This window comes from Medicago sativa, chromosome 2 (genome assembly GCF_051527215.1).
Source record: "Medicago sativa cultivar Bolivia chromosome 2, Bolivia_mono, whole genome shotgun sequence".
Lineage (NCBI taxonomy): Eukaryota > Viridiplantae > Streptophyta > Magnoliopsida > Fabales > Fabaceae > Medicago > Medicago sativa.
In genome coordinates, this window is record NC_140750.1 from 18,654,010 (window position 1) to 18,726,098 (window position 72,089).

General features: G+C 34.7%; 2 protein-coding genes, 2 long non-coding RNA genes, 1 other non-coding gene and 1 pseudogene across 5 annotated transcripts; 1 reads left to right on the plus strand and 5 right to left on the minus strand.

Annotated features, from left to right (window-relative positions):
- Positions 1-8,741: 8,741 nt before the first annotated feature.
- On the minus strand, positions 8,742-8,849 carry LOC146945188 (small nucleolar RNA R71). Its single transcript, XR_015029471.1, has one exon. It is a non-coding gene; the product is annotated as a small nucleolar RNA R71 (small nucleolar RNA).
- Positions 8,850-23,305: 14,456 nt separating this feature from the next.
- Positions 23,306-31,350, minus strand: LOC146945189 (gibberellin 2-beta-dioxygenase 2-like). The gene is made up of 3 exons (XM_085743542.1): positions 30,811-31,350; positions 24,819-25,170; positions 23,306-23,790 (listed from the first exon to the last, which is right to left on the minus strand). The coding sequence occupies exons 1-3, from the start codon at positions 31,167-31,169 to the stop codon at positions 23,533-23,535; spliced, it is 969 nt and encodes a 322-aa protein (XP_085599668.1). The 5' UTR covers positions 31,170-31,350; the 3' UTR covers positions 23,306-23,532.
- Positions 31,351-38,032: 6,682 nt separating this feature from the next.
- LOC146945190 (uncharacterized) lies at positions 38,033-38,643 on the minus strand (annotated as a pseudogene).
- A 1,599-nt stretch (positions 38,644-40,242) lies between these two features.
- LOC146945191 (uncharacterized) lies at positions 40,243-46,177 on the plus strand. The gene is made up of 2 exons (XR_015026266.1): positions 40,243-42,829; positions 42,902-46,177. It is a non-coding gene; the product is annotated as an uncharacterized LOC146945191 (long non-coding RNA).
- Positions 46,178-48,311: 2,134 nt separating this feature from the next.
- LOC146945192 (uncharacterized) lies at positions 48,312-48,908 on the minus strand. The gene has a single exon (XM_085748039.1). It carries the CDS (start codon positions 48,906-48,908, stop codon positions 48,312-48,314), a length of 597 nt encoding a protein of 198 aa, XP_085604165.1.
- Positions 48,909-69,437: 20,529 nt separating this feature from the next.
- LOC146945193 (uncharacterized) lies at positions 69,438-70,475 on the minus strand. Its single transcript, XR_015026267.1, has 2 exons — positions 70,351-70,475; positions 69,438-69,999 (listed from the first exon to the last, which is right to left on the minus strand). It is a non-coding gene; the product is annotated as an uncharacterized LOC146945193 (long non-coding RNA).
- Between the last annotated feature and the right edge of the window lie 1,614 nt (positions 70,476-72,089).

Genomic DNA, 72,089 nt, shown 5'->3' on the forward strand with positions numbered 1-72,089 from the left:
AGAAGCTGCTTCATCAGAAGCTGCATCATCAGAAGCTGCCTCATCAGAAGTCATTTCACCAGAAGCTGAAGATCAACTGGATTTGCAAAACATTCAAAGATTGAAGAATCTACATTGCAAAAGTTGTCTATTGGTTTCGAAAACACAGCAGAAAATCAGTGGAACATTGCAACGGCCATTTCAAAGGTGTTTGAAGGCATGTGCTTGCAATTTGGACGAAAGCGTTGACATTGTACTATTGTACGAATTGTACAGCCACGTTCTCCACTACTCTGTTTTGTGTCCACGCTTCAAGACAAGAAAACAGCTCCAGAATACGGTCTCGCCTGCATATATGTTCCTTTGGATAAGGAATGGATTTCAAATTGGTTCTTCATAGGACAACAACCAAATCAGGCAAAAGATCATTGGTGAAAGATCAAGCTTCAACAACGACTCTTTGGTGTGCTGGCAATTTCACAACGTCTCTTTCACACCTCTATATAAAGGAGTGAAGACCTAGAGATTTGGTAATGCAAGAACGCTGAACGAAAGACTCATAACATTTTTACAAGTGCCAAATCTCTGCTGAAATTGTTCTGCATTCACTTAGAATTTCTGTGTCTAAAAGTCATATCTTAGAAATTCTTAAGTCCATTGAGTCTGTATCTGATTTGTATTGAGAGCACCTCTGATTGTATATCAAGTGTTCAACCTTAAACAATTTTCTGTGTAATTTTGTTTAGTTAGGAAGTCTCTTGCAGTTGTGCTTGAGCAGGAAGTCTCTTGATTGTGTTCTTGAGCAAAGGAAGTCTCTAGCTTGTGTGCTTGAGCAAAGGAAGTCTCTTGCTTGTGTGCTTGAGCATTTGTAATCAGATATTACTCATAGTGAAATCTCCTTGGAAGTGCAAGGGGGACTGGACTACTTCCGGATTGTGGAAGGAACCAGTATAATTGCTTTGTGTCGTTCTTCTTCTCTCTCTCTGTTTTATTCCGCTGCATTTAGATTCTGATTATCACTTCAGAAGCTGTCTCTCTTAGCTTCTGATCAGTGTCTTCAGTTTTTAGGAGAAACGAAGAATTTCTCAAAACACAATTCAACCCCCCTTCTTGTGTTTTTCTCACCTTCAATTGGTATCTAGAGCCTGGTTTGTTGTGTAACACTTAACCGTGCAACAGTCAAAGATCTGAGAAAAACATGTCTACTCCTCCTCCTACTGGTTCTGATGATACTAGCTATAAACATGTCTCACATGATTATAGTGATAGTAAGAAATCCAGTGTTGGAAAGATTCCAAAATTCAATGGAGATGCTGAAGAGTTCTCTTGGTGGAAGACCAACTTTTACAGTTACATCATGAGCCTGGATGAAGAATTATGGGATATTCTGGAAGATGGTGTTGGTGATTTAGTCCTTGATGAAGAAGGAGCTGCTGTGGATAGAAAGAAACATACTCCAGAACTGAGGAAACTTTACAAGAAGCATCATATTATCAGAGGAGCCCTTGTCACTGTCATACCCAAAGCAGAATACATGAAGATGAGTAACAAATCCACTGCTAAAGCTATGTTTGCTTCTCTCTGTTCAAATTATGAAGGGAGCAAGAAGGTCAAAGAGGCAAAGGCTCTCCTGCTCGTACATCAGTATGAGTTATTCAAGATGAAGGATGATGAAACTATTGAGGAGATGTACTCAAGGTTTCAAACCTTAGTTTCTGGGCTACAGATTCTAAAGAAGAGCTATGTTGCTTCTGATCATGTAAGCAAGATACTCAGAAGCTTACCTGCCAGATGGAGACCAAAAGTGACTGCCATTGAGGAAGCTAAAGATTTAAACACTTTAAGTGTCGAAGATCTTGTTAGTTCTCTCAAAGTTCATGAGTTAAGTCTTAATGAACATGAGTCTACTAAGAAGAGTAAATCAATAGCTCTTCCATCCAAAGGCAAGTCATCAAAAGCTCTCAAAGTGGTTGAATCTGAAGAGGAAGAACAGTCAAGTTCAGATTCTGAACCAGATGCTGCTGAAATGGCCATGCTCTCAAACAGACTTCAATATTTGGCCAAGAAGAACAGAAAGTTTCTCTCCAGAAGAGGTAACTCCAGAAGCTCAAAGAAAGAAGATCAGAAGGGATGCTTCAACTGTAAGAAGCCTGGACACTTCATTGCTGAATGCCCTGATCTTCAAAGAGAAAAGTCAAAGGACAAGTCAAAGAGGTCTACATTCAAACCAAGCAAATTCAAGAAGCAGATCAAGCAGAGTTTAATGGCAACCTGGGATGATTTGGGTAGTGAATCTGGATCTGATAAAGAGGAAGCTGATGAAGATGCAAAGGTAGCTGTTGGGTTGGTAGCAACAGCAACTTCAGAAGCTGGATCAGATTCAGACTCAGAAGATGAAAATGAGGTATATTCCAAAATTCCCAGAGATGAACTTGTTGAGTCACTTAAAGAACTTCTTACACATTTTGAAGTAAGAACCAATGAGTTGAAGGATTTAAAAGAAAAATATGCTGATTTGGTACAACAGCAAAAATCAACTCTATTGGATCTGAAAGCTTCTGAACAAGGACTTAGGGGCTTTGACTTCATGTGTAAAACATATGAAGATCAGCTCAGGTTCTTATGTCAGAAGCTACAAGAAAAGTGTAATGAAAAACCTTTAAGTAACCATGAAATTGCTCTTGAAGATTTTATTATATCTGGCATTGACAGAAGCAGAGTAGCTTCTATGATTTATAGCATTTACAAGAACAATAGCAGAGGAATTGGTTTTCCAGAAGTAAAACTTGAGAAAACCAATCTAAAATCTTGTTGTGAATGCATCAAGGAAGGACTGAAAACCTTCTTTGTACCAGAAGGGGCTGAGTTGGAAACTGTTGTTCAATCAGAACCTGAAGCTTCTAGTTCTAAGGCTAAGATTACTTCAAAGCCAAAGAACTCTAAGTCAAAGGCTATGATCAAATCTGATTCCAAGACTTCAAAGGTTAGGATCCTGAAAAGATCAGAACCTATTCCTCAGAGTCTGGTGAAACCAAAATCTGGGGTTCTGAAGTCTAAGTTTCAGAAGAAGACAGTTACTGCTTCTGAAGTACCAAAACCTAAGGTGATAGTTAATCAGAAGCAACCCAACTCACAACACAAGGTACAAGAAGTGAAGAGTAAAGCCTTAAGTACTAACCTTCCAGGACCCATAGAACAATGGGTACCTAAATCTAAAAATGTCAATGATGCAGGTATGTCTAAGAGCAGTGCCAAAGCAAAGATCATGGTACCTAGACAGCGGTTGCTCAAGACACATGACAGGAGACAAGTCCATGTTCCTCAGCCTAACAATGAAAGAGGGAGGAAATGTGAAATTTGGAGGCAACCAGTCAGGCAAGATCATAGGTACAGGAACTATTGGTAATTCCTCTACCTCAATTAATAATGTATGGTTGGTAGATGGTCTTGAACATAACCTTTTGAGCATTAGTCAATTTTGTGATAATGGTTATGATGTGCTTTTTGAAAAACCCAACTGTACAGTAATCAACAAGGAAGACAAATCCATTGTGTTCAAGGGAAAGAGAGTTGACAATGTCTATAAAATCAATTTTTCTGAACTGGCTGATCAGAAGGTGATGTGCCTACTATCAGTGAATGATAAGAAATGGATGTGGCACAGAAGGTTGGGACATGCTAACTGGAGGTTAATCTCTAAGCTTAGTAAGTTACAACTTGTGAAAGGGCTACCAGACATTGACTATCATTCAGATGCACTCTGTGGTGCATGTCAGAGAGGGAAAATTGTGAAATCATCTTTTAAAACCAAAGACATTGTTTCAACCTCAAGACCTTTAGAATTACTCCATATTGATTTATTTGGACAAGTGAGTACTGCATCCTTATATGGAAGTAAATATGGATTAGTCATTGTTGATGATTACAGCAGATGGACTTGGGTGAAATTCATAAAGAGTAAAGATGTTGCGTGTGATGTAGTCAGTAGCTTCTGCACTCAAATTCAATCTGAAAAAGAATCAAAAAATTTGAAAGTCAGAAGTGATCATGGTGGAGAATTTGAAAATGAGTCATTTGAAGCTTTTTGTGAAAAACATGGAATTTTCCATGAATTCTCTTCTCCTAGAACACCACAACAAAATGGGGTTGTAGAGAGAAAGAATAAAACTTTACAAGAAATGGCCAGAACCATGATTCATGAAAACAATTTACCAAAACATTTTTGGGCAGAAGCAGTGAAGACAGCATGCTATGTTCAAAACAGGATCTATATCATACCTATTTTGGAGAAAAACTGCATATGAACTCTTTAAAGGAAGAAAACCCAATATCTCTTACTTTCATCAATTTGGATGTACATGTTACATTCTGAACAACAAGCTCTACCTAAAGAAATTTGATGCCAAGGCCCAAAGAGGAATCTTTTTAGGTTACTCTGAAAGGTCAAAGGCATACAGAGTGTATAATTCAGAAACACTCTGTGTTGAAGAATCTATGCACGTTAAATTTGATGACAAGGAGCTTGAAGATAAAACTTCAAAGCAAGGTGAAAGTTTTGCAGAGATACAGGTTCCTGAAGCTACTCCAGAACCTGATCAGATAGCTGAGTCTGAAGATAGTCCAGAAGCTGAACCCACATCAGAAGCGCAAGATGAAGCTGCTTCTGATGAAGCACAAGATGGCTCACATCAAGAAGATCCTCCCAGAAACACATTCAAACACAAGTCTTCACATCCTGAGGAGCTAATCATTGGAAACAAAGATAGTCCAAGAAGAACTAGATCACATTTCAGACAAGTAGAGTCAATGATTGGACTAATCTCAATGATTGAACCTACAACAGTTGATGAAGCACTTTCAGATGATGGATGGATCCTAGCTATGCAAGAAGAGTTGAATCAATTTCAAAGAAATGATGTGTGGGATCTGGTACCCAAACCTCAGCACAAGAACATTATTGGAACAAAATGGGTATTCAGAAACAAGCTGAATGAGCAAGGTGAAGTAACAAGAAACAAAGCCAGACTTGTTGCACAAGGGTATAGTCAACAAGAAGGCATTGATTACACTGAAACGTTTGCTCCAGTTGCAAGATTGGAAGCAATCAGGTTACTTCTTTCCTATGCAGTTAATCATGGCATAATATTATATCAAATGGATGTCAAGAGTGCATTTCTAAATGTTGTCATAGAAGAAGAAGTGTATGTCAAGCAACCTCTTGGATTTGAGGATATTAAATATCCTGACCATGTTTTTAAACTGAAGAAATCACTATATGGCTTGAAACAAGCTCCCAGAGCTTGGTATGATAGACTAAGTAATTTCTTAATCAAGAATGATTTTAAAAGAGGACAGGTTGATACTACACTCTTCAGAAGGACCCTTGGGAAAGATATTCTTGTTGTGCAAATATATGTTGATGATATAATATTTGGTTCTACTAATGCATCTCTTTGCAAGGAATTTTCTGAGTTAATGCAGGATGAATTTGAAATGAGCATGATGGGAGAGCTGAAGTTCTTCCTTGGCATTCAAATCAATCAATGCAAAGATGGAGTCTATGTTCATCAATCAAAGTACACAAAGGAGCTTCTGAAGAAGTTCAAACTTGAAGATTGTAAAGTGATGAACACTCCAATGCACCCTACGTGCACCTTAAGCAAAGAAGATGAAGGAGCTAAAGTAGATCAGAAGCTGTATAGAGGTATGATTGGTTCTTTGTTATACCTCACTGCATCTAGGCCAGATATTTTATTCAGTGTATGCTTGTGTGCAAGATTCCAATCAGATCCTAGAGAATCTCATATGACTGCTGTCAAGAGAATCTTCAGGTATTTGAAAGGAACAACTAATCTTGGACTCCTTTATAGGAAATCCTTAGATTATAAGCTAATTGGATTCTGTGATGCTGATTATGCTGGTGATAGGATTGAAAGAAAGTCAACCAGTGGCAATTGTCAATTTCTGGGTGATAATCTTATATCCTGGGCTAGCAAAAGACAAACAACTATTGCTATGTCTACAGCAGAAGCAGAATACATTTCAGCTGCAAGTTGTTGTACACAACTACTCTGGATGAAACATCAGTTGGAAGACTATCAGATAACTGCTAACAGTATTCCCATTTATTGTGATAATACTGCTGCTATTTGTTTGTCTAAAAATCCAATTTTGCATTCAAGAGCCAAGCACATTGAAATCAAACACCATTTTATCAGAGATTATGTTCAAAAAGGAATTTTAGATATACAATTCATTGATACTGAAAATCAATGGGCTGATATATTTACTAAGCCTTTAACTGTTGAAAGATTTGATTTTATAAAGAAAAATTTGAACATGCATTACGTGTCTGATTAGATGTTTGCTTGCTCCTGAATAGGATTTTAGGTTCTGAAGTTAGTTCAGAAGCAGTAGTCCATCAGAAGCTCTTTATTGAGGTTCTGAGGAAAACTCGCTTCTGATGATGACGTCAGCATCTGAGGTCCAGAAGCTGGATTTATTGCTTCTGAATAGTTGAATTAGTGGAAACGTTGGGAGTTACTTTTTAAAAGTAACTTCTGGCCCACTAACTTGGTAGTTACTCTGTGAACTTCTTACGTGGCCTGTATGTGTTGGTGTATAACTAAAAGGGCAATGATGATTTTAGCTTTGAAAGTACTTTTCACGCGCCCCCAATTTTGTCATTAATGTTATGTTTGTTTGTCTCTTTTGAATTGCAATCGTTTTACTTTTAACACTTTGTCAATTCACACACTACTCACTCGCAACAAACACATTTGCTCTCAAACTTCTTGCGAAGTAAGCGCATTCTCTCAACCTTAGAACCCTAAAATCTTCATCTTCTTCAAATCTTCGTCTATCATCAAATGGCATCATCAAGTTCGCAACAAGAAGATTCAGTATCTATGATGAGTCATAGATAGTCTATTTTATTGCTTTATTTAGTTTAGTTTTATTTAAGATTTGATTTTATTTTATTGCATTTTATTTCCTTTTAGAATATTTTACTTTAAATTGTCTTTTATTATATTTTAGGAACGAATATATGGTGGAAGGTGTCTTGGAGCAAAAGAAAGAGGACTGGAGCAAATACAGTACAAGAATACGAAGATACGAGACAAAAATATGTCTCTACCAAGTCAGAAGCTTGGCACGGCCCGTGCCAACATGTGGCACGGCCGTGCCACCCTCCAGGACCACTTTTGCTGCTTTTCTTCAAGCCCAAGTTACTCCGTTGCAGCTTTACTGTTTTGCCCTTATAGTAGCTTAGTTTCTAAGTCAATTGTAAAGCTATAAATAGAGTAGCACTCCATCATAAACAATCATCTTTTGTTCTCAGAATAAAAGTTCACTTTTATATTATTGTTGTTTTACTTTATTGCTTTCTCTCTTCTTCCCCTATGTCTACAATGAACGTTAGTGAGTAGACACTTCTTTGTCTTGGGATTGTTGGTAAGTCTAATGACATAATCCTAAACAAACCAAGCTTAAACCCTAATTTCTATGTAACCCTAATTTCTAATCTAGATTCACCGTCTTAACGTGGATTAACAATTATCAAACTGTGGAAGCGAAAGCGGAGGGTTTGATAATCGTTAATCCATCATCCCAAACATCAATTCATAAAGCGAGAGCGGAGTCTTGATGTTGGAACAAGTGAACCTAGACAATAATTGCAAAACAGTGAAATAGTCTTTGCAATTATTGAGACAAAGAGTAGTTTCAATCCTCTATGCATCTTCTAGTAATCATGTCAGCGAAATAGGCTTGGTTACTAGAAGTAAACTCTCACCGGACTTTCATCGGAAAGGTGAGGGGCTAAGGGAAACCGGTCTTTAGAAATTAAGGTGTAAACCATGAAATTAGATGTTTAAGTCTTGTTTAGTGAAGGGTTTGTTATTATGATAAACCAATAATCCCAAGGCTCTTTTATTATTATTGTTATTTATCTTCAGCAATTAACCCCCTATTTCATAATCTTTCTTCTCTTCTAATCATTCTCTAAAAGCTAATTGGATTCACAACTCCCTAGCGGAACGATACTCTACTTACTACTATTACTTCGATAGGCCGTGCGCTTGCGGTTTGGCTCTATCAAGTTTTTGGCGCCGTTGCCGGGGAGTTGTTGAAATTTGATTAACTTTTTAATAGTGATTAGACTAAAAAAAAAAAAAAAAAAATCTTTCTCGTTGTTTTATTTTATTTTATTTTATTGTTTCTATATTTCTTTCTAAAAAAAAAAAAAAATCTTTATTTGATTCTATTTTATTTTATTTACTTCATATAAAAAAAAATAAATAAATCTTTCTCTTTATTTTATTTTATTTTATATTAAAAAAAAAAAATCTTTTTCTATTTCTTCTTTTGCCTTTAACTTCTTGGGAAGATAATAACGATATGGCTAAGGAATGCACTCTCATAGAGTATGCAATCCCATCTTCAAATGAGTCATACGATGCTATTGTGTACCCAACGGTTGATGACAATTTTGAAATAGAACCTGAACTTATTGAGTTAGTTCAGCAAAATCAATTTTTCGGATCAACCACTGAGGATCCGAATTTTCATATTTCAACTTTTTTAAGACTCGGTGGAACCGTGAATGCAAACCAAGAGGTTGTAAGGCTGCACTACTTTCCTTTTTCCTTAGGGGGAAGAGCTAGTGCTTGGTTTAATTCATTAAAACTTGGTTCTATCACTTCATGGCAACAAATGAGGCAAACTTTTCTTGCCCAATTCTTTCCTCATTCTAAAATTGTTCACTTAAGAAAACAAATCATACAATTCACTCAAAAAGATGGAGAATCTCTTTACGATGCGTGGGAGCGTTTCAAAGAAATGCTTAGACTTTGTCCCCATCATGGTTTAGAGAATTGGCTTATTATTCACACTTTTTATAATGGCCTTTTGTATCCCACAAAAATTTATGTTGATGCAGCTGCAGGTGGAGCTCTGATGAACAAAACATACACAGAAGCATATGCTTTGATCGAGGACATGGCACAAAACCACTATCAGTGGACCTACGGAAGGGACACCACTAATGTTGCTCCTTCACCCTCTCAGAAAGAGGTAGGTATGTATGAAAACTCTTCCCTTGATCATCTAGCTGCTAAAGTTGACGCACTCACATAAAAATTTGATAAAATAAATACTAGTGCTGTCACACCTCCCCCTGTATCACCTCTTTGTGAAGTTTGTGGTGTATTTGGCCATATTGGCATTGATTGCCAACTAGGTAGTGTTGTTAGAAGTCCTGAGCAAGTAAACTATGCTCAATATAATCAAGGGTTTAAAAATAACCAAATTTTTTTTCAAACCCCTCAAAATCTTTTTGGACAACAAACAACACCACCCAGTTATGCAAACAACCAAAGAGTCCCTCAAAAATCCAGCTTGGAACTTTTTTTAGAAAATTTTTGTATAAATCAATCCGAGCAGCTCCAAGAGCTTGAAAATCAAACTGAATTTTTGAAGGACTCTATTGCCAAACTTACATCAACAGAAGACTCCATAGTTACTCACAGTAAGATGCATGAGACTCAGACTTCTCAAGTACCCCAACAGGTGGCTACTTCCTCACAATCCTCTGAAGTCCTCCTAGACCAAACCGAAACCAACCCCAAAAACCATATAAGTGCTATTACTCTTAGGGATGGTAAACAATTAGAGGACCCCGTTGTGAAAATTAAGAACAATAAAGGAGAGATAGGGAGTGATGAGCCTCAAAGTGAGAAAGCCATAGGAGAGAATGAAAAGCCATTCGTTTCACCATCTCATGAGCATGAAATTCCATTAACACAAGGGTTTGATGAGTCCAAGTTAGATGAGCAGTTTATGAATATTATTGAAATACTTCCAAACAAATTGCCACCTAAACTTAAGAATCTAGGAAGCTTTTCCCTACCTTGTGTCATAGGATCTGAAACTATAGACAAAGCCATGTGTGATTTGGGAGAGAATGTTAGTTTGATGCCATTGTCCCTTTCTGAAAGATTGGGTATAGGATAGATAAACCACTTTCTAACCGTCAAGCTAATGACTCTAAACGAGCGCTTCGTGGGAGGCAACCCATGAATTTTATTGCTTTTATTTTTGTTTTGTGTTATTTTAATTTGTTTTGTAGGTATTTGTCCAAATATGATGCAAAAAGGGGAAAGAAAGTTGAAGCCATTGACCAAAAACCAAAAAAAAAAAAAAAAAGAAAAAAAAAAATCCAAAAAAAAAAAAAAAAATCCTCAAAAAAAAAAAAAAAAAAAAAAAATTCTTCCCTCTTTTTACAGAAGCTTGGCACGGCCCGTGCTAATGTTGGCACGGCCGTGCCAACCTTTCACCCAAAAAAAAAAAAAAAAAAATTATTTTTTTATTTATTTTTTTATGTTATTCAAAACAACCTCTTTCATTCTACCTCCATAACTCTCTTCAAACTTCACCAAACCATAATCTCTCCACCAATCTTCATCAATAAACTCAAAAACCTTATTTAAACCCCAACCCCATCACTAAACCAACCTTTCGCACACAAAACCCTAACCTTCACCCAAAATCCACACCAAATCAACTAAGGTCAATTGGAATCAAAGAAGAAAGGTAACTAGACTGAAGACTTCAGAAGTGGTGCAACCAAGAAGCAATCAACAACTCATAATCATGGGATCCAAATCAAGGATTCCAAGCAAAGAAATAGGTACAATTCTCTAATCTCTAGAACTATCTATGCTTGCAGGTACCCTGATGATTAATGTTATGGATAGACTAGGAATGGATGAACATATGATTAGGTTGTTGAATAACACAACCCTGTGCTTAGGTACCTTCAAAGGGTTATGGCTTGCACCATATAAAGTAGGAAAGAGGAAGGAATGAAGAGGATTGATGAGCTGTTGTTGTGGGCTATGCTTTATAACCATTCTATTAACATTTGCTATTATTTGCATGATTATATTGTTTCAATTGTTAAAAAGAAACAGGATGATTAGAGTGATATAATGGTAGGTGGAATCATCACTTTTATTGCTAGGAAGTTTGGGGTGAGTATGAATTAAAGGATCAAGAGGATAGAGGGGAACTATTATCTAGACTTATATACTACTTTGTCCTTCCTTAGAACTCATGACCACAATTACCAATATGAATGGAAAATTATTAGAGCTTATTGTTTGATTATTCTATCTAATCCGGACTTAAATAATTCGGAGGTGGTGGAAAATTTGCTTTATGTTGGTACTAACCCACAGGTACATAATGATGGTGATGATGGTGGTGATAAAGCGGAGGTAGGTGCAAACTTGCACCATGAACAAGAAGCCGGTGGAAGCTATAATGATGAACGGCGGGCATGGATGCAAACCAAAGTTCACAGAATAAAGCACCGAGCAACAAAGACAAGGTGTTGAAAGAACCAATGTCCAAAGGAGCAATCAAATAAATGAAGAAAACAATCAAATGCTCCGAAACATGATGCAACACCTTCACCTCCAAAGTCCACTATGGACCTCAATAAAATTGTGAGCTTTCCTCTTCCTCTACTCTTCTCTATTCTAATTCTTCTTCTTCTTCTTCTTCTTCTTCTTCTTCTTCATATTCTTCTTCTTCTTCTTCTCTTTTCTTTTCTTTTGAATCATTGAGGACAATGCTTCTCCTAAGTGTGGGGGGGGGGGGGGGGGGGGGGGGGCTAATAAAGTGTCTAGAGTCGTAGTGTTCCCAAACTCCCTTGAACTTTATTCTTTTGTTTTGTTTTTATAGCAAGAGGCATGATTAGTAGCTTGTTTTTAATGTAAAATATGGCATAAAATTTTTTGTTTTGTCTCTTCTTTAAAAGTTGTTTCTTGTACATAAAGTAGTTTCTTGTGTTTCTTGTGTTCTTGCTATACCCACATCTTGTTTTATTGTGAAAAATCTCCAATGAGAAAAGCACCCAGTTGCAATCTTTGAGCAAGTGTATGAATAGGTATTTTAAGGAACACGTTCTATCTTTAGTGTTAACTTAGACCCTTTAAAGTCTTAAGAGTAAAAGTAGTATAAGTTTGTGTGGGAAAATTAATCAAATTGTTCTTAATTGTTATATTCTTATTAATTTGTTAATGTTAAATGGGGCGGGAGAATGGCACCAACATATGGGGGAAAGGACAATTACATCCTAACTTCCTAATTGTGGTGGTGACTCCTTAATTTGAACTTAAAGTGAAACAAATTCATCAATGCTAGGGGGAAAGGACAATTACATCCAAAAAGACTTCCTACGCGGAGATGAAACAAATAAATAATTTTGCAGCACTGCTTAGGGTGATTTTGAATCTAGGGGGAAAGGACAATTACATCCGAGAAGACTTCCTACGAGGATAGATAGCCCCTAAGCATCTGCAGCCCCTTGTGCTTAATTGTTAAATTAATTCAATCTTAACTTAAATTCCCATCACTCTTATATGGAATGAAGAAAGGACTTTTCTCGGTTACTTTAGCATTAAGGATAGAACCTATTCCTCATAATATCTGTCTTATACAGGAGCAAGAAAAGGGTTGGACTGCACACACACACTCACTTGAGACTTGATGTTGGGTAGAATAGGTTCATGAGAAGTGTTTGAAGTTGTAATTAGTGTACTTGAAGCAAAGCCTTTCTTTTGAGACATTTGTTCTTAATATTGCCATAATCAAATCTTTTGTTGCTGCTATGTCTGTTGCCTTTTGCTTGAGGACAAGCAAAGATTCAAGTGTGGGGGAGTTTGATGAGTCATAGATAGTCTATTTTATTGCTTTATTTAGTTTAGTTTTATTTAAGATTTGATTTTATTTTATTGCATTTTATTTCCTTTTAGAATATTTTACTTTAAATTGTCTTTTATTATATTTTAGGAACGAATATATGGTGGAAGGTGTCTTGGAGCAAAAGAAAGAGGACTGGAGCAAATACAGTACAAGAATACGAAGATACGAGACAAAAATATGTCTCTACCAAGTCAGAAGCTTGGCACGGCCCGTGCCAACATGTGGCACGGCCGTGCCACCCTCCAGGACCACTTTTGCTGCTTTTCTTCAAGCCCAAGTTACTCCGTTGCAGCTTTACTGTTTTGCCCTTATAGTAGCTTAGTTTCTAAGTCAATTGTAAAGCTATAAATAGAGTAGCACTCCATCATAAACAATCATCTTTTGTTCTCAGAATAAAAGTTCACTTTTATATTATTGTTGTTTTACTTTATTGCTTTCTCTCTTCTTCCCCTATGTCTACAATGAACGTTAGTGAGTAGACACTTCTTTGTCTTGGGATTGTTGGTAAGTCTAATGACATAATCCTAAACAAACCAAGCTTAAACCCTAATTTCTATGTAACCCTAATTTCTAATCTAGATTCACCGTCTTAACGTGGATTAACAATTATCAAACTGTGGAAGCGAAAGCGGAGGGTTTGATAATCGTTAATCCATCATCCCAAACATCAATTCATAAAGCGAGAGCGGAGTCTTGATGTTGGAACAAGTGAACCTAGACAATAATTGCAAAACAGTGAAATAGTCTTTGCAATTATTGAGATAAAGAGTAGTTTCAATCCTCTATGCATCTTCTAGTAATCATGTCAGCGAAATAGGCTTGGTTACTAGAAGTAAACTCTCACCGGACTTTCATCGGAAAGGTGAGGGGCTAAGGGAAACCGGTCTTTAGAAATTAAGGTGTAAACCATGAAATTAGATGTTTAAGTCTTGTTTAGTGAAGGGTTTGTTATTATGATAAACCAATAATCCCAAGGCTCTTTTATTATTATTGTTATTTATCTTCAGCAATTAACCCCCTATTTCATAATCTTTCTTCTCTTCTAATCATTCTCTAAAAGCTAATTGGATTCACAACTCCCTAGCGGAACGATACTCTACTTACTACTATTACTTCGATAGGCCGTGCGCTTGCGGTTTGGCTCTATCAATCTACTTCACGAATGGTCCCGGAATATGACTACAGAGGAAGAAGCATGAAATTGGAAGAATGGGATTTACAAGTTCAGATAGAGAATCCAGTGGATTTTGATTCTCTGAGTTTTCATAAGTGTTGGATCAGAAGCTACTTTGAAGAGCAAGGACTCATGCATTACTTCAAAATGTTGAATGGATCAACATACGAAGCTCTGGTTAGACACTTCTGGGTAAGAGCAAAATTTTACAACAGAGCGGCATCCCTAGCTGAGGAAAGTCAGATGGTGTTAATGTATCCTGAATTAGAAGGGAAAACAAGAGAAGAAATGGGTCTTGCGCCGTTTGTTGAGGATGAAATCAGATCAAGTATCTGCGGTATTCCAGTAAGAATTACTCAATGGCAAATAGAAGCTGTTCTTAAGGTTGAAGCGTCTAGATATTACTCTGGAATTGATCTTTCAAGTGCTGCTGAACAACGCATTTGGAAGGAAAGAGCTAACTTGGTTATATACAATTCTGAAAAGGAGAAGAAATATGCTGAATTAAACATGGAAACCAAGATGCTTCTGAAGATTCAGAATGAGGATTTGTTTCCATGTGGTGATAATGAGAAACCAAATTTGGCTCAGAAGGTCTTTCTCCAGCACCTCATCAAGAAGGAAAACGTAAATGTGCCCAAATACATGTTCAAGTACTTGGTAGAGTGTCTGAAACAGAGTCAGCTGCAGGATAAACCAAGGCCCTGGGTTCCTTATGGAAGACTCTTATCAGAGATATTCTATCAAGGAGGTGTCTTGGACAGTTTAAGCAGAGCTCAAGGCTACACAGATCAGATGCTGGATACAAAAACTGGAGCATTCATAAATGCTCAAACTCTCAAGAACATGAAGCTGATCAGCAAGGTCACCAAACTTAGAACTGATCTAAGTGAATCTCATGTCGTGTCTGATCTTATGAGGGATTTTCCACCCATCTGCAAACAGGATCCTATTGAAGTACAGATGAGGTACATCAAGGAACACTATGTGGCAACCAAAGAGGTCATCATGTTGGATGAGGTACCTGAGGAAATGTATGGTGGTACTGTGCCTCTGGCAAAAAGCAGGAGTGTTAAGAGGAAAATGACCAAAGAAGAATATCTGAAGGTTGAAGAATCTGCTAAGAAGGCAAGACCTGCTTCTGTCAAGCTTAAGATTGGTGGTTCTGCAATGCCATCAATTGAAGAAGTAGCTGAAGACAACAACTCTTGTGTAGTCCTAAGTTCTGGTATTGCCCCTGTATAACCAGCTATACCAAAGAGGAAGAGGAAGCCAGCTTTGAGGAGGACCAAGGATTTTCCTCATATCACCATGACAGCTCAAGCTGCTTCTGATTTGGAGTTAAAGGACTTACAAGGGAAGAAGGCAGCAGCTGAAAAAGTCTTGGAAATTGCTGCTGAGCTACAAGAGTCTGTAGTTTCAGAAGCCAAGCAACTGATGCTGATGACCAGTGAGTCTGCTAAAGAGGATTCTGATCCTGAACCAGAGAAGGTAATTAATATATCATCAGATTCCGCATCCTCATCATTATCAGATTCTGATGATTCTGATGATGAAATACCCTTAGCTCAACTTTTTCAAAAACCAGTAAAAAGTCAATCAACATCAACCAAAACCAACAAAAAGCCCTCTCAGTCAACTACTTATGAACCAGTTGGTCACATAATTAATGAGAAGTTGGCTGAAATGGCTGAGCAGAGAGAAAGAGTCATTGATACTATCTTTCGCCTTAACCCTCAACCCCTTAACATTCAACCTCTCAACATGATTCCTCCAGAAAATGTTGAGTCTACCTCAGAAAAAGCCTCTGAAACAACTCCAGAAGCAGCTGCTTCTGAAAATGTTGTTTCAGAAAACCCCCATCAACAAACACCTGAACCACATAAACCCACAACACCCCCACAATCACCAACAGCTACCATTGACCCCCAACTCAACACTCAAACATCAACTTCACCACAACAACCACCAACTGAAATTGAACCCCAACCAACTCCCATGGATATTGACAACTCTCAAGTCAATGTCCAAGACCTAACCTCTACCGCACACATTGCTTCTGACCAGCCATCAACCTCAACCCCAACTCAACACATCACCATTCCAATTTCTAGCTCTGTTCAAGATCCTGAACTTAGTGATTCTGATCCTGAAATTCTTGAACATCCACCCACAAACACCCTGGAATCTGGATATATTAATGCTGAGCTACTCTCTATTCTCTCTCAAATGCATAATCTGGTGGATCAAAGGATGACAATTGATCTCACCAACGCATATGAAGACTCCTGGGCATCACTTCAGAACCGGGCAACTGAGCTAATTGAAAACATAAGGGCTAAGTGCATCAGAGTCAAGCAAGCTTCAGTCAGAAGGCTTATGGAAAATCTGAATCAGAGTCTCAGAGTTAGAAATCCTACACTGCTCCTGGCAAATCAGCCTTTCTTCTTAGAAATGGACTACTTGACCAGAGAAGCAAGGTTGTGTAAGCTTCTGAAGAAACAGATGGCACAGCAGCAGCAAGAGGCTAGAGAAAGGGAACAGGCTCTTCTCCAAAGGCAACAATTTCTTGAAGACCAGTTGCAGAAGAAAATTGAAGAAATGGAGAAGATGAAGAAACAACAACAAACCAACCCTTAGTTGCACACCTTAGTGTTATCTTTTGTTTGTTGTTTGTTTTAAATTCTTAGTCCTTGCTTCTGAAACCATCTTGTTTTTCTATGTTTCTGTATGCTTAATGGTTCTGACTGCTTAGCTACTTCTGATTTCTGTACAATGCCTGGATATTCTTGTTCATTTACATTGCACTGATTGACTTAGTAATTTTTCTATTATACTCTCTTCATGTTTGAATTTTTTTCTCAAATCTTTTTGTCTTTTGTGCTTATTTTTTTTTAATCTTTTTGATAATGACAAAAGGGGGAGTATATGTGACAAGTATTTAAAGGCTCTGAGCCCCATTAATGGCATTTGAAATTTTTTGAAAAACTTCTATCATTTTTTTTACCTTACTGGTATAAGCTATGAACGAAAGAAGGAGTATCAAAATTCAAGTAAAATTAATTGAACCATTCTTCTTATCTCCTAATTAATTCTTTCATTGATTTATTCTTTAAAGCTCTGATAATTTTATTGTGCGAAAAATGAATTTAATTAACCTGGATAGAACTTAGGGGGAGCTTACAAACCTCACCTTAAAGACTATCAGACTCAGGGGGAGTTAGAGCTTACAAACCTCAGACTCTGAGCTTACAAACCTCAGAACCCCAAGGTCAACTTGTTAATTAGATTAACAACAATTGATCAATTTTTAAATACTATTGTTTGTCATCATCAAAAAGGGGGAGATTGTTGGAACAAAATGTGTTTAACAATGAACCTTAAAGAGTTTTGATGATAACAAGGTATTAAAAATTGTAAATTGGACTAGCTAATATTTGTTCAAGTGTACAGGACCACAGTTAAAAAGTTACATCATTGGTTGTTTCTGAATGAGCAAATAAAGAGCAAAAGGAAATGAAGCTTAGATGATTCTGAAGGCAAAGCGCTCCTGAAGTAAAGCTGCTCCTGAAGAATAGTGCTTCTGAAGACAAGAGGTTCAGAAGCCACATCATCAGAAGCTGAAGAAGCAGCACCATCAGAAGCTGCAGAAGCTGCTTCATCAGAAGCTGCATCATCAGAAGCTGCCTCATCAGAAGTCATTTCACCAGAAGCTGAAGATCAACTGGATTTGCAAAACATTCAAAGATTGAAGAATCTACATTGCAAAAGCTGTCTATTGGTTTCGAAAACACAGCAGAAAATCAGTGGAACATTGCAACGGCCATTTCAAATGTGTTTGAAGGCATGTGCTTGCAATTTGGACGAAAGCGTTGACATTGTACTATTGTACGAATTGTACAGCCACGTTCTCCACTACTCTGTTTTGTGTCCACGCTTCAAGACAAGAAAACAGCTCCAGAATACGGTCTCGCCTGCATATATGTTCCTTTGGATAAGGAATGGATTTCAAATTGGTTCTTCATAGGACAACAACCAAATCAGGCAAAAGATCATTGGTGAAAGATCAAGCTTCAACAACGACTCTTTGGTGTGCTGGCAATTTCACAACGTCTCTTTCACACCTCTATATAAAGGAGTGAAGACCTAGAGATTTAGTAATGCAAGAACGCTGAACGAAAGACTCATAACATTTTTACAAGTGCCAAATCTCTGCTGAAATTGTTCTGCATTCACTTAGAATTTCTGTGTCTAAAAGTCATATCTTAGAAATTCTTAAGTCCATTGAGTCTGTATCTGATTTGTATTGAGAGCACCTCTGATTGTATATCAAGTGTTCAACCTTAAACAATTTTCTGTGTAATTTTGTTTAGTTAGGAAGTCTCTTGCAGTTGTGCTTGAGCAGGAAGTCTCTTGATTGTGTTCTTGAGCAAAGGAAGTCTCTAGCTTGTGTGCTTGAGCAAAGGAAGTCTCTTGCTTGTGTGCTTGGGCATTTGTAATCAGATATTACTCGTAGTGAAATCTCCTTGGAAGTGCAAGGGGGACTGGACTACTTCCGGATTGTGGAAGGAACCAGTATAATTGCTTTGTGTCGTTCTTCTTCTCTCTCTCTCTGTTTTATTCCGCTGCATTTAGATTCTGATTATCACTTCAGAAGCTGTCTCTCTTAGCTTCTGATCAGTGTCTTCAGTTTTTAGGAGAAACGAAGAATTTCTCAAAACACAATTCAACCCCCCTTCTTGTGTTTTTCTCACCTTCAATAACCAGCGGCGAAGCTACCACAATTTTTGCGAGGGGCCAAACATAAAGAAGAAATAAAATATATTTTAAAAACTAATTTATTAAACTTAATCAACAAGTAAAATAAATTCACAATAATTTTTACTTATATTTAATAAAACGACAACAAAGAAAATAAAATCTAACAATGGTTATTTATACAAGTTGAGTTGTATAGAGTTTTAAGAAGTCAAATTTATCCATAATAGACAATAAACCAAATAGATTATCAATATTATTTTAATATCATCTCTCTTTGAACTAACAAAATTGTTTGGAGTAGCCAAAAAATAATTTAATGGGGTAACTAAATATTAAACTATGTTAATTATTCAAGTTTTTTTTTACTTTTGGGGTAGCCAATGCTACCCCATGACTACACAGCCATTCGCCCCTGTGTATAACCCTGGCAACGCCGGGTAAATATACTAGTTTTAAGACTAAAATATCAAACTCTTATCATTACACTAATACATCGAGAACATAATAGAATGGAAATTACTATCGTAGGTATCAACATTCGGAAGCAAGTTAAAGATCAGTTTAGAATTTCTCATTTTCGGTCATTAGATATATGTCCATGTCAATACTTTGAAAACAGAAGGTTCGCATAATATTCATATTTTTTATGGAAATAAATGGATTAAGACCCTGGCCGACCATGGATCAGTTTCAATGCTAGCCTAATGTGACAAAACTTGCGGAGATAATTCATGGATCAGTTTTTAATGTAGTGTCAATCGTATAAAACTCTTTTAAGGCTTGTTTGCGAGTTTGAAGAGAAAAAGAGCGGGGAGTTTTGAATAAAAAGAACTAACAAGTGATAGAATTAGAGGACATTCGGAGAGGATAACTTTGAATGGTTCATTTTTCTTCATAATACAAAATCATCCTCGTTCGAAGAAACTAAGAAATTGTATACAATGAGGGTTGGGGGAAGGGGGGAGTTTGGAGAAAGATAGTATACCAACATTTGATAGTTTACCAAAAACTGTTTCATAGTGTTAAATTCTTTTGATTTAGTAGAAATATATAATGTTAAGTTATTTTTTTTTAGCAAGTTATAGTTTGTATCACGCTTTAGTTGTGATTAATCTTTGCCAAAAAATCTACATAAGACACAAGGTAAGTTCTCCCATCCCAACCAAATTTTTTTTGATATTCAAAATTCTAAAATGGTATTGAAGAGTCCAAAATTAAATTCATGACAACTTTCAAATATGTTACGCCTTTAACCAATCTATTAATCTATTGTTGGCATATAAATATTAGTTCTATTGAGTAGAATTCAAAATGTGAAGTCTCGTGAGCATAACTCAGTTGATAGGACAATGCATTATTATATGCAGGTGTCGGGGTTCAAACCCTGGACACCCCACTTATTCGCCTTACAAGGTGAATTCTAACTACTATGCTACTTGACAAAAAAAAAAAAAAATCTGGAAACTCTTCCATCTTCTCTATCAACAAATGTGATAGTCATATATATGTTAGCAATCAAATAAAAAATCGTTTTTTTTAACAAGAATACAATCTCAATTAAAAAGATCAAATGCAATTAAAACTAATCTAAAATGGTCCTAGTGATTTTCACCATGAATTTATTTTTCATTTTCTTGATTATCACAGCAAAATATTTTTTTTAATAGAATTTGATCGGTCGTGTATAAAATATGTATAGCAAAAAATAAATATGTATAGCAAAAAATAGATGGATTAATTCATCAATCATACTTTCAAAAAAAAATAAAATTCATCAATCATATTAAATATGTATAAAATGATATTGTTTTGGTTGAGAACTTCAAACATGGACCGTTGGAAGAAGACTCCTTGATGCTTGGCTAAATCTTTGTCTTCGGCCCAAAGGTAGGGGGTGTATCTGCTTGAGGTATGGTAGTTAAGTTTAGAATGAAGCATACACTAAAAGGTGATAAAGTAAGGTTTATATAGTCCAAGAGATGTGTAATTAGATTTGGGCCTCAACCATAAGATGGACTTCATAGTGTTATGATTACGGTGTTAGGACCACTTTAGGCGGATCATGATTTTCTCTATATCAAATGTTCCTGACTTGATGAAACGATTATGTCCCAGTTCTAGAATTCCGCTAGGTCATATCCATATGACGGTTTGCCTATGAGCTAGTGACCTAAGGTGACCAGTTTTAGTGATGGATTGGGCCTTTGCCCAGTCCGAAATAGTTATTGTTAGCTGACAAAGTGAGGTGATGGCTTATCTTCAGTCATATTTGTTGGAACAAAAGTGTTTTAAATCTTTGTATCCTTTAGGGTCATCTTAATTGTATTTATGTAGTTGAAGGAGTCAAATGATGGCTTGTAGCAGTGCCAATTCTTTGAAATTAAGACATGTAAACTTCTTGTGTGCTGGACTGTAAAATTAGATGGTCTGTATATAGTTAATATTGGTAATTGATAAAGTTTTTCCTAGGGACACACTCGAATGCATCGGATTCCCTTTGTGAAGTTATCAATGTATATATTGCCATCCCTTTGTATGAGGCAATGGATAATATGAAGTTATTTCATCTTTAGGCCGAGGAAGAATAGTTATAGGCCTTAAGCTTAAGGTCGTTGAAGAGTAACTGAAAGCCTTGAGCTTGGGGTCATGGAAGAATGATCGAGACCTTGAGCTTGAAGGTCATCGAAAAAGGATTAAGGCCGTGATGGGATGATTAAGGCCTTGATCTTGGAAGTAGTGAAACAATTATTGAGGCCTTGATTTTGGAGGTTGTGTTGGAGCGATTAAGGCTTGGAGTTTACATGTCGTGGATGAATGATTGAGGACTTGAGCTTGGGCAGTGGAAAATGGAATGGTTATATTGTATTGACTCCACATTTTAAGGTGTTCCAAAGTTGTTATGACGATGGAGTAGACCTGCAATATTCTTGTTTAAATGGCAAGTAGTGAACATTTTAATGCATTTTTAAATTTGTGTCAGCATCTTAGTAAATATGTGACTTTGATGTTTGTTTGTCCAACTGATGGTATTGACACCTTAATGTCTCTAATAATAAGGCATCAACCAAGATGTATGTTCCCATCCTTGCCCCTGAGAGAATCTTCGGATCAAGGTGGATGCAATGTCAATCGTCTATGACTCACTAGCTAGCTAAGAAATGGGGCATAATAGATGAAATTGAGAGTTGTGATCCTTTTTCGAACCAATAATGATAGCTTGAAAGGATCTTGGCTTGCTTTGAGATGAGGTTCATAGTTCTCTTTCTTAACCAAGCATGGGAAACTTTATCGGATTGGGTCAAGGCCCAATCTATCACCGAACCATATCACCCTAAGTCATTATCTCATAAGGGGTTGTCATGTGAACATGCCCTATAGGCATTATAGAATACAAAGAAAAGATCGTCTGATAAGGCAAGATCGTTTAATATAGGGAAAATCATGACATGTCTACAATGGTTCACGAAAGACAGATGTCTAAGATACAATTTTGGGTCCTAGCATCCTAATTATCATACTATAAATTCAAACTTATGATTGAGGCACAAGCCCAGTTACACATCTCTTAGACTATATAAGCCTTACTTCATCACCTTTTAATGTATGTTTCATTCTAAACCTAGCTACCACACCTCAAGCACATACTAACGTAAGTGTCAGGGTGTTTACAGTTACACCCCTACCTTCAGGCCGAAGATGAAGATCCCGTCTAGCATAACTACCAAAGGAGTCTTCTTCCAACAGTTCATCGTCTAAAGTTCTCAACCAGAACAATGTTATTTTTATACATATTTGATATGAATGATGAGTTGAACCATCTATTTATTACAAAATTCAATATATTCTAAACCTAGGCACCACACCTCAAGCATAGACTAACGTGATTGTTAGAGTTTACAGGTACACTCCCCACCTCTGGGGCTGAAGAAAGAGATTATGATCAAACACCACCATCAAAGGAGTCTTACTCCAGCGGTCCATATAATAAAGTTCTCAACTAAAACAATGATAATTCTATCGAATCTTACATGCAAAACATATTGTTACATAGGATATAAAGATATGTATTTAAGTTGAGAAATGACATTTGAACAACACAACTTTTGATACAACTCATAAATTTCTTAGTTTTGGTTTTTGTGGCAATATCTATATTTCTTTGTATATTTTTGTTATCTCATATTAAATTGTCACAAAAGTGGTTGTTCAAATAACATACATCATTTAAATTGCTACTCATTCAGTTACAAGTTAAGGTACATACGTTTTTTACAATTGCAAATAAGTACAAACAAATACTATATTTAATCTTCCATCCAAACTCCATCCATTGTCCTTCCAACTTGAGACTCCCATTTGAGTTTAGCAACGATCCAACAATTAGTAGTAGAGCATTACAACTATGTCAAGTGATTATGTGGTTGAATTAGAATGTTTTGAACAATAATCTTCATCCATCTATCTATCTATCTATCTATATAATTGCAAGAAAGAACATTTTCACACATCAGATTCTTAGAGAATATTATTTATATCTAACATTAGAACAAAACCCCCCTTAATTATATAGTCAAAATCAACAAAACACAAAAATTTAAACATTTAGTTTTTAAAAGACAATTATACACACCATGAACAATTAATAACATAACTTTTCCCTCTCCATGCAAAGTCATAAACTTTCACAGTTCCATTCCACACAATACAAAATTTGTTGGCACATTTTGGCAAAGTTTATACCACCTAGGAAGGACCCCATCAAAATAACATAAAAGAGAAAAATAAAAAATAAAAACCTTTACACTCTTGTATTGATACCAAACAAACTTTAACCTCCTCATGCCCTATTACTCTACTTGTGTGCAATTCCTGAAAAGGTCAATGCGGCTGTCTCCAAGCCTTAGAGAGTAGGTGACTTTCTTGTATTCTGCCCAAGTGAATGGTTTGAAGAGAAGAGAGGGCCTGTTTGGTGTAACCATAACTGAGGGAGCAACAATGCATGCATCAAGTGGTGGAGCCCCAAAATATGCCACCGACATTCTAGACTTGTATGAGTTGGTCACGGCCCTATGTCTCACGCTTACAAATCTTCCATTTGTCATAACCTTTAATACACAACATTTACAACATATATAATCAATCACTTCCATTTTTGAACCATCTCTAACCTACAATTTTTAAAGGAGCCTTAAGTGTTTTCTACAACCATTCTACAAATTAATTCTCCTTGATTAAATTATTTTCATGTCACCCTTTTTTTGTTATACAATTTATAGTACATACAATGCCATGTTGGCTGTCCTCTATAACATGTTATTATGTCGAACATCAAAAAATTAGTCACCTTGAATATAAAAATGTAGATAGTACAAAGTAAAAACATACATCAACACAAAACATGCTCAGCAAGTAGCTGCTTTAGGTCTCAAACTAATTTTTTTAAAGAACCCTAACATGCTCAGCCAATTCCAATTAGTGCAACTTTATAAATTGAGTCGTTACTAATTTTTTATTTTTTAAGTTATTTTTATTTAAAAAATTATTGCTTTTACCTTTTATAGAGATTGTTTTTTATAAATATTCAAAATATATTTAATTTAATCCAAAATACAATAATTTTTGAACCCTCATTTCAGACCAAGATGAAACTAAACATAATTCTCCCATTTACCCCTACCCATGCCCTAACATAGTAACATGTTATTTTGTGAGAGGAACATAGTAACATGCTATGTCTAACTATTTTTAACAAAAGTGAAAACCATGTCAAGTGTTAGTAAGTTATACATGCAAATCCATTACACCTCAGTATTGTACCCTCTTTAATGTGCACACATATAATTATTATTTCATATATGCAATGTCACAAAGCACAATATAACCCTAGTACAAATCATCACTCTTTTTTTATGTTTAAATACAAGCAGCCCCCCACTCCCCCCCTACCAAAAATGAAACCAACATTTGTGGGGATCAAAGGAAAAAACATTATGATAGGATAAGAATGAATTCATATTATCTTAAGTAACCAAAATCCCACATTCAGTGGTGGTCATTGACCTGATGACCACGTGCATGCGGGATTTTGACGATTGTCGGGAATCTGAATTCATTAATAAGAACATATATATACCTCAAGAAGATCACCAACGTTAACACAGAAAGCAGCTGGGTCAGGAGTAACTGGGTTCCACACACCATGTTGAAGTGAAATTTGGAGTCCAGCAACATCGTTGGATCTAAGGATGGTAAGAATCTGAGGGTCAGAATGTTCTCCAAAGCCAACGTTGTAGGAATTTGAGTTGTCTCTATCTTTGCAGTCTTTAGGAGGGTAGTGATTGAACCTAAGGAGTGAGTCATTATCAAGTTGAGTGATGAATGTGCTGAAAATGGATGTATCAGGGACCCCCAAACCTTCTGCCATTAGCTCCAATATCTCACATGCCAGCTCCTTCACAGCTTCTGTATATGCACTTACACTAGAGCTGTCATGTACAATCATCCACACAGTAGCATAATCAGAAGCTATAAAATACATGTGTTGGACCTAATGGTTACTTGCTGGCTTCTTGTTCTTATCAATGCAAAAATAATTCTTAGAGGAGAGGAATGCATCAAATAAGAGCAAATATTTTCTCTACTTTGTAAACTTTGATCACTTTTAAATCAGTTTTTTAGGGTATTTTTTTAATTACCATGATATTGGTACAAAGTTTTCAGGTGTCGAGAAACTAGTGGGTCATATAAGGTGTATTCTCTTCTCTCAATTAGATTTTCTCTATACATATAAGTTAGTAATCAATCCTTTTACCACTTACTTAAGAGACACAAGTCTCTTACCACCACGACTAATCCATTGTTGGTAATCAATTTTTGGTCTTTAAATGTGAGAAGTTTTTTTTACCAATGTGACATAAAATATGTTCATATAAATCATTCTCTTGAATTTATAATATAATAGTTGCATGCTACATCAATAAAAAAAATTGATGACATCATCAATTTTGAATCCAATAATACAAGTGAGAAACCAAACATTGGTTTTAAAAAGAGATGAATTTCGTGAGCAAGTAAAAATTAAAGTAAAATGCTCTAAAGTAATTTATAGTTGTTGACCACGCTCAACTAATTAAATCTTAAAGGAGTTCAGATTTAATAGATGAAAATGTATTTAAAGAAACGATACTTGCACAATCAATTTTTGAAAAACTCTCTTTTCATACTTTTATTTTCTCTAATAAAAACATAAAAAAAAAGTTTGTTTTAAAAATTATCACAATATGATTGTACAAATATCATTTTTTTTATTATCATATGTATGTTATTACGCCTTAAAAGTTCAAGAATCTTATTATTAATATTTATCTAAATGTGTCCGAAAGTCAAAATATTAAAAATAAAATAAATGTTAACTTATGTCTTTAAAGTTACATCTTAAAAAATTAATTATAAAAAAATATGTATTAGAAGTCTTACATTTAACTTTTTAAAACTAATTTTTTATGTTTTTCAGCACAATTTTTATTCATTCTTTCATTCTTTAACATATGCCCTGACCCAAGTTAGCTATTACATCAATAAAAAAAATAAAAAATAGGCTAAATTACACCAAGGTTCTTTAAGTGTGAGGTATGTAATAAATTGATTCTTTAAATTATTTTGGTCACACATAAGTCTTTTAAGTTTGAAGTTTGTAACATATTGGTCTTTTAGGTTATTTTGGTCACATATAAGTAATTTAAGTTTGTAAATGTTTTCAATTCAGTCATTTTGTTAACCAAACATTACAAATACGATTATGTTGCGGAAGGACAGAATTAAAAATGTTTACAAACTTAAAGGATTTATGTGTGACCAAAATAACTTAAATATAAATTTATTACAAACTTCAAACTTAAATAACTTAGATGTGAATAAAATAAATTAAAAGATCCATCTGTTCCAAATCTCATAACTTAAAGGACCCAATTTAGTCTAAAAAATAAAAAGAGAAACCAGTGCCCCAAGGACATTGGTTAAGCATCCAAAAACAAATAAGTTTTTTATGAAAATGTTGCGTAATTATTACTTGGATAAAATTAACATCTTATATTTTCAAGATAAAATTTTTATTTTTAGAATATTTAACCACTGTCCCGAAGGCACCCGTTACCATGACCCAAAATAAATTCAAGTTGCAATATCCACTTTAGTGATTCTAATTCTCACAAGTCACAATTACCTAACATTGAGTGAAGGTAAGGTGACAGAGATAGTATAGCAGGATGGGTTTTAAACCCAGCAATACACTGAACCAATGGCACTGCCTCCAATCAATCTCACTCTGCTTGACCAGACACTTCACTGCCACACTCTGCTCTATTTCATTTCTGGTTTTGGTTATTTTGGGAAGAAAATTAATTAATAACGAACTTTTATAACCTTTTAGGAATTTAATTATTTAACTCATGGAAGTTCAGTTCAGCTTTTGCAAAGTTTTTGATTTGATTAGACATATAGTACATGTCAATCTGTGCAACCTAATGCTTATCAAACACAGTACTCCCTCCCTCCGTCCCGGATTAACTGAGTCATTTATTAAAAAAAGTATCCCAAAATAACTTAGCCATTTCAATTTTCAATACTACTTTCATCATTCCCAATTCAATATATTTCACCTTTTCCCCTTTATAACTCTAATTAATACTACTTTCATCATTCTCAATTCAATATATTCCACTTTCCCCTTTATTTATACATTTTTCTTAATAAATGTGAAATGAGTCAAGGGCTCAATTAATTCGGGACGGAGGAAGTACTTTTTTTTTCTTCTGACCTTTCCTATTTGATTTCTCCTTTTTTCCAAATTAATCATAACTATGAGTAAATCCCCACCATATTTATTTTTCCTCATTATACCAAAACAAAAGAAAATCACAACCACATAACAAGGGTCAAGGGTGACCCATAAGAAGATGACATGAACAAGAATGCTATTTAAATTACGAGAAATGATATTTATACAATTTTTTTTAACAATCTTTGTGATATTTTTCTATCTTATACTTATATTATATTTATATTTTGTCTCTTTATTTTTGAACAACTATTTTCTTTCTTTATTGTTTTGATTTCTATGTCAATACCTACTTATCTTTGTAAATTTATGGTTATCTCAAAAATTATAACACAAACGGTTCTTTAAATAACACACCTCTTAAATTCTTATATACACCATTTTAACATAAAAATACACATATCATTATTTTATTTTTTAAAGAGTCAATGGAGAATAAATATGACAATGTCAAAAAATTTATCATTTTATAATCATTTTCCTTTAATTAAAATTAAAAGTTGAAAGAAGAAAAGAGGATAGTCTGACATATATGTGAATCCCACCTCTCCTAGGAGTACCTACTCCTTTTGCACAGTCCCATGTGCAACACAGATTGTTTCTAAATCTCACGTGCATCCGAAAATGTTTTTTTTTTTTTCTTTCTATTTCACACTTTTTATTGTTTATTTTATTGTTTTCTCATTTTGACTTGAAACATGAGTACAATACCTTTTATTGAAATATATATATTGTCATTTTTAGAGGGATTGTTTTTTTAATCTTTAGAGGAAATTGATTCTCTTATGAGTAAACTTCATAATGATTGAGAAATACTAAACACACACATATGAAAATTGAAATGAGGTAAATTTGAATGATGAGATACCATAAACATGCTGAGAAGTGTAAGAAATCTGAGTTGTTGCTCTCTCCATCTGAGTTAGCATTGTTTAATGCTATTTTAAAAAATCTTTATGTCTTTCTCTCCAAAATAAACTTTCCATTTTTTTTTATACTTAAAATAAAGAGATTTCATTTTTAAATTCTTTTTGGGAGGTTAATATTTGACAAACCTTAAAATATCATGTGTCTACAATTAATAAAGAAAGGGATAAATTATAATTTTAGTCCATTCAGTTTATTGATTTTCAAATTTTAATCCTTTAAATTTTCTTTTAGATTCCATCTTACAACTTTAGGTTTCCTTAAAATTATTCCATTATGTCACCATTTCACTTACCTAGAGGTGGGAAGACAATATTCATGGTTACTTTCCACAGAGAGGTGGGACAATCATATTACTTCTTTAAGCTCTATCTAAGATGTAATTTCATTGAAATGCATAAGAGTATCTCTTGTACTCTCATTAATATATTATTTGTTTATTGAAGAAAAATGTGACTATGTATAAATGACGTGACAAATTTATATTGACACATATAATTTTTCCAATGTTTAGAAACAAAAATGCCATAGATGACTTGTGATATCGGGGTAAGTGACTTGTGACATCAAAGGGCTAATTTTGAATGAATCTAAGTTGGGGAGATAAAATTAGAAAGAAAAAAAAAATCAAAGGACTAAACCATGAAAAACAATAAATTACAAGGATGGAAATCATAATTTACCCTAAGAAAAATATTAACATGAGTAGTGTTTCAATTTTTTTTAATAATCTAAAGTTTAGATAGGTTGAGTATTGAAATCTCATAGGAGTTAAAACATATCTCAAGGTTCGGAAAGCACCTATAAATATAGTTACATAGTACTGAACTAACAAAGTCAATATATTTGTAAAAGAAGTTAAATTTACATTTTATCGAGTATGAGTCAACTCTTTACCGATTAATCTCATATATAGTATATACATTCCTATTTTTTTTCATCTATTCACATTAACCATTGGAGCATGCGGTTCTTTACACGAGACAGCTATTATTCTAGACAAAACAAGGTTATATGCCTAATTTGTCCCCTCAACCTCATTACTTTTTTGCAGCTAGTGTTTCAAATAGAGTGTGTGAAGCATAAATTGTGTCTCAAATGCATGTCTAAAGGACCACAAAACCAACATGTTGTTTTATAAGGAAAAGTTGGGACACTTCTATCATTCATAGAATGAATAACCATAAATCAATGCATAACCTAATTTTTTACGCTATGCTTTTTTAAATATATAATCGTTTTCTTTGAATAGACTATGGACTATAGTCCTAAATTTTTCCACTTAACCTTTTTTAATGTTTCCTTTTTACATCATTTTCTCTATTGATATCTCTCTCTCAGTTCCATCACATTACTAGCTACATTTGTTATTTTTACTCTTTTTTCTTTATGGCTTTTCCTTTTCTCACACCCTCAATGGCCCCCAATGACATGTGAGACAATCTTTATCCTTCTCTCTCTGTTCTTTGTTGGTCAGATACAACTCATATATGAAGGTACGTAGTATCAAGCAAAAAACGTTATGATTCATTGCTAAGATAGCTTCCATTTAAGCTGCCAATAACTTACTAGCTAGCGTGGTCCAAATAAAATAAAAAATCTACATTTAAGGTAATATAGATTTTATATGATAGAATAAGAAAAAATATTATATACATTAATCCATAAGGGACCTGGTCAAAACTTCTTATCGGTGTATTAATTAGTGAAATATATCAGTCAAATTATTAAAAATATTTGATTTTCATCCTAATCATGAATTATTAAATGGTTTATTTAAAAAAATGCATTATTATTTTTTTTTTGAAAAGGAAATGCATTATTAATTGGTTGTGTTGTACGGACAGTGTAAAATTATTTTACACCAAATGTATATGAAAATTAAACGGATCAATTAGATTTATTTATATTGTTTGAGTTTTTTTTTTTTTTTACAAGATATATTGTTTGAGTTTTAGTACTAATTTTATTAAAATGAAATAATATTTAAAAAAACACAATCTGTAACTTACGTTTAATCCCCTTAACCATTTAGGAATTAATTTTAATAATGATAAATGTACATAAATTCCAAACATAAAAATGATACCAACAAAATAGGGGGGACCAAATAAAAACTATAACGATCTAAAGAAAATGAACAACACAAGAAATTACAAAGCCCCACAATTTTCCAAATTATTATTCATATCTTATTTGTTCAAGACATGTTGTCACCCTGATTAGAAAAACCAAGCAGTTTATACCGTCATTATTCATGATAGTATAGTAAACCAAGCATGCAATAAATGCTAAAGATTTGGCCAATGATATATTGTAAAAAAACGAAAAAAAAACAAAAAAAAAATTAATTTACACATACCTGAAGTTTGATGAATCATTAGGAATAGAAGGAGCATTGGCCTTGAGAAGAAGATATTCCACCTCACCCATGTCTCCATTAAACCCAATATTCTTGCAGCCATAACCAAAGGGATTACCAAGTGCAACTAGTTTCTTTTGTTCCATTGGTTTTGCAAAGAAATCAAAACCTACTTGTTCCATTTTGGATATGATATCATGAGGGACACCATGGTTAATCACATTGAAGAAACCATATTCTTCGCAAGCTTTTACTATGAGTTTTATTACCATTGATTTTTCAGCTGATAGGTCTATCATTGGTAGGTCAATAGGTATAATCTTTTCACCTAAGATCGAAATTGGGGAAGCCACCACCATGTTAATTTTTTTCTAAGAAAATAAAGTGAAAGGGAATACAAAGTGTTTAGAAAGAAGACAAAATATGGGTTTGAGTAGTTTATACTATATAATATAGAAGAAGAAAAATAGAGAGGAGGGGACGAAGAGAGAGACGAAAAGAGGGAATATGTGAAAGATGATGAGGGGAAGTAATGTAGGAAAATAACGAAAATAATGGTATATTTATGCAGGAAAAAAACATGAGAGAGAGAGAGAGAGTTGTACCATGAAGAAAAATAAAGTGAAATCAAATATAAAATATGATGATGAGAAATGAAAACTATATTCATATTTTTACGAAATTATATTATTATTGTTTTTTTTTTTGAAGAAATTATTATTGTTTTTTTGACAAATTATATTATTATTGTTATTATGGATTTTGAAAAATCCAAAATAAGATATATGGTTATTTACACTAGCACGAGAAGAACACAAAGAACAAAATGTTAATTACACTAGCACCACCAACCCAAAAAAAAAAAAGAGTAAAAAATTCCTTTATATGGGACTTAACCAAAAAACAACATAGGGTTAACCCACCGATTTAGTTAAAAATATACTGTTATTATTATTATTATTATATTATTACTAACAAAAAATTGGTAATTACGTGTCAGTCTTTCTGTTATTTTTATTGCGTTAGCATTTGAAAATTCTGAATGATGTATTTTTAAGAAAATGTTGATTTTGATTAAAAGTAAAAATATAAATGTTTTTTGCTTTGAAATTATAACAAATCAAACTAATCATGATTATTTATTTCAATATCACCAACAATATAAAAAAATATAATGTAAATTATTTTTTTAATGACACCAACAACGATCGTTATCATAGAAAAAATTGTTTAAGGATATAATTGGGATAATGAAAAAGTAAGTATAGATATATTCAGTTAGTTTATTACACTTTTTAAAGGATAAATGAAAAAAATGGACACACACACACACACACACACACACACACACTTATATCGTGTTTGTTACACTTTTATTTTAATATTTAGGGTTAAATATGTTTTTGGTCCCTATAAATATACAAACTTTTCTTTTTAGTCCCTCTAAAATGTTACTTCAATTTTTAGTCCTCCAAAAATTTTCCATCTTCACTTTTGGTCCCTCTTTTAAAGTAAACTCATATGTAGAATTCATATTTTTGAATAAAGTTTTGCAGAAAAATTAATAACATTATAAGAATCTCTCCAAAAAAATTTAGATTTTTTTAACAAAACATGAATTTACTACGAATTTTTACATATTTTATGGTTAAAAATTCATATTAAATTTATGTTTTGTTAAAAAATTCTAATTTTTTTGGGAAAATATTTTTACAATATTCTACACATTTCTGCACAATTCTATTAAAAAAATACTAAAATTAACTTAAAAATAGGACCAAAAGTAGTGATTGAAAATTTTATAGGGACTAAAAGTTGAAGGAAAATTTTAGAGGGACTAAAACGAAAAGTTGGTATATTTATAGGGACCAAAAACATATTTTACCCTAATATTTAAATTGTTAAATTACACCATGGGTCCTAGTTTATGGTTTGTAACAGACCAGTCTTTTAAGTCATGTTGGTCACACATAAGTCCTTTAAGTTTGAGGTTTGTAACAGATTTTTCCTTTAAGTTATTTTGGTCACATATAAGTCATTTAAGTTTGTAAATGTTTTCAATTTAGTCCTTCTGCCACATCATTTTGGTTAACAGAAGCACTAAATTGAAAACTTTTACAAACTTAAAAGACTTATATGTTACCAAAATAACTTAAAAGACCAATTTATTACAAATTCAAAAACTTAAGGGACTTATGTGTGATCAAAATAACTTAAAGGATCAATCTGTTACAAACCTCAAACTTAAAGGACCTCTCTGATGTAATTTAACCTATTTAAATCTACTCTTATCTATTTAGAGAAAGAGTATAAGTCAGCTCAAAAGAGTGAAAACATATTATTTTCTTTTATATATAGTGTAGATAGATTAAACTCTTAAATGCATTTTGAATCCCTCTTGATTCACAGTTTTGGTTCTTCCATTTCATACGCCAAAAATATTGTCCTATAATTTTAATTTATTTTTGAATGAAGTCCTCCGATTTTCAGAATTTTAGAAATCTTTCGCTACTAATTTTTGGCATATTGTTGCTGATGCGCCATTGAAAAATGAGTTGACAAGTTAGTAGGGTTTTACATTTTTTTCATTTTAATTTTAATTTTTTTTTTGTGGTGGTGATGATTTGAACCCCGAATCTTGTATATATTATGTATTGTCTATACCAACTAAGCCAAGCTCGCGAATAAACAATAGTTTTATGATATTTGAAAATATAATAATAAGATGTATTACAAAAAAATGTGTTGCCACTGTTGGAAATTTAGGTCTAAGTAAAAACAGATTTCATAACACATGTTCAATCATTATGAATCAATAGCGAAAGCAAACACAACATTGAGCATGGTTATGATCAGATCTACGACATGTTTGATTTATCAAGCATAGCAAAATTAAGGTTTTAGGAATACCTGGATAAAGTTTTCATGACAACCCTCTCTCGGCAACAACGATAAAGAAACAAAGGATGTGATGATCTGAAATAAATAGTAAATGGTTAGCGGCGGCTGATTTGGTTCTTCCTCAACCGGTACCTTTATGCCTCAAGTTCTCTTCAGATGGGGAGAAAAGAATGTATTGCCGTGTTCGGTATATTGGGGACCATAGCCTCTTTTATATTGGATGACCATTAGGGTTTCCCATTATTCCGTTAATGGGTCATTCAGACATCCACTCATTGAGTCCATATCAATTAATTATATATTTAATTAATTATCTAATTAGAAACCTAATAGCCTTATTACTTAATTTGATCACTAATCAATTAAGGCTCACAGCTGATAAATAGCTAATATAATTATTATTACGATATTTGCCCACATAATGATATTGGAATATAATGAAACAATAAAATATTCCAACAATCTCCCACTTGGGCTACATATCTTAATAATTATATCACAAATCTTTAGGCGCACATCTGAATGTTATTTATCTTTAGATTTCAACTTTACAATCTGGTCCACCTCATACATTAATAATGGGACCACCGTGACTGTCGTCGTTGACGTATAACGTGACGGATCCTCGACGACCACCATATCAATGCACTTTATGACATAGATCGATATGGATGAGTGACAAGGAAATTTCATGCAATGCGATCTCTAAATCATGTCTATTTCCATCTGGTCCAACAAAAGTCTTTAATGAGATCAAACTGAAGTTTTGCAAATTTAAAATTTGCACAAATGAGAAACCACCCTCCTTCTCTTAATGGTTACCATTGTTATTCTGCTATTGCAACCATTCATGAGCCATCATCTTATCGTGAGGCAAGTACTAACCCCATTTGGTAGCAAGCAATGGCTGAAGAAATTCAAGCATTAGAGAAGACACATACTTGGGATCTATTTGATCTATCTACAGGCAAGATTCCTATTGTGTGCAAATGAGTCTATAAAATTAAGACTCATTCTAATAGAACTGTTGAACGTCACAATGCTCGCATTGTGGCCAAAGGGTATACTCAAGAATAAGGGATATATTATGAAGAAACATTTGCTCTAGTAGCTCGAATAACAGCTTGGCTATTGGCTATTGCTACTGTTTATAAAGCAGGAAAATACTTCCATGACATAGCTTGTGTGCCATTGGTGCTATTGGGGAAATCCTGGCCATTGATGTGTGTGGATGTGTGTGGGTATGTGTGTGTGATGTGTGTGTGTGGTGGAGATGCAAGTTATGGCACCAATGGCACACAAGCTATGGCACCAAAGTGTGCCTTCCTTCTATGCTAATAGTAAATAGCAATAATTTCTTTGAAAAAATAATTTAATTTGTTTGAATACAATTATATAAAATGGAAATTGTGTTACAAAATTACATTCGTATACTTTTATCAATTCAATGTGGGGCTCTTAACACAAAATGAAATAAACAAAATTTCAAAACAAATGAACAAATTTTTTCAAACTAGACCAGCTCAAATTAAATTTTATTGCTTTAATATCATTTTATTTACTTGTAATTTGTTTACTCAATTTCAAATAGGCTGCTTCCCGTTCCCACAAATGGACATCTGAGGTCCAAGCTTTGCTGGTCATGGTCACCTACAATATCAAAGGTGTATCACAATCCCACACACGTCCCTCTCAAACGTAAGTGCCATAGAGTACTAGGTACTAGGTAGTAAGGGCTCACACCTCCCCCATTTGAACCCCTCAAACACCGACAGACAAACTAAACTTGGGCTCCTGTGTTAACATGATTTTACACCATTTTGTTGATTTGATGTTTCTATTTAAAAATCAGATACCTCTATTCCCTCTATAATATTTTTGAACTAAAAATTTGTGAACTAATATATTTTAAATAACGAGGTATATGATTTGGTGATCTGAACAAATCAAGCAAAAATGTGTAATTAATTTGGCTTAAAGCAAAAATGTGTAATTAATTTGGCTTAGGTAAATAGTTAGGTTGAGAGTTAGAATCCTAACTAATGAAAAAAAAAAAATATAACAATTAAAATACCGACATTTGCAAATGAAATTATTAGAAAATTCTTTTTACAAAACTTCATTTAAAACATATCATCATGTTTCTTAAAAAAACACATAACATCATATATTTTAGACCAAATATTTGATTGAGTTTTTTTCGGTGTAAATATTCTTTTTTAAAATAGTGAAAATATGATGACTGAAACTACAATTAAGCATATTTAATATTTTTATATTAAAATTAAGGTTAAACTATTTTATGTTTGTTTAAAATCTTGAAAACAGTGTGTTTTGAATAAAATGTTTATCTCAGCTATTTTGAACAGCTTTTATTTTTTTAAGATTCTAATTTTTAAAAAAGTTTTTATAAACGCATGAACAACTTCTAAAATATATTACAAATTGGATATTAATCCTAGTTTTTTTCATGAGATTTGTTTTCTATGAATTCAAAAGTTGGATCAGTAGTGTAGTTTATTTGTTTTGCTATATTTTTTAAAATGGTTTCATCTTCGAAGGAGGAATGGCGGATTCCATATAACTATTAAATCATACCAAAATGGCGTCTTATAGAGTTGGATGGTTTCTCACAATGTAGGAAGATTGGGCTAAAATTTTGCAGACTTGTATAATAATTCTCTTGTGTGTCTTGGTTGCATTATCTAGCATTATTTCACATTTAAAAAAAATGGTTTCATATTAACAAAATGTAAATATGAAAATATGTAGATTTTCACGTTTTCTTTTCATTACAACACCTTTATATGAAAATAAATCGGTTTTCACGTTTTCTTCTCGGGTACTCCAGCTTTAACTCCTTAAGCATCTTTCTTCATGATGGGGAACAATGTTAGGGAAATTTCTGATTTTTTGATAGAAATATAAGCTTAAATTTTGAGAGCATTCCTTTAAAAGTACACATGGCTGCTCCACCTCCAAAGTGATGATGGATTGCTGGGCCTAGGGTTACTCTTTGTCCGTCAATTATATCATAAAATTAATAATTGACAACCAGAAGCGATAGTACAAACATATTATTTTTTTAAATATATTGGGATATATTGAGAATTTTTTTTTTGAAGAAGTTAAATGAAATATATTAACACTGGAGTGTAATATCCCTAGCATAAGGTGTACTAACGGGACCATTCCACCAAACCAAGAGTCAAAACATAGTTACAAAAAATAAATCAGTCAAGACCCAAACAAACCAAAGGGTCTGACCAACATCTCTCGGAACCGTTTACAAACATGGTGTTTTTAGCTTTTAGCCACCAATAGGAATGAAATTTAACTTTGTCTACAATCTGATCCATTGGAGTTTGAATGTTATTAAAGAGCCTGTTATTTCGCTTAACACATATTAACCAAATTCCCAACAGCCAAATGAGATGTAGAAATGATTTTCGGCGCCTTGAGATACCTGTGCAATGAATAAACTGGTGGAAATGGTCACTAATTGAGGATCAGCACCTGTTACACCTAGCCAAGACCTAATATATTGCCATAATGAACTAAATAAACCACAGTGAATGAACAAATGAGATGCTGTTTCGACGTGCCCACAGCCTGCGACACATCCAACCGCGTCTGGATGAATGATTACGCCTCAAAAGGTTGCTCTTAGTTGGTAGCCTATCTTGCAACAATCTCCATGCCATAACCGACACCTTCAGCGGTACCTGCTTGTGCCAAACAATGTCTCCCAATGCATCCTGGGGATGTGCGGCCTGGCTAGTAAAGATCTGGTACGCTCCGTTAACAGTATAACCCTTTGAGATATCAGGGTCCCACTGCCACCTGTCAGAAATATCAGAGTGCAAAACAATATCATCAAGCAAGACCCTACACTCCGCTATCAAGTCCTCCTCCCACGCCCACAATCTACGTTTCCACTTCCAAGCCTCACCTCCATCCGACCATCCTAAAGTAAACATTTCCTCTACCGTTGCGAACTTGTTAATAGACAAGTCAAATAGGCGAGGAAAGCGCTTACGTAAAGGAACTTCACCAACCCACCTATCATACCAGAAAAAAGTGTGTGAACCATCCCCTACTTTTCTCGACACCCTCTCTGCAAACCAACCCTCTTCTCCCTCAAAAATCCCGTCCCTAATCTTCGCTATCTCCCTCCACCAAGAAGAAACACTTCGACCCCCAACCTCCAACCTACCTGCCTCCTCACAATATCTCACAACCAGAACCCTATACCACAAACCTCCTCTATCCACTAACATCCGCCAACACCATTTACCAAATAAAGCTGTATTGAATTCCCTCATCTGTCGCACCCCAATCCTCCATACTCCTGACGTAAAGTAATAGAGTTCCAGGCGATCCAGGAAATTTTCCTGTTTTCCTCACTCCATCCCCAAAAAAATTTAGAAAAAATAGAGTTAATGGAAGAGATTATACCTGATGGAGCCTTGAAGAAAGAAAGAGCGTAGACAGGTAGAGAGGTCAGGACAGATTTGAGAAGAACCAACCGGCCTCCAAACGAGAGAAAGCGACTTTGCCACCCTGATAGTCTAGACTTTTTGGTATTCACAACGGGATCCCAAAAAGCCAACCTTCTAGGATCGCCCCCAATCGAGAGACCCAGATACATGAACGGAATCTTACCCACTTTACAATTCAAAATAGAAGCCGCCTCATTTAACCAAGAATCCGCAATATTTACTCCAACCAGAATACTTTTATTGAAGTTTACATTCAAACCCGACATTTCAGCAAATAGAGTCAAGACCGCACGCAGAGCGCGCACATCGCCCAACTTTTGGCTCCAAGTAACAATGTGTCGTCTGCGAACTGGAGGTGAGAAACCGCAACTGAATTGGTGTTTCCGACCCCATAGCCAGTAAACAAATTATTAGCAACCAAAGAAGACATCATAACATTCAAACCCTCCGTGGCTAGTAGAAAGAGAAACGGAGATAAAGGATCCCCTTGGCGCAACCCCCTTTGCAAGGGAAATTCACTCGTGGGGCTGCCATTGACAAGAACGGATGCGGTGGATGTAGTCACACATTCCTTTATCCATTTTCTCCATAACAGTGGGAATCCCATTTTATGCATAAATGTATCCAAGTACACCCAATCCACCGAGTCGAAAGCTTTTTCAAAATCAACTTTAAACATCAAAAGTTCTTTATTAGATTTACTCGCCTCATCAACCACCTCATTTGCGATTAGGATACCATCTAAAATTTGTCTGTCCTTCACAAAAGCTGTCTGAGTTTCTGAGATAACACTGCTCATTACCATCCTCAGACGGTTAGCTAATACCTTTGATAAAATTTCATAAAGACACCCAACCAGAGAAATAGGGCGAAAATCACTTAATCTCTGAGTAGTTTCAACTTTAGGAATAAGAGCAATAAATGTAGTGTTGATACCTCGAGTAAGTTTTCCATTCCGGTGAAAATCAGAAGCAAACCGGATCACATCAGTCTGAAGTACATCCCAAAACTCTTTAATAAAACCGAAATTCACACCGTCTGGACTAGGACTTTTATAACTGTCACAGTCCCAAACCGCCGCTTTGACTTCCTCAACAGAAAAAGGTTTTATCAGGCACCCGCCCTCAGCGTAAGATAAACATTTGAAATGTAAATTTTCAGCCCCCGATCTGATCATGGAGGGAGCCGCAAAATGATCCTTGAAATGTGTATACACCACATTTCGGATAGGTTGCACACTGTCGCGTCATTTTTCGGAGATCAAAGCTATTTGATTAGCTTTTGACTCACTTTTGATTTCACGACTGAACATTTAAATTTTTAAGAAAGGGGGAAAAAAAAGTTCAAAATACCCCGTTTGAAAAGATTTAGGGTTCGGGGGTTAGTTACATAAAGGGAAGGTGTTAGCACCCTTTATGTCCGTAGTACTCTACGGGAACCTCTTGGTTTTATTTAATTAATGTGATATAACTTGCTTATTTTTGAAAAAAAGAAAGGAATTTGAAATGAAAAAGGGAAGACCTAATTATCTACATTTTATTGATTTGGAAGGACGAGTGTCCTCTGCCTACGTACCCGTGAGGGATCAAAACCTCGTAGTTCGGGGTTAAACAAATGACGTTTGATTTGTTTTGTGTTTTTTATTGGTTTTGAAAAAAGGTTTTAAAATAAAAAGCCAAGTGGCAAATGAGAATTGGTTTGTATTTTTTATATTGAAAGAAAAATGGACTCAAGGTATGATTAAATTGATTGAAGTTTGATTAAGAAATAAAATAAAAAAGAACGATCACTTGATTGAAAATCAAGGTTTATTATGAAAATATTTTTGTGATTTTTGATTTTTTGAATGTTTTTGTTGTTTTTGGAATAATAAATGAAAATTAAACTAACGGAGCAATAAAATTAAAAGCGCGTGGATTTTTGTGGTGACGTTGGGTCACCACAAAATCCCTAATCTAATTTTTTGTATTTTTATATATATATATAAAGCGATAAAGAAATAAAAGACACACACACACCCACACACACACACTTTTCTTATTTATATTTACATTGGACCTAAATACATTCTAATTGCAGGAAAATAAATGACAATAATTAAAATGCTAAATAGAAATAAAATAAAATGCTAAAAATAAATAAAATGCAAGAAAATAAAAGAAAGGGAGAACCGAAGGGACAAAAATTACCGAAGGGAAAAAATTCCGAAGGGACTTATTCCGAAGGGACAGAAAAAAGAGAGAGAAGAAAAGAATAGCTCGTCAACACAAGCTAAATGAGGGAGAAGAGAGAAAAGTTCTTTGACAACTCAAGAGAACTTTTGGTGTCTTTTGAAGTGTGGAATGAGGGCTCTATTTATAGGTGAGGAGGTTGATGAGAATGGAAAAGTGGTTTAATGGATTTTGATGGTGATTTGAATGATGTTTAATGGTGAATTTTAAAAGAGGAATGTGAAAGTTGACACTTGACTTGAAAAATTTTGGACCATGGACATTTTATTTTTGGACTCATTAAAAAAAGTTATATAATAAAAAATAAAAAAAACTTATAGAAGTAATTAAACTAAAAATAAAAAAGGTAAAATGGAAAATAATAGGAAAAAAAGTTTCTGACTCTGAGATTGTGCCTTTGAAAGTGGCGTGTAAACAAGACTTGTACTATGTTTTTTGGACATTTTCTTTTGGACATTTAAAAAAGGAAAAAAAAAAGTGACTAAAATAAAAGAATAAAAATAACTAAAAATTAAAATTAAAATTACAAGAAAATTAATAAAAGATGGAAATTTTACTAATAAAAAAGAAAGGAGAGAAGAGGGCCCAATATCGGAACAAAAAATGAGGTATTTTAAAGTACCCCTCTACCGAAATTTCCTTGAAAAGTCAGAGACTAATCAGGGTCAAAAGGCACATGAATGTAGGACCTTAGGTCAAAAATTGGGGTATGACAGATGCCCCTATTTAAGTTTCTTCGTCCGGAGATTTGAAGATGGAATCTTCGAGTTGACGGAACGAAGAGACTTAAATACAAAAGTACACCAATTTTGGACCTAAGATGCTGTCAAATGCTCATGATATAAGTATGAATGCAAGACGGCAAAGATGATTTGACTGGGGAGAGAAACAACAACGGGATACCCAAGTTTGTTAAAGAAAGGGATCCGACTCCGCTAGGGAATGTAGTTTCACTGGGGAAAAGATTGTCTACAAGACTTTTAGCGACATCTCTTGAACAGCTAAGCTGGGAATGACACTATTGAAATTGAAAGTGATTAGTGACATCACTAGAACAGCTAAGCTGGGGATGACACTATTGAAGTTGAAATTGACCGGTGACATCACTAGAACAGCTAACGCTGGGGATGACACCTCTGAAATTGAAATTGACCGGTGACATCACTAGAACAACTAATGTTGGGGATGACACCATTGAAATTGAAATTGATTAGTGACATCACTAGAACAGCTACGCTGGGGATGACACTTTTGACATTGATTTGATTAGTGACATCACTAGAACAGCTAACGCTGGGGATGACACTTTTTATAAGACAAGAATTTTTGCAAGCTATTCACTTGACACTGGTGATGACAAAAGAGGCTTGCAAGCTATTTGCTTGACACTCGTGATGACAAAAAGAGGGTTGCAAGCTATTCGCTTGACACACAGGTAACAAAAGATGTTTGCAAGCTATTCGCTTGACACATAGGTAACAAAAGACGCATGCAAGCTATTCGCTTGACACAAAGGTAACAAAAGATATTTGCAAGCTATTCGCTTGACACTCGTGATGACAAAAGAGGGTTGCAAGCTATTCGCTTGACATACAGGTAACAAAAGATGTTTGCAAGCTATTCGCTTGACACAAAGGCAACAAAAGATATTTGCAAGCTATTCGCTTGACACACAGGTAACAAAAGATATTTGCAAGTTATTCGCTTGACACTCATGATGACAAAAGAGGTTTGCAAGCTATTCGCTTGACACGCAGGTAACAAAAGATGTTTGCAAGCTATTCACTTGACTCATAGGTAACAAAATATGTTTGCAAGCTATTCGCTTGACACCAAGATAACAATAGAGGTTTGCAAGCTATTCGCTTGACACGAAGGTAACAAAATAGGTTTGCAAGCTATCCACTTGACACCAAGGTAACAAAATAGGTTTGCAAGCTATTTTCTTGACGCACCATGAGGGAAGATCGAACTGAAGGGATACGACAAAACAAGACTATGGGTGACCAATGCGGTTATGTATGAATGATGTTGTGTATATGCTGGGTATGAATGAATGTATGAATATGTGAAAGTATTAGTGTATGAATGTCTGAATGTATAAATGTATGAATGTAATTCGTATGACTGTATGAAGTGTATATGACAGGTGACTTGATGAAACGAGACAAGACAGGTAAGACAGGAGGCGGACTGACATCGCAACACAAACACTCGACAAACTTCCTTGGAGATGATATTATTGTGAACCAATCGAGCCGTTGACGAGGTAAAGTCAGGCAAAAGGTAGCAACAGATGTCTCCTGGGGATAAAGCCCATTGTTAACCAAAAGAATCTGGAAGAAGTTGCCATTTTGTAAACCGACGCGGAGTGTTCTTCCACTGGTATGCTTCAACAGTCATATTTTGTATATTTTTTTTGAAAATCCCTAACTTTTGCCTGGACCGCCCTTTCAGGTTTTCAGTCCACCGGGAGTATATTCCTTTTTTATGCCCCTAATTTTTGCCTGGACCGCCCTTTCGGGTTTTCAGTCCACCGGGACGCTCTCTATTGCCTAAGTCGCCTTTTCAGGTTTTCAACTTAGCGAGCTTTTATTTTTGTAATTTTTGTATTTTTGGACTGTGATAGCATCTTGCTCAAAGCAGAGGTCCTTTCCACATTGCTTAGCCATGTTTCTATTTCGGAGTGTAACCGTTTTCGAGGCGGATGCTGATGTACGCTTCACCTACTCATAAGTTCAAAGAGAGCGTGTTTGTTGTTCACACTTTTCAAAAGATGTAAAAAAGTTTTATATTTTGAAAATTTTTGCTTCAAGTATTGCCATCAAAAATAGAAGAAATTTTGCAAATAGAATAAACGGGAGTTCCAAATAAATGGGCACAGGCTCAAATTTGATGAATTGAGTGGGGACCTGCCAATGGCATGGCTCCACGGATCTTTGAAAAATTTGGAAAATGGTAAATATATTGGAAGGTACATTGAACACAATAACCGTTATACTCCCAAACAACTTTGAATGCCCCTGTTTCGAGTCTTTGATTTGCAGATGCTTCGAATCGGAGGTTCTTTGATAACATGTATGCCCCAAGTGGATTGTGCCTGACTGATGCAGTTACTTTGTCATTATCCTTAACTTTTGCATAGATCGCCCTTTTCGGGTTTTCAATCTATCAGGATAAATCATCATTTTTTTTTTGTCTCTAATTTTTGCCTGGACCGCCCTTTTGGGTTTTCAGTCCATCGAGACGCTCATTTTTTCCTAAGTCGCCTTTTTAGATTCGCGACTTATCGAGCTCATATTTTTGACAGAGTATTTCTTGACTGCACTGGCATTCATAGGACGTGTGAGTTTGTTGCCGTCCATAATTGTAAAAGTCATTGCACATGGGCCTTCATAACTAGGCATCCACTTGCCCCTGGAGTCTGGTTGGAAAGTAGTACAAAGTTCCCTTCTTGAAATTCATGGGGACGGACCTTTTTGTTAGAAGCTTGTTTCAAACCTCTTTTGATATATTTGTACAAGGTCGTCATGCGTTTAAATTCGATCAAGCTAGGACTTTATCAGAACTCCTATTGACGGGACTTCGATCTTCACGGGAAGCACGACCTCCATGTTGCATATTGGGGAAGGAGGGGGGGCTGCCCCTGTTGAAATGTGTACTGAAGTACGATATCTGAGAAAAGCGAATGGTAGCACCCCGAGCCAGTATTTGTAATCGAAAGTCATCTTCTGGACAATCTCCTTTTGTTTGCAGCTTCAATGGCTAAGATGCCCCAGTATGTGAGAGATCTCATCGGGAATCTCTTCATTCTCCTTCTTCAGCTTCGGACACAGGGAACTCACAGTTGGAAGAGAGTACATGGTTAATGTGTTCAACGGGTTTATTAATGCATGATTTGATTATTGATATAAACATTATGATTATGCAGATACGTGGAAATGATTAAAGGAAAAAAATAATTTTTTGGTTTTTTGTATTACCATTTTTTCCAAGAAAAAAAGCACAAAATAAAAACAAAGTCGGGATCAAAGCGACTTTTTTAATGATGAAAATACATAAAGCAAAAAGCCCTAAACAAGTTCACTTCCATCTCGGGTGGGACGAAAGGATTTTTTTTGAAAAACATAAAGCAACAAACAAACATATTAATTGAACAGATGAGTAATAGAAATAAACATCAGCAACGACCCGATTGCAGATTAAACATTTCATGTGTCAACCTTAGATACCAAGATCTGATAGCGGATTAACTTGCACATTCAAATTCAAACTCTTCGAAAGGTATAAGGTTTTTTTGGATCAACTTCTGAACTATCTTCTGCAACGCAAAACAGTGCTCGATATCATGACCTGGTGCCCCTTGATGGAAAGCACAGGATAGGTCAGGTTGATACCAAACCGGCAACACGTTAGGCACCTGAGGAGGCGCTCTAGTTTGGACAAGGTTCTTCATGAGCAAGATGGGAAGCAGCTCCGCATATGTCATTTGGATTGGGTCAAACTGCATCCTTGGAGCCTGTTGTCGAGGCTGTTGATATTGTCGTTCGAGCCCTTGCTGGAACTGCGAAGCTACCAGTGAAACTACCAGGGTACTCAATCTCTTTAACTCGGCCTGGAGTGTTGTTGCCTCTTCGCGAATGCTCGTGGATTTCTTGTTCAAACAGATATGTTCTTTCTTTTTGTTTACACGAGTGTTGTAAGTGCGAGTTGACTTTGGATGAGAACAGTCGGACCACTTTTGAAACGGGTTGACCTTTTATGGAAAAGAAGAATTTGTGAGACTCGGAATTGAGACTATGAAATGCAAAATGATGCATGATGCTTATGCAAAAAAAACACATTTTTTTTTCGAATGACTTGTCAAAGTAATTGTAAACATCATAGGGAATGTTATTTCATTTGATTATTTTGAAATATTACATACAGTTCCATTAAGAACAAAGCAAAGCCAAAGCCAAAGTCCCCAACAAAGCTAAGGTCTATTTTAAGACTTATGAAATTGTATTACTTGGTATTCCTTTTTACAAGGTCCATACCTCTGATATTTATAAAAACTTATCTAAGTCCTTCGGTATTTAATGAGAAAAAGTTTATGAATGAATGCATGTATGCATGATTATGCAACAAGAACGATGAAAACATGGTGAGGTTTAAGTCCATATGTTGGAGTCAAGGGTAACAACGCCATTTGGTAAGGACTATGGTTTCAAATGTACCTGTATCACGGGTTCTACAAAGTTCCCAAAGTTTTCAACCACTTCCGAATATTTGTTAGGTGACGAGAGTACTCTCGTTCCAACAAAATTCGTAGGTTAGTCTCGTTTGGGTGTAGTATCGCGTGTCAACCAATACGAGAGTACTCTCGACTAGCCACCGCACTACGTCCTAAAAGGCCAAGATGGGTTAAAGGTGACTAAAAGTTCTCAACTTCGACGGTCACTTGAAAGTAACATGCCATACGCGAGTACTCACGACGACAAAAGTATACCTCCAAGATCCCTCCATTGAGTGGGTTATCACATGTACCAATACCGAAGAGTACTCTTGGCATGGAAACTATGATTATACCCGGTCCTATCTTAATTTCCCTCAAGTCCGGGTGTAGAACTTATCTCACCACTCACGTTAAAAGAAAGAAGAAAGAAGAAGGGGAGAATATACATACACGTATTTCCATCTTTTTTTTTTTTTGATTTTTTTGGATTTTTTAAGCAAGTTTAAAGCACAAAATTTTAAACAAAACCAAGTTAGGCTTAACCCTCTTAAGGCAATTCCCCAGCGGAGTCGCCATTTCTGTCGCGTCATTTTTCGGAGATCAAAGCTATTTGATTAGCTTTTGACTCACTTTTGATTTCACGACTGAACATTTAAATTTTTAAGAAAGGGGGAAAAAAAAGTTCAAAATACCCCGTTTGAAAAGATTTAGGGTTCGGGGGTTAGTTACATAAAGGGAAGGTGTTAGCACCCTTTATGTCCGTAGTACTCTACGGGAACCTCTTGGTTTTATTTAATTAATGTGCTATAACTTGCTTATTTTTGAAAAAAAGAAAGGAATTTGAAATGAAAAAGGGAAGACCTAATTATCTACATTTTATTGATTTGGAAGGACGAGTGTCCTCTGCCTACGTACCCGTGAGGGATCAAAACCTCGTAGTTCGGGGTTAAACAAATGACGTTTGATTTGTTTTGTGTTTTTTATTGGTTTTGAAAAAAGGTTTTAAAATAAAAAGCCAAGTGGCAAATGAGAATTGGTTTGTATTTTTTATATTGAAAGAAAAATGGACTCAAGGTATGATTAAATTGATTGAAGTTTGATTAAGAAATAAAATAAAAAAGAACGATCACTTGATTGAAAATCAAGGTTTATTATGAAAATATTTTTGTGATTTTTGATTTTTTGAATGTTTTTGTTGTTTTTGGAATAATAAATGAAAATTAAACTAACGGAGCAATAAAATTAAAAGCGCGTGGATTTTTGTGGTGACGTTGGGTCACCACAAAATCCCTAATCTAATTTTTTGTATTTTTATATATATATATAAAGCGATAAAGAAATAAAAGACACACACACACCCACACACACACACTTTTCTTATTTATATTTACATTGGACCTAAATACATTCTAATTGCAGGAAAATAAATGACAATAATTAAAATGCTAAATAGAAATAAAATAAAATGCTAAAAATAAATAAAATGCAAGAAAATAAAAGAAAGGGAGAACCGAAGGGACAAAAATTACCGAAGGGAAAAAATTCCGAAGGGACTTATTCCGAAGGGACAGAAAAAAGAGAGAGAAGAAAAGAATAGCTCGTCAACACAAGCTAAATGAGGGAGAAGAGAGAAAAGTTCTTTGACAACTCAAGAGAACTTTTGGTGTCTTTTGAAGTGTGGAATGAGGGCTCTATTTATAGGTGAGGAGGTTGATGAGAATGGAAAAGTGGTTTAATGGATTTTGATGGTGATTTGAATGATGTTTAATGGTGAATTTTAAAAGAGGAATGTGAAAGTTGACACTTGACTTGAAAAATTTTGGACCATGGACATTTTATTTTTGGACTCATTAAAAAAAGTTATATAATAAAAAATAAAAAAAACTTATAGAAGTAATTAAACTAAAAATAAAAAAGGTAAAATGGAAAATAATAGGAAAAAAAGTTTCTGACTCTGAGATTGTGCCTTTGAAAGTGGCGTGTAAACAAGACTTGTACTATGTTTTTTGGACATTTTCTTTTGGACATTTAAAAAAGGAAAAAAAAAAGTGACTAAAATAAAAGAATAAAAATAACTAAAAATTAAAATTAAAATTACAAGAAAATTAATAAAAGATGGAAATTTTACTAATAAAAAAGAAAGGAGAGAAGAGGGCCCAATATCGGAACAAAAAATGAGGTATTTTAAAGTACCCCTCTACCGAAATTTCCTTGAAAAGTCAGAGACTAATCAGGGTCAAAAGGCACATGAATGTAGGACCTTAGGTCAAAAATTGGGGTATGACACACACCTTCCACAAGATTACCGTTAACAAGAAGTGAAATAATAGAGTTCCTCCTTCAACGACCAGACAACACTGAATGAAAATACTTAGAGTTAGCATCCCCATCCTCGAGCCAATGTAATCGGGATTGTTGTCAACTGATGCTTGTGTGGACGCGAGACAAAGAGTGAATATCATTGGTGATGCCCCTCATCTCCTCTTGCTCATCGGTTGTCAACTTACCATCCTGCCCTTTGTCATCGAGAACAGATAACTTACCCTTTAACGAATGAATCATACCAGGAATATTTTGAGTGTGAACAGAATGCCAATCTTTTAACGCTGATTTAATCAATTTCAACTTCTCTTGAAGAACAAAACCGCCTCAACCTTCAATCTGAAAAGAGGTCCACTTTTCTATCACGAATTGCTTATACCCCGGAACATCTTGCCAACATTTCAACATTCTAGTCGGACGGGGTCCCCAATTTTCCTCATCCACTGATAACTGAAGCGGACAATGATCAGACAAGCCCCTAAGGAGGGCCACCTGAAAATAGTTGGGCCAATGTAAACACCAATCTTCTGACAACAAGAAACGGTCAATCCTACTCATAGATGTACCATCGCCTTTGAACCATGTGAACCTGAGACCACACAACGGCAAATCTACCAAACCGTTGTCTTCAATGAACAAATTAAATTGATTTAATTCAGAAGTGGTGCCCCCCCTGAGAGGCCGTCTTTCGTCGACATTCCTGATGGCACTAAAATCCCCACAGACACAAACATTCTTTCCCCTTAGAGATTGTAACTTCACAGACAACGATGCCCATAACAAATGTTTTTCTCTCGAATCACAAGGAGCATAAATGTTGAACAAGTAAAATTCTTCATTAGTATGAATAAATCTGCCATGGATTTGAAGCACGTGAGCGTAACTGACAGATGACCAAACCTCCACTTCCAAAGTATACCACATCGTTAAAATACCTCCGGACGCCCCCACAGAAGGGCGGTAAGAGAAAGAAAAACTCGAATCACTCCACAAAGTGGCGCACATAATCTCATCACACGACACCAATTTAGTTTCTTGCAGACATAATATTTGAGGTCGTTTCTCAGCAACTAGATTCCTTACTTCCTTCCTCTTCTCTGCGCCTAGAGCTGTCAAAACGGGCGGCCCGACCCGTTTAGGCCCGGCCCGGTCGGGCAACGGGCTTTTAAGGGTCGGGCTAAAAAGCCCAGTTTGAATATGGGCTGGAAATTGGGGCCCGAGCCCGGCCCTGCACGGGCTCCCGGGCTAACGGGCCGGCCCTGACCCGTATCTTTTTTTTTTTTCCTTTCAAAAATCAAAAAATAATTTTATTAAAATAAGTTGAAAATGAAATATCGAGGCATTCACTTGGATGTAATTAACATGGATGTGATGTTGAACAGTTGAAGTTTATAAGTGTTGCACTTTTGCACATCTAATGTCACAAAAAAAAAAACTAACATTAATACGAAATAAAAAGGGTTCTCAATTGACTGGATATTATTTTATATTAATTATGAGACGTGAGTGAGCTTGCGAAGATGGTATTGATTGGCGCCTGTGTGAGAACTAAGAACTAAATTTCATATACACACAAAGACAACAACAAAAAAAAAAATTGTATTTTTTGGCGGGCTTGTGGGCCGCCCGCGGCCTGATTGGGCTAGCCCTACCGGGCTCCGGGCTTTTTCGGGCCGGGCCAAAAAGCCCTGAATCGATTCGGGCTCCAAATTTTCGGCCTAGGCCCTGCATTTAATTCGGGCTTTCGGGCCGGCCCGTAAGGCCCGACCCGTTTTGACAGCTCTATCTGCGCCTCCTAAACCCCTCACATTCCAAGAAAACAACTTCATTTAGAACACCCTCCACGCTCTTCCCCGAGACCGGACCTCCACACCTAATTTCCCCCATCCTCCACGCCTTCAACAGTTCCCACAGAAGTCAAAACTGGCCCAACATACACCTTATTTGGACGAGAAAGAACACTGAATTGATTGTTATTATCGCCTGCGTAAGAGACTCCAATGACCTTCCCTAAATTTTTAATATCATTCTTCTTTGCATTCTCAGGCCCTTGCAAAGCCACCCAATTTTGCCAATCATTGTTCACGGAAGTCGTAGAAGAAGATTCATTTTGAGAATTATGAGTACCCACATCCAAAGATTTGGTTATTTTCTCCCTTCGACGACGACGGTTTATGATTTTATGTTTCAAAGCGTCCATAACTGTTGATTTTTTCAAAACTTTCATTACCTCTGCTCTATCTTTACTCGGTAATCTGGCCACCTTTTTCAGCGTAAGAACTGGATGTCGAAGCACACCTCCCACTTTTCTTTTGCATGCGTGTTTGATAGTTCCCACAGCACCACTTTCTCTAACTGCCTTTTTCAGACGCTTCTTGTTTGAGGAAATAAGGCCTATATCTCCCTGTTGAACATTTCGAAGCCAGTCCACACTCCAAGGTCCCGATCGTAAAGAACGAGTGTCGTCAGAAGAAATAGTTGATGTTTTAAATCTTCTTTATCTAGAGACTTCCACCTTGTCGACAAGAGCTTCAACCTGAATAATAGAGTCTGCGCCACCTATTTGTGACACTTCCTGCACCGGTTTAGTCATATGAGATGCATTTTCTGTTCCATCTTTTGGTATCAAGTCATCTCGAGATGATGACAAATCGATCGTATTATAATGTTCCTTAGGACTGTCCGGACGACTATTTGAATGCGCACTAGTAGCATGCACATCCAAACACTCCGTAGTCTCCAAAGGATTCCTCTCGCATCCACCATCAATATCATCCTCGGAGCCATTAAATTCAGCAAGGTCTTTGACAATGTTATCCGCAAGAATCTCCACATTTTTATTAATATCATAATCATCACGAAATTCCGCGTTATCAGATAAAGATGTAACTGAATTATCATCCGCGTCATGCAAACAGACATCTTCACCCAAATTAAATCCCCATTCTTCAACAATTTTTATTTCCACCAAAACACCTTCAACTAGAATATGTTCAGAGAAATTCACCACATCCAAAGTCGACAAAGAAATCAGCACCCTTGTGTAATCAAACCTTTCTCTATTCAGAGAACACGTATCTGTTTTTAAGTACCTTCCGCAGTCAAAAACACATAGCTTAAAGAAGCCTTCATTCCAAGCATGTAGTGGTATCCCATACAAACGCAGCCATGCTCCCCTCTGAAAAGGCATTACCGCTCTATCCCAACCAACCAAACTAGAGAAAATAAGATTGAAGAGGTCTTTCGCTTTCCCCACAATACTAGAAACATTATCACCAGAAAGAGAATGAATAAAAACCTTGTCGGCACCCAATGGAATGATATCAATATCCTGAAAGCCTGCGTCCTCCACCCTTTTCTGAATGAGTGGTATTGAATCACCGTTGATCACAATACCAACCAAACCTCGAGAAGCCCAATTCATATCCTCCTCGCAAGATTTATATTTCCGAACCAGTTTCTTACAAATAGACGTCTTGTCTGTGCTAGCGTTCCTACCCACAGGCCCTTTAACCCCTATGACCTTCTCTACTTCCTCACCAGCCTCGCCCTTCTTCTCCTCTCTCCCAATGCTCACCCACACCGAACCCACCCTCACCTTACCCGCTCCAACCTTCTGCTCACCCCCTACATTCTTTGCTCCTCCACCCTCACCTCTTGTCCCATCTCTCACACTTTTTTCTCCCTCAACCACCTTCTTCCTCACGCTAGCCTCCCCACCCTCGCCGACAATCTTACCTACTACGCCCTCGGACTCTCTCACAACAACCCCCTTCCTCGGAAGCTTTTTATCAAACCTAGCTAGCACAGCACATACATTGTATTGACCAAAGCAGACATTGTTTAAAGCTTTTAATAATTTGTCTGTGTCACGTACATTTGCAAAACGCACAAAGCCATAAACCTCACCATATATGTTCCTATTGTTTGCCACGAAAACATCTTCAAGAATACCAAAGACTTCGAAACCTTTTCGTAGGAGAAAATCTGAAGCCTGTGGAGGAAAATTTGTAATATAGAAAGTAACGAACCGTTTAACAGATGCGGCAGTGTCAGTTCCCCTTTTGTCCTCTATCTGCAGGCGTGTTTCATGGCTTCTGTTTGCTGCAATCAGCTTCTGGTCCTGCCCGATGAATGGTGCAATCAGTTTCTGTTCCTGTCTGATGGTTGGTACAATCGGTTTCTGACCCTGCCTGGTCTTGAGTGTAATCGCACGCGGTCTCTGTTTGAGAGAAACAGTTGCGCGAGTCCCTGCTTGCCATTGCACAAACTGCTGCGTTGCTGAACTATGCCTATCAGTGTCAGAATAACGTTCATAATCCTCATCATAGTCACAATCGCCCCACTGCAGAGTTTTGACATCGTAATAATCCGAACCTGTATCCGAGTCTCCGAAGTAGCGTTCATCCCGTTGTGAAAACCTAACCCTATCCTGTCGAAGCTTGAAGTCCCTGTCGTCCCTGTACCAAAACCGTGCTCTCTCATGAATCTGATCCTGACCTTGAGCTTCCTGTCGCGGCGCTTTCCTCCGTTGCGGTCTCACGTCGATCCAATCTCCCTCATTCCCCCCCCCCCCCCCCCCTTTGTGGCACCCTGTCTGGAACCCCATCCCCCCAATGATCCTCACCTCCGGCGAAGCATGCCGGTGCGTTTGACTGTGACGGTGCCACAGTCCGACGCTGTTCGCTCTCCCAACCCCTCTCATCGCCTTTTTTTGGTGATTCTAATGTTTTATATGAATTACTATATTTGAGAAAAAATTATTATTAATTAAAATGATATTAATGTCAATTTAAATTATTATGTCTCGAGTTACAAAGATAAACTCTTAGCACCGAACTAATCATGTAAATTATTATACACAACATTATAATTAATGTATCTAAACCCTAAAATGTGAATTGTCATTTATAATAAAGAATGAATGCAGTATTATTTATACATGTAAATTATTACTCCCTCCGTTTCAAAATGAGTGTCGCTTTATCCAAAAAAAATTGTTCCAAAATGAGTGTCGCTTTCAGTTTCCAATGCAATAATAACTTTTTCTTTTCAATTGTACCCTCCAATTAATACTCTGCACACTACTTCCAAAGTATTACTTTTAAAACTAACCAATAGTTAATAAGGATAATTTGGTAAAATAACCATTCTCTTTCTCTTAATCATTGCATTTCTTAATATGTGTGTAAACACCTAAAACGACACTCATTTTGAAACGGAGGGAGTATTAATTTAGCTAAAAAGTTAAAATATTGTATAATTATTATGCATGGTTTTTGTAATATAAAAGATAAAAAGAAAATCATGCAAAGGTGTCTAAAACACGTTAGTGATTGATAATTTCATTAGTTTTCTCCACACATAAACTGGTTTTTTGGCAAAATGCTATTAAAAAAACTGACACTGATGCCTTTAATAGCACTTTTGTTTCGGGTGCTAGGAGGAGTTAGTAGCGTTTTCTTGATAAACGCTATTATAGTGGTACACTTCGACTCTGTTTGGTAAAATTAGCTGATAAGCTAGCTGATAGCTTTTAGCTGATAAGCTAGTTGATAGCTTTTAGCTGATAAGCTAGTTGAAGTGTTTGGTAAAATTAGCTGATAGCTTTTGCTTTGAATAATAAGGGTAAATATGGAAGAAAAAATGAGAAGCTAAAAGTTATAAGCTCGTTGTACCAAACAGAGCTAAAGTGTTACCAAACAGAGTTTTTTTTGTCAAATGAGCTTATAAGCTAAAAGTTAAGAGCTAAAAACTCTTTTTTTGGGTTTACCAAACAGAGCCTTCGTTAGCACTTTTTGTGAAAGTGTGCTATCTTAGGCATTTAATTTTTTTTTTTTTTTTTAGAGAATAACTGATCCGCTTACAAAAATTAGAATCAGAATCCATTTTCTGCCCTCTTCAATCACCCATATTCTCATCCAAAATCAGAACCCATCCCTCTTATAAACCTTCTTCTCTCCGTCAAACACACCTTTCTTGCTTATCAATCTCACCCTTATTCTTCCCCGTCACTCAAAAACCTTAATCTCTCATCACTATCCTTCATTTCCCTCATTGATCCCTAAAACATAAATCGATTGAATTTGCAAACTTTAGGGTTTGAATGAACACAAAAATTTGAGGTTTGGAAGGAAAAACGTATATGCGGCAAACAATTTTTTAATTTTTTTTATTTAGATAAGATATGTATTATGAAGGTATAAAATATATGTTTGTTTTTTTTTATACACTCGTCATGATTTATTTTAGAAGTTTTTGAAACTGAGCCATCCGATTTAATACAAATACAATTTTTTTAAATAGATCGAGCCATACGATCAAGTCATCCGATTATATCCGATTCAATCACGCGGTTTGCTAAATGATTCAATGATTTGATCAGTAATTCAATGATTCAATAATCGATCCATTTTTAAAACATTGATTATTATGAATTAAATACCATGAATTTGGTTGCATAAAAAAAAATACTTTTTATGAAAATATGATAAAAGACGTTACAAATGGACTGCATATGAGACATTAAAAAAAAATACTTTTTATGAAAATATGATAAAAGACATTAAAAATGGACTGCATATGAGAAGTTGAAATTTGAAATATAACTCATATAGAGCCCCGCTATAACATGTGCACTATGTCAACACCTTGACGGTTATAAACACTGCCATACTCGCTTTTTCTGTCAATGTGAGACTATTTATATGTCCCTTTTTTGCTTCTATAAGCTTAGAAGAAGATACATAAAATTGAATTCAGCAGGGCATAATAATGATATTGTAAGCTACCATTTATATAATGCCTCTTAGAAGTTGAACTTTTAAGTTTATGCTAATTTTATAGAACACCTATCATTAGTTACGTTAATTGCTTATAGTTACAAAAATATGTTTATGCTTCCACAAAGGTATTTTAAACTGAATGATCATATAGGACGAGGTTTGAATGGTAGAATTCAATTAGTCATAACAGGTACTATATGGAACCAATTTAATTAGTCTAAATAATTCGTAGGACACAAGTAATTGATGATCGAACTGAACAATCCAGTTATGCTTTTCGGATTAAAATACAAATCTAGTCCAACTGAAATTTGCTTCTTTTAAATATTAAATCCAATTATATTTCTAAGAGACAATGGTACATTAGATAAACAATGTGAAATGTGGTGGCAGAAGTTCCATAAGGGGCAGCTCATACAAGGCCATGGTGGGTTGAAATCACACGGTTACATCACATTACTAGCTTTAGTGCATAATACATGAGCAACGATTGTGACATTAGGAGACAACGTAGTGGTAGAGTAGAGGTGTAAATACATTTGTTGGTATGGGTTACACAAGGGATCGAATGCGCTCATGTGCTCCTGTTGTGTGCTATACGGATTCTACTTGGGTGACATTGAGTTGTGACTTTGATTACTTTGCCTCTATCTCTTTTCTAACTAATCATTCTTTCTTATCAAAATATTTTTTTTAATATTCATTTATCAATTAAATACATTAAAGTCATCGGTGTCATAAAAACTCAATGTCATCAAAGTATTTTCCACATAAATACATTGTATGTGAATTAGTTGCAGCTCGGTAGCTTGGGAGAGAATTGCTTTATAAACCTCGTGAATTGTTCAGCCTAAAAAAATCGATCGAGTCATAACCCCTGATAGATTTTATGTGATCGGAAGTTATCATCTGATAAATTCAAGAGACTTTTGAGCAAATAGAGGAACCCATAGAGCACAGAAAAAACTCCCCTCCACGTTGAATTTTCCATCTGGAATATACTTTGCTATGACTATGTGGTTATCTCCTCTTTGTAATCTGAATATGGAGGAAGCTTTAGGCTTACTCCATGCTTTCTATTGGGTTCATGATGACGAGTTGATAACGTTGATTTTGTTTTTGATTTGAAAAAAGGCGTTGACTATTTTAACAAGGGAGGGTATGATATTACTGAATTTGGTCCTGTGTTGTCAGATTGTAAGTATGCATTGTTGTAATTCTTATTTTGCAAACTCTCGATTTAAGTTTAATTGGAGACAAGACAATATAGTCAGTCACTCATGCTTCAGTAATGATCGACGCATTTTTATCTAGTTGCAATACTTTTATTGATGTACGTACGTACCAACATGTATTGAACGGTTGATTATGAATTAAACATTATAAGTTTTGAATATATGAATCAAATCTTCTTATTTGAATATATATATCTTAAAAGTCTTGTTTAAAAAAATGAAAAAGCTTAAAAGAACGTTTTTCTCAACAAATAACATTATTGAGCTCTTATACCTTGACACACAACACACAATGTAAGCAAAAACAGTGAATCACAATGTGGATAAAGATGTACTTTTTATGATGATTGTGTTATTCAATTGGTATTTTGTTGTGAACATTTTTTTGTATATTATTTAGTTCTTAAGAACTTAACTAGTTGTTCTCGACTTCATTCTGTATTGCTAATCTTATGCAGAATGTTATTGTTTTTACTTATGAAAAAATGTCTAGCTTACTGGTTATCAGAACCAAGCAATGGAGAAAAGATTTTGGCAAGTAACGTTGTCATTTTGAACCATGTTGGAATGTTAAAGTTGTGTTTTAAACTACTATAATTGTCATTGAAACAATATTTGAGTCGGGCAGATTTCTTATTGTGTAGCATTAAAGTACAAATTTACCCAAACAAAACAACTGATTCAAGATCATAAAAAATGATTTATTAGCAAATATAATCTTTGCAGGACCAATTAGAGGGTTTACTCCAAGTATACACATTTTCATATGAAAATAAAATTGATCCAGACGTTTTGCTCGTCTGAGGTCATATATGGCGTTTTGCATGTATATACGTTTTGCAGAAGAAAGAATATGATCGAAAAGGTATTGTGTTCATCGATTTTCTTTCTTTTGTTATCTTATTTCTATGATTTCTTTGCCATGCTTGTGTTTGATGCTTGCAAAATTCAATCGAAATGAAATTGTGTTCATTTATTGAAGTCTTCATGTATCGATTGATCTCTCATGAATCATGATGCTATTAACATTAGTTATACATTTTAATTTGCAGGGTTAATCCATCTGTGCTAAGAACCAAACCCTTGTCATTTGAATGCCACTCAGCTGTGTTATTGAAATTAGATCAAATAGTATTTCTTAACATGAATCCTAAACCAGATGATCATACATGGTTTTTGGAGGTTGGTTCCTCCAAACCTAAGACCTTAATCTAATCCTAAAGAGAAGAACTATTAATCAAGAGAATCTTTGAAGCTAAACAACGGCTCTATAGTCAATGGCGGAGGCAAGGGGTGGCCGATATCGGCCATGGATGGTCACCCCATTTTTTTATATGTTGTTGTATATTTCATGTGAATAGTCTTTACAGGTTTAGTCATGTTTATTTCCCACACCTTCAATTAAAATAACACCTTCATTTCTATATATAGTAACTCTTATGCGGAATTAAAATTATCCAAGCACTCTTTATTCCTTCTCTATTATGAAGCAATCATGTACTCAAGATCTGAAGGAGGACCTTACCAGTATTTATATATGTATTGTTCGTCTCATAAAAGAAGTATTGTTCTATTGCATGGAAAGAGCAAAATTTCATTTACATTTTCTACTTACGTTTTCATTTTGTTATCACATTGTTTTCGTTGTGACCTCTAAAAAGACTTATGTAGCTAAAGTTCTAATTACATATTTTTAATAGACATCTCTGCCATCCTCTCTTATGAGCATTTATATCAATTTGGATCGGTGATGTTTTGTTGCATCGGCGCCTATGGTTTTCCTTTAGAAAAAGGAATAGTATAACGCTAGCCGTGATAGTAATTTGTGATGTTGTCGTGATGATAATTCTCGCGACTTTCAACATTTCTGGTAGATTAATATAACATGAATGTACAAATCGATTTTTAGGACACGATAAATCAACTTTTATGACTGAAAAGGGTGAACGTTGATTGCTACAATTCCATAAATCAATTTTTAATGCAGAAATAGAGATAAAAAACAGAGGCTAATTAACATGATTTGAAAAGTTTCCTTAGGAAAAGAAAAAAAACATGATTTGAAAAGTTATTTGCATGGTCTTACATTTGAGATAGATTTGCATGCAAAGTATGCAACGACTGGTGATATTATTTCCCTCCATCTATCTAATCCCATCAAATCAAATGTAGATAATGCCAATGTTCATATTTTGCAAGTCAACTACTACTTACACCTCACTTCTTATTCTTGCTTTTTTAAGAACATTTCTCTGTGAATATACCCATTGGCGTATCCATGACCCTGGACCAGGGGGTGCAGACTATTTAACCTTGTTTAGAAAGAAAAAAAAGTTTAATTACAGTTTTATTCCTCATATTTTCACTCATTCACGGAATTAATCCTCCTATATTAAGATCATCCAATTTTTGTCCCTTTTTCATATTTTTGGACTTGGAAATGGTGATGTAACATATTTTAAATGACGTTTCATACAACCCGATGATGTGGAATTATCATCAACAATAAAATTAGTAGAAAGCCTCCAAAAAAACTTTAATTCAGATACGATATACGACCATTTTTAAGTTTGAAAATCTGAAAAAGGACCAAAATTGAATGATTTTAATATGAGAGACCAATTTTATAAGTAAATAAAAATATGAGAGAAAAAATGGAATTATAATGAGATCAGTTTGTATACATTATATCGGTACACATTTATGTGTAAAAAAAAAATACATATACAATGTACAAATTTAATAATAAATAATAATCATAATGTATAAATATTGTATAACTTCATCATAAGATCAGTTTTTTATGATTTTGAATTAGAACGTCATAAAAAAAATGGGCCATTGAGGTTATGTACAAAAGCCCAAATGTTGAGTTATACAAATCCCTAAATCTAGCTGCTGCACATGTTTTACAGGTTGTGGCCGCCACTCCAATTTCTGTTGGCTGCACTTTTCTTATTCTTCTTTTTTCTCTACTCTGCAAATGCATCTCTACTCTCCATTTTCTTCTTCAACACATTTCTTCCCTTCAATCTCTTTGGTCAATTGGGTCAAGGTATGCAAAAGCAAAATCTCAGGGTGTTCAAAATGCAAAAATATAAGATTGTATGTGTGATTTTTTAAAGTTCAGGGTGTGCAGGTGCACACCCTCACATCAACATAGCTCCGCCCCTGAATATACCAACTCTTGTAATGTCGAGTTAACTATACAGCAAACCGGTAAGTCAATGTAGAAAGAAAATAGGTTATCATTGTTGCTTCTTAGGCATCTCAAAATTATTCACCTTGAAAAAAGTCGGTTCGAAATTGTTGTGAATCCAACCAAATAATTACATTTAATAAAACTTAGATGTGTGGATGCAAATGAAATAGTATTCAATAAATAAAGTAGTCTTAAGCAACAACAACAAACAGATCTAGATCTTAGTGTCAAACAATACCACAAGCATATTCAAAGCAACCAAGATAAGAAAGAAGAGAAAGAAACAACACACCAATATTGTTTACCCAGTTCGGTCCCAAATGACATACTATGTGGAGAGAGCAGCTCTCCGATCCACTATGATAAAGAGTGATACAAAGTGGTTATAAGAAATTAGCTTAAAAGCTCACAAAGAACAAACTCTAATTTCTATCCATTTTTCAAGTCACACACACTTATAAATGAATCCTAAGAGAAAACACTAATGGAAGCTTTTTTATCCTTCCAATAATGAAATCCCACTACCCAAGGTGTTTACAAATATTTCTCAACCCAATAAATAAACTTTCACGAAAGACACTCAACTCTAAAGTTCTCTCCTTTGGTTTATATATCAAATTTCTTTCTCTTGAAGCTCTCTCAAAACATGAAGAATGAAGTCTTAAATAGAGTCCATATCCTGAGAAAATTGTGCCCCAATTTTCTAGTTCATACACAGTACAACTAACTGAAAGTTATCCACTAAATGGTGGTTCGATTTTTGTCGAACCAAAACTTAATTCAAATTGTGTCATCTCACCAATCGTGCCCCGATTTTTGCGAACTTCAAACATAAATTTTGAGTCAATTACAACAGGAGTTATGATCTAATCAAGTTTTACACACAAAAATAGCCGATCAAAAATTACGACTCGATCAGGAGAGAATTTGATCGGTGCCAAAACATGTGGTCTTGAATTTAAGATATATTGCATGAAATGTGTATGTGGTTTTCTATTCACAATTATGTTAAGGAGGATATGATAATGTCTACCTTTATATTATGACTTGTTTTTTGGCGGATTAATAAGATAAGATATTCAAAGACATATATTCTTAAAAAAAAAAAAAAAAAACAAGAATAATTGAAGAGAGTGTAAATAGTAGTCACCTTACAAAATATGAAGATGGGCACTACCCACATGTGACGAGAACTATACTGAGGACCTTCCATACGAGTATTACTTTTCCCACTCTATGTCTTTCCTCGCGCGCCCTATTTTTTTCCAATTTTACCCCTGGGCCGGGTTTCGTATTCCGGAATGAATTGATAGTATTTTTCAGATGATTTCGGATTTTAAAATCCGGAATAGTATTGTAGCATAACTTTTACAATTTTAAGCTCTACAATTCGTAAAATAAAATGCGAATAAAATAAAAAACAGAAATAAAAAGACACAAACATAAAAACAACTCATTTTATTAATATATGAACAATACATTACAATAATTTTCAAGCTTTTTAAGCTTATTACATAAGATCCTGAATCTATTTCTAATCTCCTAAGAGCCTAATTCTAATCTCCTAAGAGTCTAACCACTGGTATATGTGATAGGACATACCAGTTGTTTGACTATTGGAGGAAAACAGGAGGAGGAGGGAAGAGGAGGGCGGGAAGAAGAAACCAATGCCCTTTAGGGAGGTGGGGGGTGCTCAGACTTACTCCCAGACAGGCGAAGCTAAGAACCACACTGACCCACATGACCCTCAGATGAACCGCCCTTCGTTGCAACGCGGTTCCATCCTCATTGACCGTTCATACAAACCCTGAAAGTTTTCAACGAGGCCCTTATCTATGAAAGGCCAACGATGGAAAACCATGGTTGTAGAAGGAAGATGAGGAGGAGAGGGTGGGAGAGGATGGTGTGAGAAATGGTGGGGTTTGGAAGGCTATTTATAGGGAGGGGTGGGTCAAAAATGGTTGGGAGGCAATAAATTCAGTCAAAAAACGTGGTAAAACACGTTTTTTTGACTTGACCACTGACAAAAACGTGTGGTGCAGAGCACCGGCCATGACACTGATGCATTCCGGAATATACAATCCAGAATGCACCTTTGGTTTCCGGAATATACTTTCCGGATTAATGCGATAATGGTGAACGAGGGAAAAGTTGGCACTTCCTGTAGGGCTAAGGACATTCCGTAATATAAAATCCGGAAAGATTCAGAATTGGATTCTTTTGAAAGAGAGCCATTAATGTGGGTTTGGACGGTTACAACCACTAACACGTTTTCATTGACTGTATTAATGACCTAGGACTTGTTTAAGACTATAAATTGGCTTCCATCTTCAACAAATACCTCCATTCTTCACTTCACCTATTTTCTTCAATTTTCTTCAAATGTTTTTAGTTTTTTAGGGATGTCGGTGGTGTCATGGTCATTGTTGACCGTTCATATGAACCCTGCAATAGCATTTCAGCTTGTGTGGAGTTCATATAACGGTCAACAGAGACCCTTGACATCAAAGAAAGACACAAAAAAGCGCACAACATCTGGTCCGGATTTAATTTTCCGGAAATCACTAACAATATGGTCCGGATTATATAATCCAGACTAGGGGTATTTTTTGAAATTTTGCAGAGTGCGCGAGAAGGCAGTAGGGTGGGAAAAGTAAATCTCCTTCCATACACTTCTTGGTTTGTTCCTGAAACGGGCCATCATGTCCTAGATCTGTATAGGAAATTTTTGGATCAAATGATGGTTGATGATTGCATATTCCTTCCTTATGACAGTCATATATATATATATATATATATAATTGATCGATTGATATTGATGAATATTAGCTTGAGCTATATTCTTACAAGTTCTTAATTCTTTTGTTGGTCCACTACAGTTTAATATCTAGGCCCGCCTTGTTTCTATTCATATTTTATTTTGTAACTATAGGTTCAACTTTCAAACCTTGTATAAGAAGGATACTTACTTGTACTTCTTTTGCATTATTTGCGCACAGCATCGTATACTTAGTCAAACTCATCATCATAGCACAAATGCAATACTTATTTTCATATATAACCCTAGACTAGATATCCCTATCCATATACTTTTGCAACTAGCAATTCTTTATATATGTAAAATTTGGTAAATACCCTCTCAAACTCCCTCTCCTACTTAGAAAAGCAGCATTGATTTTTTATATTTTTTTATATTATTCCATTAGGCCATTATTGAGATGTCATTTCCCTTACTTTCCAAAGTTCTTGAATGGAAATGATATTGTTCAAAAGTAAAACCTAATGAAAGACCCATGTTAGCATGTAACCTAAAGTTGGAAAAAGATGGGGCCAATGCTGGCAATACCTAATACAAAAATGACCTCAAAAGGAATACATGAATAAGTATATTATGAATATAACTTAATTTTATGTTGTCACTCTCTTATTACCACAAACTACAAAGAGGAAGAAAAGGAAAAGGGGGGGTCCCAAAAGTGGGGTGAGAGGGTAAATAGTTACTAACTCATACATAAGGGAAAGGCATTTAACTTTTAATATCCGTTCGTAGACATAATCATTTTGTGCAAGAAGTCACCTAACTTAAAATACCTTTTAGGCACTTAAATAAAGTAGACCACTCTTCTTGCTTATACTTATACTAGCTTATTTACACTGTCCTTCATCTAATAATTACCATTGACAGTTCCATATATATAAACTGTAGAGTCAGAGCTTTCTGTCACTCTGGGCTGCATATAACAAAATTGAATTAGGACCACATTCATTTATCTTGAAAGTAAGAATTTTCTTTGTCACTTGATCTTCTATAAAAATGCAAAAATATATTTGATATGTCTGGTGAGGAACTGATTGAGGTGGAAAGTGTTTCGATACAATGATGATGAGTCTCCACGGTGGAACGAAAGGTGCTTACACGTTAACATTTCAACGTTCAAGTCAGTGTACGAAATGAGAAGGAATGTGTGAAAAGTGTGGGAAAAGTGAATCATACCTTGGGGGGTGAAGCTAAGTCACACTTATATAGACGTGTGTGAGAATAACCGTCTCCGTGAAGAGTGACGCTTCATCAGGAAGCCGTTGGGGGACCGTGTACGATGTCTGATGCACGGGGGTGTGCTTAGGTGGGGTGGCGTGCACCAGAGTTAGTGTAACGCCCGTCTTAATTATTTACTTGATTTAATGAGGTTTATATATTTATATATATATATATATATATATATATATATTTATATGATTTAAGAATTTAAATAGTTTGCATGATTTATAGATAAATTATGTGATTTTCTAGATTGACGTGAAGTATATTGATGTTGTGAAGTTGTTATGTCGGTGTGACTTATTTTATTATTAAATAAAATAAGATATGAGAAATAAAATAAAAATATTAAAAATTGGGCTGTGTTGTGAGATGAGCAATTAGTAGTGAGAAGAGTAATTAGGAGAGATAAATAGACAACAAAAGTTAGAAAACAGAATACGTACGTTTTTGGAGAAAAAGGGAGAAAAGTCAGAAAGAGAGAAGAACAAAGGGAGGCTATCGATTTCTGCTATTATCAGGTAAGGGTGAGACTAACTCTCAATATTATTAAGGGTATGATTCTGAAAAATGAATTTAGCATGATTAGGTTGAGTTTTGGTGAGAATTGAGAATTAGGGTTAATGACCAATTTGAGAATTGAACCACGAAAAGATGTTAGATTAAGTGTAGAGATAGCAGTAACATGTGAGCCTCAATTGTAGGATCCTTTGATGTTCGATCACCGAATAAATATATTTAGAAGAATTAAGGGTTTGGTAAATATACTCTACGAGAATCAATCCACACGCTAATTAAGATAGGAAGAACATAACTTTGATGCATACACATATCATATAATGATACCCAGCTAAGGTACCCTGACTTTGGTGGAGAATAATACGTATAGGATTATTATTAAATAAAAAGAAAATCAATTAACGTTTGCATATGGTTAGATGAATCTGTTTGCTGTTCTCAAGTGGAAACAAATTGATAAGTGCATATAGATTTGAATTATCACACGTGATGTTGGCTTTCAGTAGATTTGTACCCATGTTTGAAAACTTATATAAATATAAAGATTATTTAATATTAATAGTAGTAAAAAGTTGCTATGATAATCAGAATTAAATATAATTCTAGCTAGTTAAGTAATTAATTTCCATTATTAGTTAAGCAAGAATGTGTATCGACTCTTGACATGTTTAATATACTATATTTTTAAACGATGATTTAAATCGATTAGATATTGATTGATGATTTAATGATAATGTTGATATGTTATTTTAAACACTGCTATATGCTGTAAATGTTGTTGGTTGCTGTTATAGACTGTTAGTGTCTTGAAGTTGCATGAGTCGGTCTATGTTGTTGGAATTTAAGAAGTTGTCCATGATTATGAGTCGTATGAGTTGTTCACGTTGTTGTCTAAGTTGTTGGAAGTTGAGTTCATTGCATACTCATTAAAGTTGGGGGCTTTAGGCCCGGCAGCCTTTGTGCTCATTAAAGTTGGGGGCTTTAGGCCCGGCAGCCTTTGTGCTCATTAAAGTTGGGGGCTTTAGGCCCGGCAGCCTTTGTGCTCATTAAAGTTGGGGGCTCTAGGCCCGGCAGCCTTTGTGCTCACACGTTGAAGAGCCTATTATGCTCATTTTGTTGTTGATTGGTACCACATGCATTTGCATATCAAGGAGTTTCATGATGGTCTAAGTTGTTAAGCAGTTGTTGAGTTGATAGAGTTGCATAGTCAAAGATGAGTTGTGTCGTCAAGTTGAGTGTTAGTTGATTATGATTTGAGATGAAAATTAGTAATAGTATTTGATGATTGTATTTGTTATGAAATGAAAAATATGCTAAGTGTTAATCGTTGATATGTTATTAATGTTTAAGTTGTTAAATGCATTTTATTGGATTATATGCTTAATGTATTGATTATGAAATCTCACCCCTTCTGCGTATATGTTGCCTCGACCGTGGGTAATGTGCAGGTAATAAAGATTAGAGGCGTTCGTGAGTGGACTCCTCACTTGGTGTTTAGGTGCTCTGATACGTAACGGGATGGGGGCTTGCTTTTACTTCTATTCCTTACGTGTCTCTTTTATGACCTAATTTATGAGATTTTCCAATAAGGCCTGCGTGCCAAGACTTTTAAATGTTGAACTATTTTCCGCTGCAACAGTTTTAAGATTTTCATGGTGTTGAATTTGAAGGATAATTATTATTATCCATTTTATGATTTTTAAGTAGTATGTGACATTCCGTTATGAATTAAATACTCTGATTTAAATGAAATTTTCAAGTTGGGAAAACGGGGTGTTACAGTTAGGGTGTTCTCCCAAGTGACGTGCGTTGATCCGGTGGGTTCCTTGTCCACTAGTCAGCGTTGGATTGGCTTTCTAGCCAGTCCAAAACAATACTAATGCTAATTGTCGTATGCAAAATTTGATGAGAAGATAAATGAAAAGGGAAAATACTTCTCCAAGAGAAGAATTGTGTAGGAGATTATAGGTTCGTTCTTGAGTGGAACAATTCTTGCACAAACTTTACTTACCTCTTGGCAAAACTTCAGATTATCAGGGCTCCTTTTTCCTAGAGAACGGAGGATTAACACAAAAAAAAAAAAAATACACATTTCTCATATAATATGGAAATTATTGAAATTTATTTTATAGATAATAGTTTGAATTATTAATTTTTTTTATTGATAGACGAAATAACAAATAATATTTAAAACTCGCACACACAAATGAAGGGATCGGTGTTCGCATACATTATAACTATAAAACTAAATACACCAATGAATCATGCAATATTTTTGTCTTTGCATATTGTATAGAAAGATCACTAGTAACTCCTAATTCCAAAAAGACACTTTACAAACATACACACATAAAATAAATTTGAAGTAAACTACTCGGTATCCAATTTCCAGTGGTGCAAATGCCCCATATTCCCCTATAAATTTTCAACTCAGCTTATATAAAAAGAAAGTAAATTTTGTTCCAAATAAAAAAATCTTAGTTCAAATGTGTTGTTTAATTCCAGTTTATGCGTATGTATAAAAATATAAATCACTTTACACTAGCTTTATTTTATAACCAAAATAACTTTACAAAAACAATAATACATTAAAAATTCATTTTCATAATCGCGATAAAAGAACACACTTAATATTTTAAACAAGAATAAAATACAATATGAGCTTTATTTTTTTTTTAAACAACCAATGTTAATATTGTGTTGAGAATAAGGTTTGAATCCACATTCTCATTATCACTCATCTCTTTAACTCTATCATCACAACTACTGAATCACTCTTACGTCTCTTACTATTTGCATTCTCTTTGTACCCTTTAGCCCTAAACCTACATGCCTAATACCAAAATTTGAGTTCAAAATAATTTCGATTTTCATTAATTTATGATCAACTTAAACTGATCTTATTGTGCTACTTAATTAATATTGAATTGATATGAACCACAATTACTAAGATTTTTTCTCTTATAACAAACTGATCATTGTTCCAAACTATAAAAACAAAATGAGAATCCTTACACTAAATTATATGCAACCTGTTAGGAACATCATGCATACAGTACATACCATTCTGAGAAAGATCATTTTCTACCCTTGTCATTTTAATAGGTAGTAGGTCTACCACGTGTAGGTGATTGATGGTAAGTGTAACAAAGTTAGGCACCCTGAACATATATATGGTTAAAAATAAACAAAATTCCCCTAATTAATTTTACTGCCAAATAAAACATGATACCGACATATATTTCAGCTGCAACTTTTTCTTATGCAAAAATGTAAAAATCAATTACTCAAAATAATCAAAATCTATTTAAAGAGATGACGTCTTTTTATTTATCTTTTTTTTTACACTCTGATCGCATATCAAACTCTTAATAACATCATTAAGTTTCATAAGTTTTTCTCCTTTTGCAATTTTTAAATTTGATATTTCAAAATCAACCATTCAAAACAGTAAAAATAAGTTGGGTGTTTTGTTGAGCAAGTTTCAGATTTATAGGACAAAAAACATGGCTTGAGACTGATTTTTTTTTTTTTTTATGTTTTTTGATCTTCTATTGTTTTAAATGGTTGATTTTGAATGATCAAAATTGAAATAAAGTTGCAAAATGGGAAACTTAGGGGGTTGAAATATAGTTTTTTTAATAGCGGGTCAAAACCGCAACTCATACAAAGTTAAGAGATCAAAAGTGCGTTTAAACCTATCTACTAATTAATTTATGTCACACTATGTTGGTTCTATCTAGAGAGAAACTTAATTAATTATTTTCAAGCAATTATTATTCTTCAAAGTTTGAGGTGGGTATGTCACTATCGTTGCCCCATCAAAATGTTGGGGTTATAATATTCCCTCATGGGCACAGGTTGTATTCTATCCCAATTTGCTTGTCCTTGCCCTTTGATATGAAGGGAATAGCTAGGAATCACCCTTCCAAATAAAGAGATGAATACAGAAGTAGGCATTTGGGCATTAAAATTGCAGCCACTTCACTTGGATGGTAATTTATTTCATGTAGTTTATGCACTAGACAATTTAAATTTTTATTTTCAAATTAGGGTTAGATTTTTCTCAACTGTCCCTTTTAATTGGAATATTTCATCCTTAGTGAGCTCTAAAGAAGTCCTAAGAGTTTTCCTTAAAAAAAAAAAGTTATGAGAGTTTAGACTCCTTGGACACGTTATAAGACTGATCCTCAAGTCGGTACTGAAACATCTATTTCTTTTTATTTAAGAGGTTGAGCAGCTCCAAAATAGGATGTCATATTATTAATCCTAACATCAGTAACTTAAGCTTAGATTAAAAAATTAAGACATGTTATAAAAAAATAATTAAGACAAATACTAAATAGATTATTAATCAATGGTGATATTCTACATTAATATTAATCAATAGGACAAGGTGACTTTAATGCCCTTAAACAGGGATGGGGTTTTAATACTCTAGGACACATAATAGTGCCAAATAGAGCTTTGCATATGACATTTAATTTACTTGTATAAAAGAAGAAAACAAATCATCAAGATAGGGAAAGGTCAGGGAATTATCTCTCTCACTCTCTCTCTATACTTCATTCTGGATTTTTGTTTGCTTCTTTGAGCATTTATTAATTGAAATCTCTTTTGGGGTGAAACCTCTATTATTATGTGGAGAAAGGTAAAAGAAAACTATAAACAGCAATCACATTAATTTTTTATTAAATAATAATTTCTATTTATTAAATAAATAAATAAAAGGTACAATTAAAGCTTTCTGAATTTCTAAAAGAATGAGGGAGAGACAGAGAGATAAGTCCAATAATACAGTGGATATGAATTGGTACATTGAAACAGTCACGAGTGAGACTTTATAACTTAGATCTAAAAGAATAAGTTTGCTTTGTTACACACTTTTCTCAGCCAAACAACATATAAAACAACTAAACTGAATACCTGCAACAACAGCATAAATATTCTGTGCACATAATGAATGATACAAAGCCAAATTCATTGCCTTAACAGGATATCATACAAATTTGTTTTTGAATTATTTCAATACAAATAGCACTACTAATTAATTTAATTATTAAGTATGGTCAGATTTACATATGCAACCTTCTAGTACTATAGTAAATTTCACCTCATGTTTTTTTGAACTAATAAATATAGGATAATATTAAATTCTCCTACCTATTTAACAATAGTATCTCTAAAATACACTTAGTTTAATATAATTTTTTGTATTTTCAATATATCAATTTATTAGTTATATGGAAGTTAATTTAAACAATAAAACAAAGTTTTTATTGTCTCCGTGAGGTTCATTCAGTTGATATAGATATTATATAATATATGCAGGGGTCAGAATTCAAATCTTAAACACGTCACTTATTCATCTTAAGAGATAATTTTTCAATCATACTAAACTATTTGACAAAAAAATAGTTTTATTAAAATTGCATAAATTAAATATAAGCCACTACATTTTTTTAATATGATTAATTTAGTGCATGTTTGAAATTGCATAAATTAAATATCGTGATTTTGTAAAACCTACACTTTAAATTGCTCCAACAAAATAAAAGTGAATTGTTTGATAACACACATACACTTAAGAAAATTTTGTTTATATTTTATTGTGAAGGATATTAGGACATGATGAAAGCATGCTACAATTACTGCATTTCAATAATAATAATATCAATAATAATTATAATAAGATCAAATAAATTAGAACCAATTTGCACATTACAACTTGCAAGGTCCTTTTTTTTCATCCAATTTTCAAGCCATTAATTATTGCACAAATGGCGAAAATGGAACTAGCTCAGGAGGGATAGACAAGAAAAGAGAGAATGAGTTGGGTGGTAAAAGGGAAAAACGGAGACGAAACTCTATATCAACAAATTTCGATATAGCGTCTTCCACAAAAGCAAAAACGAAGAAAACCGACACAGAGTGAGGTCTTACAAGGTCAAGAAAAGGTCTTACAAGGTCAAGAAGACACAAGTAGAGTAAAAAAAAATGACAAAAGTTAAGAAGAAGAAAGAAAGGTGAAAAAAAAAGCTCAGATAGGATAGCACCCATGATGATTAGAATGAACCTGCTACTAATGCTGAAGTTGCTGAAGAATTGTCAGCTACAATTTCAGAGCCACCGATGTCTTCTTCTTTTTTGTCACAGAATCTCAAAGGGTTGACCATGGTGGTGATGAACTTGTTGCTAGTACTCATCACATGCATGAGATGTTCCTTATTGGGACCTGTATCATATGAATCATGCTCTTAATTAGTGATTGCAGAGAATGAAGAAAGAATGGCAGGAGCAGTAGCCAGCTTTAGATTTAAATCCAATTAAAAAACATTAAAGAATACATGAACATATATAAATAGAAATTTTATGTATATTATAATATAAAGTAAATAGAAATTTTATGTATATTATAATATAAAGTAAGGTTTTTCAGATGATCACAGTAAAATATAGAAAAAGCTAGTATATAAAGATATGCCTTTAACATTAATTTAGCATATAAAAAAGGTTTTGAGCTATGACTATATGATGAAAGTAAAATGATAATGGAGATTTCCACATTGAACTAGTCTAGTAGTACCTTTGACAAATTTGTCTTTTGGTTTCATCTTTGAGACCCCTTTTTTCCTCACTACTCTATTTCTCTTTCAAGAAAGTAAGGGAAAGAGAGGAGAGAAGAGAGAGGAGTTTTTGTTATGGTAAGATGGGAGGAAAGTGAGGAAATGAAGATGTTTATAGGGAGGAAAAAAAGGAAAGATGAGTGCATGAGGATGCTAGTGGGCTTTCCCAATGGACTTGATGGAGACAGGTCCAAGGCCCAGAAAGATCTAAATGGACCTGATGATGTCACCAGGGCCCAGGGTGAAAAAACAGTATATGAAGAAAAATGTTTCATTTCATGTAATTATTAAAAAAAATTAAAAGAAAAATATTTTTTTGATGTAAAAAAATTAGGCAAGTTAGAGAACGTTTACGGAGATAATTATTGTCCACATAGCCAGTTAAGGCCAAGTACAAGCAGCCTTATTGCGCAGGCCTCCAAATTTTGGGGGCACAAAACTTTCAAAAAACATTAAATAAGAATCTAAATATTATTTAAATTTAAAATTTTGAGTTTAATTATATAAAAAAATCTCAAATTTTAAGCATTAAGTCTAAATGTCTGCATATATCAATTTTTAAGGGTCCAAATTTATGTATATATATTAATTTTAAGGATCTAAATTTCAGTATATACCAATTTTAAGTATCTAAATTCTTGCATTTATCAATTTCGACATCCAAAATTTTGAAGACCCAAAATAAAAAAAAGGGCCTCCAAAATGTTCAAGAACGCCCTGATTGCCCATTAACAAATTCGAACGAGGTGAATCCTTCTCAATTGAACCATCCTACATTGTCAAGATTTTTATCCTTGCTGGAATATAAAGGAACAATATATACAATTGAGTCATTGAATGAGTGAATTAATACATTAAATATTAACCAAATAAAGTTTTATATAGTTATTGCAAAGTTATTACTAGTGTGGGGTGGTGTTGCAGTGTATGTCTGTGCAAAGTTACAAGTGTTCTTTGTGTAGTACATGGGGCTCCCCCAAGAAGCAGTGTTGCTCGTGTGCTTTCCCAGAACTTCCAAGTTGCTGCCTTCAAGTTGAGACCTAGCACAGAAGATTTACTACTTCTATACAATCTATATGAATCATTTTCTCATTTGGACTCTTTTCAATGTGAAAATGATTATATACAATTGACATTTCTGAATTAAATATAGTTTTTTTAAAAGGCTTTTTACACCCACCCACTCTTATGAAAATCCATTGTTTTGCTACATCATTCACTTTGTAATTGTTTTTTAATATTTAAGAATAAGAACATCTTATTGGGGTTCCTTTGCTTAACAAGGACCTCTCCCTGTTAAGGACCTCCATTAGAGGAAGAAAAAATGGATATATATTAGGTATCACACAACTAGATATGGATTCTCTATCTCATGAGCAACTAACGGGTGTTACGTTCAAAAGAAGTATTGAAATATGTACAAGTTGGTCCCCCTTTTAAAAGTAATATTTTATGAGTTAATTTATAATTTAATAAATAAATTACTTTTGTATAGTGATGTAAAATTAGTAGGACTTATTTAAGTATTTTTCATTGGAGTCCTTATTAGTGTATTGTTATTGGAGTCGTTGAGTCCTTAATAGATACTTTTATTAAAAAATTATAATTAAATGATGTGTACATGTGGAGCCTATTTAAGGAGTCCATATTAGTGTACTGTCATTGTGAATGCTCTAAATCATCGGTGTTACAAAACCGT

Bases quoted from the DNA above. Each gene is read 5' to 3' on its own strand.
- LOC146945189 (XM_085743542.1), bottom strand. From the start codon at position 31,169: ATGGTGGTGGCTTCCCCAATTTCGATCTTAGGTGAAAAGATTATACCT. The intron at 25,171-30,810 runs GTATGTGTAAAT...TGTACATGACAG, and splicing joins AATGATTCATCAAACTTCAG to CTCTAGTGTAAGTGCATATA. The intron at 23,791-24,818 runs GTATATATATGT...TGTGTATTAAAG, and splicing joins ACGTTGGTGATCTTCTTGAG to GTTATGACAAATGGAAGATT.
- LOC146945192 (XM_085748039.1), bottom strand. From the start codon at position 48,908: ATGTGGTATACTTTGGAAGTGGAGGTTTGGTCATCTGTCAGTTACGCT.